At 38.3% G+C, this 72,089-nt stretch overlaps 3 pseudogenes; 2 read left to right on the plus strand and 1 right to left on the minus strand.

The window, feature by feature from the left end:
* Nucleotides 1-13,117: 13,117 nt before the first annotated feature.
* Nucleotides 13,118-37,437, plus strand: LOC149191642 (uncharacterized; annotated as a pseudogene).
* Nucleotides 37,438-40,081: 2,644 nt separating this feature from the next.
* On the plus strand, nucleotides 40,082-42,095 carry LOC149191643 (lariat debranching enzyme pseudogene; annotated as a pseudogene).
* Nucleotides 42,096-43,794: 1,699 nt separating this feature from the next.
* On the minus strand, nucleotides 43,795-44,376 carry LOC149191644 (putative choline kinase 2 pseudogene; annotated as a pseudogene).
* Nucleotides 44,377-72,089: the final 27,713 nt, after the last annotated feature.

The following is a 72,089-nucleotide window of genomic DNA, read 5'->3' on the forward strand; positions in this document are numbered from 1 at the left end:
TTTTTTAACATCAGAGAACAGAGTAGGCCAATAGTAACCAGCTCTTAATATTTTATCCACAGTGGACTTCCAGTACAAATGTCCACCACAATCACCTGCATGGAATTCTTTCATAACATTGTTAGTTTCATCCATATTCAGACAGTTTAGCAGTATACCTTCATGGTTTTTCCATAGTAAATTACCATCTATAACACAAAATTTCGAAGCTTTCATTTTTAGAAATCTAGATTTGGTTCTGGACAATCCTGGGGGAGCACACAGGTTTTGTAATACATAACAGATATCAGAATACCACAGGGATTGTTCAAAGGCTACATTGATATTTGGAGTCGCCAGCTCTAATTCATTGTCCAGTTGGTTGATGTCCAAGGCTTGGAAGTTTGTTTCAGACATCAGTTTAGCCAAACCTTGCCCTTTGGACATACCCTCTTTACATTGTTTATTTTTTAATATGGAAAACATTTTGAAGAAAGAAAAAGTATGTACAATATTACAAGACTAACCATAGCCAACTCAAAATTATGAATCCTATTATTATAGGACCCTAACAATGGCTCCACATGGGGATGACATTTCCTGGTGAAATGTCAAGAACTTTAAGATCAATAGTCTTTGAAACTTTGACTGTGGTTTCCTTGTAACTACTCCTTTGTGATATATTTTGTTCATATATATGATGGTACACCTTTCAAAGCTCAGGGCTTTTTCTCTGGGCTTCAGCTTCAAAAGATTACCATCAAATCTAATCTAAACTTTGCAATGTTATATACAATGAGCAAAGTAAAATGAACTACTGTTAATATGTGGATAAGTAATGCTTCAACATTATATAATTGACTAGTCCTCCTGGCATATCTGTTCCATCTAACTGTCTCAATAAAAACGCATTGTTACCTCTGTAACCATAAATGATATAAGGGCCTTGCCATAGGAAATCAAATTTACCATGTTTACCCTTCTCTTCTCTTCTAGAATCCCATTTGAGAACTTTATCACCTATGTAAAAATCACCAGCTTTAGTTTTCTTGTCAAAATTCTTTTTGATTTTATCCAGGATCACTTGTGATTTGACATAGACTTCCTCTCTAGTTTGCTGCAAATGTATTGTCTTATTTATCCTCCTTTGGATATCGTTTGGTTCTACTTGCAACTTTTGAATCATTTTCATCACTAGTACTCCTAAGGCAGATGGAGAAACAACATCCATTCCATATACTAGTTGGTAAGGAGATGTACCAATGGAATTTTTGGTAGTTAGTCTGTCTGCCCATAAGGCGTTAACCAACTTTTTGTTCCAGGTCTTCTTGTTGTCTTCTAGTAGTTTCTTGATGATATTGACAAGGCTTTTGTTTGAGGATTCTGCAATTCTATTACCTTGAGGGTAATAGGAAGTGGAATGGCCAAGGGTAATGTGATATTTGTTAAAAAAGAATACCATTTTCTTGGATTTGAAAGCAACTGCATTATTAGTAATGAGCTTTTGTGGGCATCCAAACCTAGAAATGATGTTGTTCTCAAGGAATTAAATAATGACAGAGTTTGTGGCTTGTTTAGAAGGGATGGCTTCTATCCATTTAGTAAAGTAATCAGTGGTTTTCAAAATCCATTTATACTGGGCTGAGGAGGATAGGTGAATTTCCCCAATGAGTTCTAAACCCCATTGTTGAAAAGGCATTTTTGTGGAGATGGGTTTGAGAGGTAATGGCAAGAGTTTCCTTTTGCCTTCAAATATTTGGCACCTATGATAGGAGGTCACATACTTCTTGGGCTAGTAAAATCCTGCCCTTAAAATATTATCAGTAGTTGTTTTTCAGTATAGGCGTCCTCCACAATCTCCTGCATGAAATTCTTGCATAATTTTGTCAGCTTCATCTTTTAATAAACAATTCAATAATCCTGGATGCGGGTGATCAACAAGGACACTGAGGTGGCGGTCGATTGGGTTGGCATGTGGCTAGACCACATGGCCTTCCGTAGACTGGCATAGTGGTCTAAAAAAGGCATTCACAATAGCCATAAATGCAATTTAAGAGGGCGCCGTCTCCAACCTGTTAACCGCCACCCACTTCGGCTCTGTGCAAACATGAATATCCGAGATAATTTCACCTCTGCACTTGTCCATCAACCTTTTCCCCTGCAATGCCTCTGCCCTCAAGCTGCTGCAGCCTCCAGCTCTTGCACAACCATCGGGATACGCTGCCACCTCCTATGCTACATTGATTTAGGCTTCGAAATTCACTTCACCCAGAGCCCATATTGTCATTTTGTCTTCCATCTGGTCTTTGCTGTTAATCCTTCCACTGAGCAATCCGCAAGTTCAATTGTGTCTCTACATCACATTGAGCCCAATTCTGGAAGGAATTCTCAAAATACTGTAGAAGATATGCCAAGAATGCAACATCGTATGCGTAGTCGCAGGGGTGGAAGCAGAGGAAGCCTGAGTCACCCCCATCATTCTTCAACTTCGAACACCACTTCCTCCCTGGCCGAGCAGGCTCCTAGGCGTTACCCAAATACCATAGTGGAAGAGGCCATCTCCGTTTGGTGCACCTTGCCTCGCCTCCCAGTAGCTTTCCTTCCATTTCTACTTCATCTCGCAAAGGTACTCCACGCCATCCATAGCTGCAACCCCAAAATGCCCAATTCACTTTTCGTTCTGCCCTGAACAAGCCCATCATCACAGCCACTATCTCCATTTTCTTTCACGAGGCGGAGCAGGTCATTGAGGGACAGACCACAGAGGGTGGTGGTTGCACCAGAGCCATTGTGAAGCAAGACAATATGGGTGGTGGTAGCACCAAAGTAATTGAGGGATAGGACATTGCAGGTGGTGGACGCACCATAGAAGGATGCAGCCACACCAAAGTCAAACTAGACATGGCTCAGATGAGCACCCATGAGGCAGGGAAGAGGAACACTAAGCAGGAGACGAGATGAGCAGGGAAGGAGGTGTACAAGGACCAGCACATAGACAAGGTTATGGACCCTTACTATTGTTTCATCAAGGAAGAACATTTGGCGCAGCAGGCAAGCAACACAGAGACCTCGTAACAGGCAGGTGGTGACTTGGAGGAATACAGGTGTTTCATCATGGAGGAACACCTACTGTCTCTGCCTTTCTCCTAGTCAGCCACTTTTTTTGTCGCTTGTCCCCCACATAGTCTGCCACTTGTTTGCCACTCAACATGTCACGTGTCTTTTCTTTCAGGTTTTTGGAACTATGCTTTCTAGGTTTTTGTTTCAATGGGGTTCTGGGGAAAAACTACTAGTTTTAGTCTCTTCAGCTGGATTTTGTTTCATTATGAAAACTGATAACAAACTATGCGCTTTGTTGGTTTCCCCTACATGGGTAGGAAGCTAAATTTTGAAATCACTTTTGATATAGACTGGTTTCCCTTTTTTGGGCAATCTAGATCTAGACTTTGCTATTTTTTGCCATCACTCAAGCATGGATAGGTATAGGCTAAGGCCTCAGTGTATGATATTTTTTCAGTAATAGAATTAGTATAACTGAGAAAAAAGGAATAAAAAATTCAATAAAATTCCACCATTATCTTTGCAAAATAAAGCATTGTCTATGATACAATATTTCATTGATTTCATTTTCAAAAATCTACTTTTAGTTCTAGATAAACCAGGAGGGGCTTGTAAGTTTAGTTAAAAAAATATAATATCTGCATGCCAGGGTGAATCTATGAAAGGTTCATTGATCTGTGGAGTCACCATCTCTTCCTGATCATCTAGGGAACCAATGAAATTTATATCTAAGGTCTGACAGTTCGATTTAGCCATGAGTTTAGCTAAACCTTGGCCTTTGATAAGTTTTGTAGGCTTTATTTCTATGTCATATTCCAAAATAGTGGCAATCCATTTGCCTCTCTTTCCTTCAGGCCCATTCTGTGTCAAAATGCCCTTTACTACTGAATTTGGAACATAAGCAATGATGTGTGAATACAAGATGTACACTCTGAAATCTTTAATAGCTTTCACTAAAGCAAGTGCTTGTTTTTCCATTATGTTGTACTTTAGTGTAGCATATCTCAAAGATTTGTTGAAAAATGCAATAGGCTCCTCATAACCTTGATCATTATTTTGCAACAAGATTGTTACAATAGTATGTTCTGAAGCAAAAGAAAAAATTATAAAATCTTTTTTGAAATCTAGACTTATGAGGACTTGTGTTTTAGTAAGGGCTTCTTTGATTGCCTCAAAAGACTATTTAGCCTCTACTATCCACTTAAGTGCTGAATCTTTCTCTAAAATGTTATTTAATTCTCTAATTAATTCTGCTAAGTTAGTAATGAATCTCCTAAGAAAATTTATTTTTCTTGAAAATGATTGTAACTCTTTGATGTTTCTAGGATGAGTGATGCTTAGGATTGCTTCTATTCTAATTCTATCTCTTGATATTATGTAGATCCCAAAAGTATACCTTCTTCTAGACCAAAGAGTGTCTTTTTGGGATTCAAGGAAATGCCAAATTTTCTACATTTAACAAAAAATCTTCTTAGGTGATCTAGATGTCCATTATCTGATTTGGAAAGTATTGTGATGTCATCTTGGTAGACTACTAGAAAGCCATGGATTTCTTTTGCAAAATATATGTCCATAGCTCTTTGGAATGTTGCTCCAGTATTCATCGATCCAAAGGGCATCTTCAAATGCATGAAAGTACCCCAGGGAGTGGTAAATGCAGTCTTTGCTTGATCCTTTGATTGAACTAAGATTTGGTTGTATCCAGAGAATCCATCAAGCAATGAAATTATGGATGAGCCTACCAGCCTCTAGAGAATGTGGTCCACTTTAGGGAGAGGATAGTTATCTTTTAGTGACACATTGTTCAAGTTTCTAAAATCAACATAGAGTCTAATTTTTCCTGTTTTCTTTCTAGTAGTGGCCAAATTAGAGACCCAATCTAAATGGCACTAGATTAATTCTCCTAAGATTTTGTTTAATGGGTTTCTAATCTTCTTTAATGGGTATCTTATGTTGAATTATGCTGGTATCATAAGACTTAAGGTCTTCATTACTCCCAACAAAGCCATCTTGAAACTCTTTGCATAGACTTATGTATTTCAACTTTTCATCTGGAGGTAATGCTTTGGATATTTTGATGAGCTTGGATTTTTCTTCTGTTCCTATGTTACATTATTCTATGTCTTCTCTCAAAGGCTCCATTTTTGGTTTCCTAGATACATCATTTGAATCAAATAGATCTTCTAATGGGACTAATCCTTTAGGAAAAAAGTTATTCTTAAGGTTTAAAAATTCAACATCATCATTAATTATTTCTTCTATTTCTACTTTTTCTAAGTTATCTATTCCTACTTTAGTGAATTTAGTGGGTTTATCTACATATAAAGCATTTATATATATCTCACTATTTATGATATTATCTATTGTACAATCAGTATCTATGTTATAGTTTTGAAACTCCCCTTCAGCATTCATGAAATCATAGATTTGAGAATCTTGTGAAAAAATCTTCCAATATTTCAAATTGTCAAGTATAACAGGCCTGTGTCTTACTTCTAATGTGTTCTTATGGTTGGGTTGAAAAGGTAATTTGCAAGTGCTAACAAAAGTAGCCAAACTGTGAGCTTGCATGTTCTGTTTCCTAGGAATAGTAGCAAAATCAGTGTCAAGAAGGTCCTTAATCAGATCTAGGACAGTCTCTCTGTATTGGCTAAGTCTGGGATTATTCACAGATTATTCTCCTTTAATTTATTTTATAATCAGTTATGAGTCTCCCATGATAGAAACTCTCTTGGCTCCAAGTTTTCTTACAATTTGTAGTCCTAAGATTAAAGCTTCATATTCTGTCATGTTGTTTGTGCATTTAAAGTTTAAACTAAAGGCATGACCTTCAAAATGATTATTTTCCATGATGTGAATCCAAACTCTTGCGCCTGCTCCTAATCTATTTACAAAACCATCATCCAAATTCCATAGAGACTCATGAAAAATGTTTTCACTATCAGGTGCTTTGTATTTTTCTTCTATAGTTGTGATTTCATTCTTGTCATTGTTTGAATTATACAAGATAAATGAGTCCATATCAGAATGCATGGAGTATATGGGGTAATTCTATGGTTTTTATGAACTACTTACCATGTATTTCATCAATGTTTCTCTGTAAAGTTTTCTTTTCTGACCAAACACAAATATGGTGGCATATGACATGTCCAATTATAGAGATCCATGTAATTTTTCTCCCCATGAGCGAGATAATAAAATTCCATACCTAGGTGGGATATCAACAACTACTATGTCCATAAAAATACTCTATGTTGGGCACTGGACTAGAGTCACACACAAATCTTTAATCAGGCCAAGGCATTTGACTTGGATAGAATCAAAGGAAAGGAGGTCCTTGTATGGTCTAGTGATATCTAAGTTTAATCTCTCCATGATTGCTTTAGGCATTAAGTTATGGGATGCCCTTGAATCTAGCATAGCATTATGTAAAATTTTATCATGAACATTTAAGCTAATGTAGAATGGAGGGATATCCCCTTGTTGATGTTTTCCATTTACTTCTGGACCATATAACAACTCAAGTTGATCATCATTAAGGTTTATAACATCTTCTCCTTCACCTATGTTTAGTGTTTCAATGATTTGTGTTTTGTATGATTCATTTTTCACTAACTCTGTCAAAGGAACTAATATTTTCAACTTGGCTATCTCAGTATTAATGTTGAATGGCAATTGAGTTTTTCCTGTTTGTATTAGATCTTCCTTAGCAATTGTGGTATGTGCTGTTTTATCTTCTTTTTCAGTACTTGGGAATTCATTTTGTGTCTCAGCAGTTTTGTTTTGAATTCTCTTTTTTGGAATAGTCTTAGTAACAGTTTCAGTTTGAGTTTCAGTTGAAGTTATATCTACAATTTTTGGGTTGGAAGCCTCCTGAGTTCCTCTAGGGAGAATTTGTAGAACTTTAGTCACAGAAGCTTTTGTTATTTTCTTAGTTTGTTTTTTCTTTAATATGTATTTAGACTCCTATATGTGATGTAAAGAGTCATTTTTTCTCTATAATGGTTTTCTGGGTCCATGTGTTCATTGTATTGAATGAATCTTATGACACATGGATGTTTTCTTTTTTTCTTATGTTGTTTATGTGATTGAATAAGAGGAAACATATTCTTCCAAGAAAACTTGCTCAAGGGCAATGGGATGTGCAACATATCTATCAACAGTTGTCATGCAAAGAACATCTTCAAAATTATCAGGTTCTTTTTCTAACAAAATAAGTCCTTTTAGAACATATCTTTATTTTTTAGCTAGAGCAGTGTTAATGAAAACTGTTTTTCTAGAAGTTTAACACAAAGGAAATGATAAAACAATGTGGATTGCTTGTCGACTTGACATTTGTTGCATATTTAACAATGTGTTTCCAAGCTTACGAATAGTTTCAATTTTGTTGCCTCTGCAAGATATGCAATTTTTTCGAATTTTTTTGAATGCAATTGTCATGAAGCAATCCTTTTTTGTCATATAAGAGTTGCAATATGCTGCTACATCATAAGCATCTTAAATAAATTGAGCATCTATGTTTGCTTGCCACAATGAAGGGATTTTCTTGCAAATGCATTTATCCACACATAGCATGGATTTCTTTTGAGTAGTACAATTGGCTGAGTAATACAAAATCATAAGAGGTTGATGTATTCTTGTTTCGTAATTCCTGTTAACACCCAGGTTGTTCCCTATGACTCCCAAGGGAATACGGCCGGGGTAACCACTAACCAATCTTTGGATTACAGCTCCTAGCCAAACTGTAATCAGAGAGGGCTCTCTCTTTATGATTTGTCTCTGTTCTGATAATATTTTAGGCTAGCTATGATGTTCTGGGTTTTGTTTTTATGTTTTGGTTGAAGGATGTCTTCTGCACCTAAGGTGTAAGTTTTCAAAGAGTATTAGTCCATTGGGCAATGGAGTCTGTGGCTAAGGGTTGTCTGGGTTATTGTGTAGATTTGCTGATACTGCAGGGCCATTTAAATATCTCATGGAACAGTTCTGAAATTGTGATTATGAGGTGTGTTCAACCAGTGAAAAGAAATTAAGAATTTTCCACTAAGCTGGGGTGTGAGAAAGGGATATGTTGCACAAGAGCAAACTTGAATTCCTGAAACAACAATCACTATGAAAGCTATAGTTTGAAAGTGCAGCAATTAAGAATTACACCTTATGACTATAACTGAAGAAAACATTTATAACAACATAGATTGAGTTCAGGGTATTCTGTGAATAAGTCCTGAAACTATTCTTTTTCTCTGCTATTAACTATAGAACACAGAAGCATGAATGAGCTATGAAAAGATAACAAAAACACATAACGAAAGTTTATAGAAGACTTATTGTGCCATGAAACACGCAGGAATCCTGTATCATTCAGCAAAACACCACAAAGACTCAGATAACGCAGAGCTTTGGAAATTCCATCAGCCTTTGTATTAATAGTCTGGAAAATTACAGCATAAGAAACTCTTGAAGAGAAATCAAACAACAACCCCTGCAAGCTTATGCGAGGGGGAAATATATACAATTGGTTATACAAAATATCTGAGCGTTGAGTTATCTCAGAAATGAATGCGTTCACCAACTTTTCAAGATATTAGATAAGAAAGTTATTACATCATTGAATACAAAATAAGTGCTCTTTATGTTTGTCAGAAGATATTTTGACCTTTAGAGGCCAATGAGTCGGTCTGAATGTTATGCTTTAATGCTAGAAAATGTGCTTTTATGGCTGCCGTGCTGTAGCTTCTCGGCCCTGTCACCTGTAGCTGTCAATCTTGCTTTGTTGGCCGAATAGTTCTGCTGAGTTGGCTCAGCCTTATCCTTTTCATGCATGCTGATTTCATCTAATTTTCCTGTGTATGATCACTTATGAATTTGAAATAAAAAAAAAAACTTGATTTACAGGCTCTGGCTTACAATATCAGCTGTATCATTTTGGTCCAGTATTCCTGTGTGGGCAATTGATGTCTCAGAATTGCCTCTAATGTCTCATCTGCCTCCGTGTATTTATAAAAATTGGGAGGCACTTCAAACAGATGTTTGATCTCATTCATGATAAAAAATAAGTTCTCTACCCTGTTGTAGAGACTTTGACCTGTTGCTGGCCCTGTTTCCTCTGAGGTGCTGGCCTTTTCTGTGATCTGATTTGTGGAAAAGGTGTTCACCCTCTTGGCATAGTTTTCATGTGAAAGTAGTCTTCCTGCGATGTTCAGTAAGCTTGGAAGACCTCTGTTTTGCAATGCCACAAAAATTGTCCATGAATCTTTTGACTTCTGTCTGCATATCCTGGGTCCTTCTCTCTAGTGCCTGCACTAGGCTTCTCAGTGTTAGGACCCTCTTTATTAACAAAATTGTCTCAGTTCTATTGGAGATTCCCATAGTTGCTAACTGAGCACTTGTTCTGTTGCTAAGCACATTGATCATTCTATTGGCAACCTCAGGCATATTGCCTAGAGATGCCCTTGCTCTTTGGATTTCTTTGTATGCTTTTGCAATGAGCTCCATCTGCTCATGAATTGTCTCAATATATTGCCATTGGTCAGTGATGGATTGGCCAATGTTGGCCCATAGGACTGTTTTGAGCTCAGCCACTACTTTGTCCAGTGTGAGCTCCTTTTCCAGCTCCTTTATCTTTTCCTTGAGTGCCTTTATCTCTCTCCCTTTCTCAGCAACACTCTGTTTGGATTTATCATACTTTTCATTTACCTTGGCAAGGCTTTCCCTGGCCTCATTCAGTTCTGACATTTGTGCCTCCAAGGCCTGAATCTCATTCCTCAGCTTTTGCATATCTAGGCTCGGAGCCTGCTCTGTTGTTGGTGTTGGTGCTGAGGTAGAAGGTGCTGCCTGTTCTGTTTGTTGAGTAGGAGGAGCAGTAGTTTGAGGAGCTTCCTTAAGGTTAATAATTTAGGAGGAGGCTGAGATATTTGACCTCCTTCCTTTTGCTGCAATGCTTCCTGCAATGTTGCCTGGGTAGCCTCTGATTCTCCCAACTTTTGTTGCTTTAGGATCAGCTGTTTATATAGAGATACCAGCATAGCTGCTGCATCTTGATCATGCCTCAGCTGAGCAACTTCCTCTATTTGTGGATGAATGGTAGCTGGGATTTTTACCATTTTTCTGAGTGCTGCCATATCAGCATCCCTTAGTTTTAATAATTCCTGGACAGCCTTGATGTCCTTGGGATCATGCCCATGTTCTATAATTATCTCCTCCAAGGCTTTGATTCTGTTATATTTTGCTTGAGAGGATGCCCTTTCCAACTCAAGCTGGGCAGTTGTGTTGTTTAGGCTATTCTCTAGCCTGTAGTTCACTAAGGTTTTGTCTGCCAAGGAGGCATACACCATCTCACCCGTTTGCTTGTGCAGTTCAATCTGATCCATTGGGTGGATGTCCTTGGCTAGGACCTCAAGATTGGTCCTTATGTAATCTGCAGGGGACTGTGGCTGCAATACAGCTGGCATAAAGTGACTCATTATCATCTTTCCCTCATGTACATCATAGGTAGACATCAGCCTTTGCTAGTTGGTAGGAGCCATTTTCAGCAAATGATTATAGAGCTGTATTTTAAGTGGCTCATTTCTCTTCTTGATATCAATAAACTGTTGTTTGATACCTGCTTCGACTTCTCTCTGGTGGCCTGAGGAGCTAACTTCTCTTCCCACTGTCCTGTCTTGTCCTTGTTGGAAGGAACTAGCAGATGCTTCCCTACTAGGTGGGCCCATGCCCAACGATTGCCCTATAGGCATTTCCTCCTCAGAGAGGGGATTCATTCTGTGTCTTTTCTCTCCCTGATTAGTGAATGCAGTGAGGGGAGTCTCTCTGTCCCCTTTTCTACTTATATCCTCCTTTTGTGGGGTTTGGAGGACTGAGGCTTCAGTGGTTGTTTCTTACCTAGGAGGCACAGTGTCTTGAGCCTGCTGCTCAGTGAAAATTGGGGCCTTAGCTGCCTTTTCTTGCTGTAGTGGTTGATCTTTCTCTTGTTGCCCCTCTTCTTGCTGTTGTTCCTATTGCTATTGTTTCTCTACCTGCTCATGAGGTGGCTTTTCGGTTTCCATCTTTTTCTCCTTGCCTTTGCTGGAGGTTTGCTCACCAGCTTTGGTTGCTTGCTGATTTGCAGTTGAGGAAGAGGCAACTGCTCCCCCTTGTGTGCTTGGAAGAGTGAACACCTGTGAACAAAGTTCAAGGTCAGCCATCTTTTTTAGATTTCTCGCTACTCTTTGATTCAAATCTTCTTGTGTAACAGGCTCTTCTAAGGTTCCCCTCCTCCATTTTACTTGATTTGCATATTTTTCAATGTGAGGGATCCTTACATGGTCATAACTAGCCAGCCTATATTTGACCCTTCTGAGGCTTATGAAGTGACCGGGGTCATATGGTTTCCAAAGGAAACTGGTTTGCAGGCCAAGGGATTCTAACATTCTATCCGCTTCTTGCCAGCCTTCCTCCCTTTTGTTATAGATGAAGTGGCCTAATTGATTCCTGACCTTCAGCTGTGCTTTCTTGCCTCTGCCTGAAAAGTGAAGCACATCAGCATTCCCAAATTGCCTGAAGTATTCAAGGGCAAATAATCTCATGGGCACATATTTGGGCAATCTGTATGGGGGCAACTCACACCCATATATCCTGATGACCGTGTGGTTCTGGTAGAAGTACCAATCCCCAATGCTGTATGATTTGGATAACTGAAGGACCCTTTGCATCTCATCAGTAAGTCTTGGAGGAGGTGAGCTCATAAGCAGTGACATGGTTGGGTGAATGAAGAGATCTATGAACTCACAGTAAGTATATGGAGATTCAGATCTATAGTGGAAGGCGGAGGACCAATAGACTACTGACCTTGGATTGCCATGGGCATCTACTCTTTTGATAGCAAAATGAAATTTCTGATGTTGATAGTACAAAATCAAATGGTAGATGTAGGAGGTGTATCTGAACACCCTTTCTCTTGCCAAGTTCATCAATTGCTCATGTATTTTGTCTAATATGTAGGTGGCATAGTCATAGCAGATTGGAGACTTGCCAGGGGCAAACATAAGCATCATTACCAGCACAGTTTCATCAACAAACTCAATTGAACTGTAGCCCAGAATGGGACTGATCATATCTACTAGGTCTCTGCCCAATTGATTGAGGTATACATGGGAAATAGGAGGGTACATCACAGTGTCAGAGTCAATATATAGTTGATTTAACTTGGTGTCCTGAGCATCTGTCAACTTGGCTCCTTGCTTTATCAGATCAATCAGTGATAAAGGAACCAATTTCTTCTCAGTTGTGAATTGCAGCATCTCCCTGATGGCTTCAGGGGTGACATAGAAAACAATTGAGCCTGAAGGGTCAATCACAGCCCTCTGAGTGGCATCATAACAGTCAGCACACAGGTGGATTAGCTCAGGAAACTGGTTGACCTGTGGGACCTTGAAGATAGGGAGAAAAGAGTCCCAGTTACCTAATACATCTGTTCCACTCTCATGTTTAATCTTTAACTCATTCAATAAGTGGATGTGAAACTTGCTGTGCATCAGCATTTCTTCTGACATCTGATAATCCAGGTCTGCTAGAGGTTGCCACTCCAATTCTCTCTGAGGGGCATTTAATGGGGCAATGTTTAATGCTACAGGAGCTACTGGTGGATCCATGGTTACTTTTAGGATTTCTGTTGTTTATAGACTGGTGTTACTGTGCAGAGCAACACCAAAGAGTTTTCTTTAAAGGGAAAGGTGAATTACTGATGAACAAAGGATAAATGGTCAATTGCAGCAATTGAAATACTGCTTAAAGTATGGATATGACAAATGTCTGGCTTTAAGCTCTTTTTATCAGCAAATTGGTGTGGTTTGGGTTACCAGTCCACGATTGCGCGAACAAAATGCAGTTCTTATAAAAACTTGGGTAAACGAGGCTTAGCTGGTGAATTTCGACGTTATAGGTGCAAATGGGGACCAGGCACAGGGGATTTGCCGGTGAATTATATGTTTTTTCACTGTTTTAAGCTATTTTTGGTGATTTACAGACAAAACCAGTCACAGGAGGTATTTGCAGGGATAAATACCTGATATACAGTCAACAATGGTCACGAATGCAGGTGGAAATGGCGCGCCAGCGGTTTCCAGGTCGAGTTCAGCAGGTTGGCGTGAGTTTGGACGTGAAGAACATGCAGAGAAAACAACAGTCGTTTTTTGCAAAAAGTGCAAAAAACGCGAAATTTTGGCCAAAATATGGATTTTTGGAACATTGGCGCCCTTTTTTGGATGACGTCAGCATGACGTCATTGGGTGGGGTCAAGGTCGGATGACGTCAGCATGATGTCATTGGGTGACGTGGCGGCATAAGAGAGGTCCACGGGGATGATGAAGTGGCAGACAGGTGGAGCAAAGGTGGACGGGGGTACCGACGCGACGCTGACGTAGCAGTGATGCTGGCAATGACGTTGGCAGGCGGGTTTCACCGAAACCGGAAGTGGTTAGCGGTTTCATATCGCACCGCCTTCCATACGGAAGCGGAATTGTCAAAGGGACCTCCGATACGATGTGGGGGTGACGCGTGGCGGAGGCCTGACGTCACCCTCTGACAAATTTCGGACGGTATCTATCGGACATCGGGGCCGGTCCGAAATGCACGAGGGCCGTCGGATGAAAAGGGCCCAATTCGACGGTCGACGGATCGTTGAGCTGGCCAGACGATACAGATGGGGGGCGGAATTAAAATAATATATCTACTGAAAAGTGTGCCCGGCGGGGACTTTGGAGTATTGGCGTTTTACATGGTTTTTTCAATGTATTTTTATAAAAATGCGGATAGCGCTAAGACTTTGGGTAAATGGAAAAAGTGGGCTTTTATGCGCATTTTGCAAATGAAGCGGGTTAGGGGTGGAAATGGGTTTTTCACAATGTTTCTTAGCAAATGAAGGGTTTAATGGGTTAAATGACTTCAGAAGGGGAAAAAGGGGTAAGGTTTAGGGTTCTTAGACTGACCAGATGTCAATTTAATCCCCAACAGTGAACATATGGCTATAATGCCAAGGGGAGGGATATTTATACAATGCTTGGGGTTTATACACCATAGTGTTATGATAGTAGGGAAAGGGTAACATAGGGGATTTATATAATAGAAGTTAGGGGTTAATATGGATGAAAAGGTGAATGAAGAGTGATATCACTAAGTTTATTTGAAAACCACTTAGCTTAGGGAGTAGATCAAAATGAAAAGATTTTTACACAAGAAATGCGGCTTTTAAAGGAATAAGAACCACCCTAAAACCTCAAATTCTTCCATGAATCTCAACTGATGAAGGGATGTTAGTAATGGTTGTGAAAGGGAAAATGGGAAGTTATACATGCTCCTTTGCTTTGCTGCAACATGATGGAGAACAAGAGCTTCTCAATCCACTGATATTCCCTTGCAAACAGGTTATCAAACATTGAATTGTAAGGGATGACATTTTTGCAACCCCACCTACCTACCCATCTATTTGCCTAGCATTTTTTGTTTCTTCATGGAGGGTGCACTTGGACTTGCAAACCCTTAGGTGCCTTTTCTTTTCTTTGGCATTTTTCCTTATGATTTTCTATCTAAGGCTACCCTTATTGCTTCCAAGGTCCCAGATTAAACAGTTGGGAACCTTACTTCTCTACCTAGCTACTGGTCTGCCAAGATTAAACAGTTTGGACAGACTTCTTTCTCTATTCTAGAACAGAAAATTGAAACATGGCATGATCCAGATTAGGCTTTTGGACCATCCATCAAAATAAGTCAACATAGAGCTATATACATACATCTTTTCTGTAGGAAATATGGGATCTTTGCATCACAAAAGCAGAGCATATTTGGACCTTTCTTTGCCAATCATGAAATATGAAACCTATTGATATAGGTAGCTAACAGTGGCTCCACATGGGGATGGTTTTTCATTTGAAAGACCAAGAACAGCAGGTCAGAATGCCTTGGCCCTTGACTTCTTGTATCAAAACTTGGAGTATTCCTGCTTTGAAAACCCAAAATTGTGTTCTTCCTATCTTGATAAAACTTTAAAACTTATTTGCCTTTTGCTGATAACTAATAAAACTTTGAAAAACTGCATGTTAACAGAAAGTGATATATACACCTGAATATGTACAAGGGAAACTTAGGCTGCACTCATGTATGGTAGTCAAAATAGTGCTTCAACATCCTGCCATTTATAGGACCTTCATCCAAATCATCTTCATCAAAACTTTTAAGGAAATAAGTATTGTTTCCTTGCACTGCTTGAGCAACAAATGGTCCTCTCCAAAGGGAATCAAACTTTCCATGTTTTCCTTTATCTTCCCTTCTTGAATCCCACTTGAGGACTTTGTCTCCAACATTGAAATCTTCTGCCTTAGTTCTTCTATCAAAAGCTTTCTTCAACTTTTCTTGTAAAACTTGAACTCTGCTGTAAACTTGATCTCTAGTTTGCTGCAAACATATTATTTGATTTATCCTTCTCTGCATATCATTTGGTTCAGCTTGACTTTCTTGAAGAAGTTTCATGACAGGAATCCCTAGTGATGAAGGGAATTTATCTTCTAATCCATAGACTAACTCATATGGGCTGACCCCAATTGATCTCTTGGTTGTTAGTCTATCTGCCCATAGGGCATTCACAAGCTTCTTGTGCCAATTCTTTTTATTTTCTTCTAACACCTTCTTTATGATGTTTACAAGGCTTTTGTTTGATGATTCAGCAAGGCCATTTCCTTGGGGATAGTATGCAGTAGAATGGCCCAAGGTAATGTGAAATTTGTGGCAGAAGTTTACCATTTTCTTAGATCTGAAAGCAGTAGCATTGTCTGTTATTATTTTGTCAGGACAACCAAATCTAGCCAATATGTTATTCTCCAAAAACTGAATGATTGTTAAATCATTTGCTTGTCTGCATGGAACAACTTCAATCCACTTAGTAAAGTAGTCTGTAGCTGTTAGAATCCATCTATGTTGGCCTGAGGATGAGGGATGAATTTCCCCAATGAAATCCAAGCCCAATTGTTGAAAAGGTCTCTCAGTTGAAATAGGCCTCAAAGGAAGTGGCAGTAACTTTCTCTTTCCCTCAAACACTTGACATTTATGACATGAGGTGGTGAATTTCTTGACATCAGAAAAAACAGTAGGCCAATAGTAACCAGCCCTTAGTATCTTATCCAAAGTGGACTTCCAATACAAGTGTCCACCACAGTCACCTGCATGAAATTCTTTGATGATATTGTTAGTCTCATTCTCAATTAAGCAGTTTAGCAATATCCCTTCATGGTTTTTCCAAAGAAAATTACCATCCATGACACAAAATCTTGGGGCTTTCATTTTTAAGAACCTACATTTAGTTCTGGACAATCCTGGGGGAGCACACAGTTTTGTAATACATGACATATATCAGAGTACCATGGTGATTGTTCAAAGGCTACATTGATCTTTGGAGTCGCCAGCTCCGGTTCATTGTCCAGCTGGTTGATGTCTAAGGCTTGGAAGTTTGCTTCTGTCATTAATTTGGCCAAACCTTGCCCTTTTATTAGTTTTGTTGGTTTTATCTCAATATCAAATTCCAAGATGCTGGCAATCCATTTTCCTCTTCTACCCTCTAAGTTTTCTTGAGTGAGTATGTCTTTCACAATGGGACTTGGCACATAAGCTATAACATGAGAGTATAGGATGTAAATCCTAAAGTCTTTAATGGCCTTGACCAAAGCATAAGCTTGTTTCTCCATGATTTGATATTTCAGGGGTGCATCTCTAAGAGCTCTACTAAAGAAAGCAATGGGCTTCTCATTTCCTTGTTCATCTTTCTGTAATAAAACAACAGCAATAGTATGCTGGGAGGCAAAAGAGAAAATGATGAATTCTCTATCAAACTGAGGATTTGTTAAGACCGGGGTTTGGGTAAGGGCCAATTTTATACCTTCAAAGGCTTGATTGGCTTCCACTGTCCATTTAACTTTTGAATCCTTCTTTAGCATGTTGTTTAGTAATTTGATCAATTCTGCTAAGTTTGGGATAAACCTTCTTAAGAAGTTGATCTTCCCTAAGAAAGCTTGCAATTCTTTGATGTTTCTTGGGTGTGGCATTTGTAAGATCGCTTGTATCCTGTCTGGGTCAATTCTTATACCATCCTTTGAAATGATATGTCCTAACAGCTTACCTTCTTCCAAACCAAATAGAGACTTCTTGGGATTTAAGGAAATTCCATATTTCCTGCATGTTAAGAAGACCTGCCTCAAGTTTTTCAAGTGTTCTTGGTCAGACTTTGAGAAAGGTGTAAGGTCATCCAAATAAATGACAAGAAAGTCATGAATCTCCTTGGCAAAAGCAATATCCATTGCTCTTTGAAATGTTGCCCCTGCATTTTTCAATCCAAAAGGCATTTTTACATATTTGAAAGTTCCCCATGGGGTTGTGAATGCAGTTTTGTCTTGATCATCAGGGTGTACTAGGATTTGATTAAAGCCTGAGAATCCATCAAGCAGTGAGATCCTTGAGGCTCCTACCACTCTTTGGAGGATGTGATCCATTTTAGGTAAGGGATAGTTATCTTTCAGGGACACTTGATTTAGGTTTCTTAGATCCACACAAAGCCTTATTTCACCAGTTTTCTTTCTTGTGGGCACCAAATTTGAAATCCAATCAGAAAACCTGATTGGTGCTATGATGCCAGCTTTAAACATTTTTTGCAATTCCTTTTCAATTGAAGGGAGAAGCATGGGATTAATCCTTCTCAATTTCTGTTTGAATGGCTTTTGATTTGGCTTGAGAGGGATAGTATGTTGGATAACAGAGGTGTCATAGGATTTTAAATCCTCATAACCCCATGCAAAGACATCCTGAAATTCTTTGAAAAGGTCAATGTATTTGGGTTTTTGATCAGGAGGTAAGGATGCAGACAATTTTATTACCTTGGGCTTTTCAATAGTTCCAATGTTGCATTCCTCAATGGCAGCATTTAAGGGCTGCATTTTTGGTTTTCTAGGGATATCATTTGAGTCAAAGATGTCCTCTAATGGAGTTAGGCCTGTTGGAAGAAAATTGTCTTTTAGTTCTATGATTTCAGCCTCTGCAACAGTTGTTTCTTCGCAACTGATTTGTTGAATTTCTTGTATGTTTTCTTTGTTGAAAATAGTTGGATGTAGCATTTGGTTGGCTGTTCTAGGTGATATTGGGTGGTTATTCTGTTCACTCTGTATTTGTGATTGACTTGCTCTCTCAGTGTCAATGTTTAATCCTGCAAATTCTTGTTGCAAAGTCAAAAAATTGTTTATTTGTATATCATCCTCAAATACTTGCCAATCTTTAACATTGTTTGGAATGGAGGGTCTGTGTTTTATCTCGGCTGTGAAACAATTGTTAGGTTCCAAAGGTAATTTGCAGGTACTTGCAAATGTGGCCAAACTATGAGCATGAAGATTATGGGTCCTAGAAATTTTGGTGATTTGAAATTCAGTAAAGGAGTTTAGTATTTCAGCAACAGCAGATCTATAAGACCTCAATCTTTTGTCATTAGTGACAAAATTTCCCTTTACTTGTTGGATGATTAAATCGCAATCTCCCATGATTGAAACCTTTGTGGCTTGTAAGGATTTTACTAGTTTGAGGCCTAGTAAAAGAGCTTCATATTCCGCCATATTGTTAGTGCATCTGAAATTTAGTCTATAGGCCCGGCCTTCTGCATGACTGTTTTGTTTATCATGTATCCAAACTCCAGCTCCTGCCCCTAATTTGTTGACTGACCCATCAAATTCAAGGAACCATAGGATCTCTTCCTCCAGGGGAGATGGATTTGTAAGTTGAAGTTCTGGTTTTTCATTTAGTTTGTCTTTCAGGACAGTCTCATCACTTGTTTGGATCATCTTGATTTCTAGAGCAGAAGCTTGCTCATTTATGTCCTGATCTTGTTTGAGTTTCTTGGTTTCATCATCCTTTACCGTACCTGAATTATCATTGAAGAGAATATATGAATCAATATCATAATGGACAGCATATATGGGAAAATTTTGAGGTTTTTCTTCACTTTTGACCATGTATTTCATGAGTGTTTCGCTGTATAGTCTCTTTGGTTGCCCAAAAACAGAGATAGTAGCATATGACATGTCCAACTGCAGGGAACCTTGGAGTTTAGCTCCCCATGATCTTGATAATAGCATTCCATACTTGGGTGGGATATCAGCAACTACAACATCCATCAGGATTGTCTTATTGGGGTATTGGACAAGAGACACACAGAGATCTTTTATCAGGCCCAAGCACTTGACTTGGCTGGAGTCAAAGGAGAATAGGTCCTTATATGGTCTTGTAATATCCCGATTTAGTCTCTCCATGACTGACTTTGGCATCAAGTTGTGAGAAGCACCTGAGTCAAACATTGCATTGTGTAATATTTTATCATGAATATGTAAACTGACATAAAAAGGTAAGATCCCTGTAGCTAATGTTTTTCCATCAACTTCTGGACCGAACAGCAATTCTGGGGTGTCATCCAACACATTGACATTATCTATATTGCGAGTAAGATGAAGGGACTTCTTGATTTGGTGTCTATAAATGTCATGCTTGGCTAGTTCTGAAAGAGGAATAGCTACCTTCAATTTGCCAATTTCAGTTTCTAGGTCAAAGGGTTTTTCAGATTGGATCTTGGTGTTGTGGATGACAGTCCTTTCCTTGTTCACTAACTCTTCTTCTTGATTCTTATCTTGATCTTGAGGCTTATCCTTCTTACTCATCTCTTGAGGAGTATTACTTGGATTAGGGTGCAAGGGTGATGTATCTACTGGTTGTTGTTTTGAAGGAAACGGTTCAGTGACTTCTTCAACGGTTACTTCCTTTGTTGCTGAATTAGTTGTGTCATTTGGCTCTGTGACTATGGCTCTTTTGTGATGTGGAGTGTCCTTTGAATTTTCAGGCTGTGTTATATTTACAGTTATGCTCCTTAACATGTATTGTTTATGCACTTCATAAACAGTTGTGTCATAACCTTGTTTAAAGTCAAAGGACTCACCTGATTTGGTTTGGAACTGCTTGATGTCATCATTCTCATGATATTCTTGACTCAGAAACACTTGGTGCTCATCATTCAGGCCCATTAGGTTGATGTGAGTGTCATCTACTTGCTCATTTGAAGTGGATGCTTCAGTATAGTTTTCCTGGAAAGGAGGTCTTATGTCTGGATCAGAACCAGCCTTACCAACGTTTGGGTTTTGAGTTCTCCTAAAATTTGGATTCCTAGTAGGGTTATTTTGTGGTGCTTCCCATGATGACTTTCTGTCAATTGATTCCACTCTATCACCCAATCTCTTCATACCAGTGAGTATTGCATCCAGTTTTTGATCAAAAGCTGAGGGTTCTTCTTTGAAGGTGGTTCTCTTTTCCAATCTGGCCCTGTTTCTTTTGGCAATCAGGTTAGCCTCTACTGTGACAGCAACCTTTTGAGCATCTTCAAGGGTTTCAGGGGCTCTTTCCTTCAATTGATATGCCATGTCAGGGTCAAAACCATCGGGAAATTTGTACAAGGCTAAATCAGGAGGGGGTCTTAAATTCTGTGGTATTGCATTATATACATTGTTGAATCTTGCACAATACTCCAAAACAGTCTCTTGGGGACCTCTTTTGATTGTATCATACTCACCAAGTATGTGCAAGGGATCTTTCTTCTTCTCCCATCTGTTAGTAAAGGCTTGGTAAAGCTCATCAGGAGTTGTGATGGAATTTGCATTCAGGGATCTAAACCAAGTTCTTACATCCCCAATCAGACTTTGAACAAACATCCTCATTCTCACACTGTCATCATCTATTTCATAGTTCTCAAAATGGTCTTGCATTCTTTTGGCATGCTGAATAGCTGTGAAAGGGCCAGTGGAGTCAAAATATGAGATCTTAGATTGGTAGTCCTGGGGTAGAGCTGCAGCATTAGCAGGTAACTGCAAGGGCGCATACCTATTGGCCATATTTGCCGGGTTTATGGGATTACCAGGGATAAATGGGATAACAGGAACAATTGGTACTACAGGGGTGATGGGAACGGTAGAAGCTAGAGTGTTGGTTAAGGGAATATGTGCAGTGGATGAAGGTGTGAAAGGAGGGGTTTGAGATGTAGATGGTGAACCGGGGGAAACAGGGGTAGAACGAAATAGAACCTTGATAGGAGTTGGAACTGGTTCAGGGTGAGCTGTCTCAGGACTCAAATTAGTGGGATTTTCCTGCCTTTGCTGTTTCCTAATGATTTTGGGGATTGTATTAGGATTTTCAAAAACAGTTGGTGGATTTGGGTCAGGATTTGACCTAGTGTGTCTAGTTTCCCTTTTAGGAGCCAGCTTCTGAATTTCTTTTTGGTATTTTATGGTATTTTTTAGAACTGTTGCAAGGGACTGCTCAAGCTTTTAAAACCACTGCCTATGGACAGACAACAGTTGAAAACATGCTTTTGTCCCCAGTGGAGTCGCCAATTATGTTAACACCCAGGTTTTTCCCTATGACTCCCAAGGGAATACGGCCGGGGTAACCACTAACCAATCTTTGGATTACAGCTCCTAGCCAAACTGTAATCAGAGAGGGCTCTCTCTTTATGATTTGTCTCTGTTCTGATAATATTTTAGGCTAGCTATGATGTTCTGGGTTTTGTTTTTATGTTTTGGTTGAAGGATGTCTTCTGCACCTAAGGTGTAAGTTTTCAAAGAGTATTAGTCCATTGGGCAATGGAGTCTGTAGCTAAGGGTTGTCTGGGTTATTGTGTAGATTTGTTGATACTGCAGGGCCATTTAAATATCTCATGGAACAATTGTGAAATTGTGGTTATGAGGTGTGTTCAACCAGTGGAAAGAAATTAAGAATTTTCCACTAAGCTGGGGTGTGAGAAAGGGATATGTTGCACAGGAGAAAACTTGAATTCCTGAAACAACAATCACTGTGAAAGCTATAGTTGGAAAGTGCAGCAATTAAGAATTACACCTTATGACTATAACTGAAGAAAACATTCATAACAGCATAGATTGAGTTCAGGGTATTCTGTGAATAAGTCCTGAAACTATTATTTTTCTCTGCTATTAACTATAGAACACGGAAACATGAATGAGCTATGAAAAATAACAAAAACACATAACTAAAGTTTATAAAAGACTTATTGTGCCATGAAACACGCAGGAATCCTGCATCATTCAGAAAAACACCACAAAGACTCAGATAACGCAGAGCTTTGGAAATTCCATCAGCCTTTGTATTAATAGTCTGGAAAATTACAGCATAAGAAACTCTTGAAGAGAAATCAAACAACAACCCCTGCAAGCTTATGCGAGGGGGAAAAATATACAATTGGTTATGCAAAATATCTGAGCGTTGAGTTATCTCAGAAATGAATGCGTTCACCAACTTTTCAAGATATTAGATAAGAAAGTTATTACATCATTGAATACAAAATAAGTGCTCTTTATGTTTGTCAGAAGATATTTTGACCTTTAGAGGCCACTGAGTCGGTCTGAATGTTATGCTTTAATGCTGGAAAATGTGCTTTTATGGCTACCGTGCTGTAGCTTCTTGGCCCTGTCACCTGTAGTTGTCAATCTTGCTTTGTTGGTCGAATAGTTCTGCTGAGTTGGCTCAGCCTTATCCTTTTCATGCATGTTGATTTCATCTAATTTTCCTGTGCATGATCACTTATGAATTTGAAATAAAAAAAACTTGATTTACAGGCTCTGGCTTACAATATCAGCTGTATCATTTTGGTCCAGTATTCCTGTGTGGGCAATTGATGTCTCAGAATTGCCTCTAATGTCTCATCTGCCTCTGTGTATTTATAAAAATTGGGAGGCACTTCAAACAGATGTTTGATCTCATTCATGATAAAAAATAAGTTCTCTACCCTGTTGTAGAGACTTTGACCTGTTGCTGGCCCTGTTTCCTCTGAGGTGCTGGCCTTTTCTGTGATCTGATTTGTGGCAAAGGTGTTCACCCTCTTGGCATAGTTTTCATGTGAAAGTAGTCTTCCTGCGCTGTTCAGTAAGCTTGGAAGACCTCTATTTTGCAATGCCACAAATTTGTCCATGAATCTTTTGACCTCTGTCTGCATATCCTGGGTCCTTCTCTCTAGTGTCTGCACTAGGCTTCTCAGTGTTAGGACCCTCTTTATTAACAAAATAGTCTCAGTTCTGTTGGAGATTCCCATAGTTGCTAACTGAGCACTTGTTCTGTTGTTGAGCACATTGATCATTCTATTGGCAACCTCAGGCATATTGCCTAGAGATGCCCTTGCTCTTTGGATTTCTTTGTATGCTTTTGCAATGAGCTCCATCTGCTCATGAATTGTCTCAATATATTGCCATTGGTCAGTGATGGATTAGCCAATGTTGGCCCATAGGACTGTTTTGAGCTCAGCCACTACTTTGTCCAGTGTGAGCTCCTTTTCCAGCTCCTTTATCTTTTCCTTGAGTGCCTTTATCTCTCTCCCTTTCTCAACAATGCTCTGTTTGGATTTATCATACTTTTCATTTACCTTGGCAAGGCTTTCCCTGGCCTCATTCAGTTCTGACATTTGTGCTTCCAAGGCCTGAATCTCATTCCTCAGCTTTTGCATATCTAGGCTCGGAGCCTGCTCTATTGTTGGTGTTGGTGCTGAGGTAGAAGGTGCTGCCTATTCTGTTTGTTGAGTAGGAGGAGCAATAATTTGAGGAGCTTCCTTAAGGTTAATAATTTCAGGAGGAGGCTGAGATATTTGACCTCCTTCCTTTTGCTGCAACGCTGCCTGCAATGCTGCCTGGGCAGCCTCTGATTCTCCCAACTTTTCTTGCGTTTGGATCAGCTGTTTATATAGAGATACCAGCATAGCTGTTGCATCTTGATCATGCCTCAGCTGAGCAACTTCTTCTATTTGTGGATGAATGGTAGCTAGGATTTTTACCATTTTTCTGAGTGCTGCCATATCAGCATCCCTTAGTTTTAATAATGCCTGGACAGCCTTGATGTCCTTGGGATCATGCCCAAGTTCTATAATTATCTCCTCCAAGGCTTTGATTCTGTTATCTTTTGCTTGAGAGGATGCCCTTCCCAACTCAAGCTGGGCAGTTGTGTTGTTTAGGCTATTCTCTAGCCTATAGTTCACTAAGGTTTTGTCTGCCAAGGAGGCATACACCATCTCAACCGTTTGCTTGTGCAGTTCAATCTGATCCTTTGGGTGGATGTCCTTGGCTAGGACCTCAAGATTGGTCCTTATGTAATCTGCAGGGGACTGTGGCTGCAATACAGCTGGCATAAAGTGACTCATTATCATCTTGCCCTCATGTACATCATAGGCAGACATCAGCCTTTGCTGGTTGGTAGGAGCCATTTTCAGCAAATGATTATAGAGCTGTATTTTAAGTGGCTCATTTCTCTTCTTGATATCAATAAACTGTTGTTTGATACCTGCTTCGGCTTCTCTCTGGTGGCCTGAGGAGCTGACTTCTCCTCCCACTGTCCTGTCTTGTCCTTGTTGGAAGGAACTAGGAGATGCTTCCCTACTAGGTGGGCCCATGCCCAACGATTGCCCTATAGGCATTTCCTCCTCAGAGAGGGGATTCATTCTGTGTCTTTTCTCTCCCTGATTAGTGAATGCAGTGAGGGGAGTCTCTCTGTCCCTTTTTCTACTTATGTCCTCATTTTGTGGGGTTTGGAGGACTGAGGCTTTAGTGGTTGTTTCTTTCCTAGGAGGCACAGTGTCCTCAGCCTGCTGCTCAGTGAAAATTGGGGCCTTAGCTGCCTTTTCTTGCTGTAGTGGCTGCTCTTTCTCTTGTTGCCCCTCTTCTTGCTGTTGTTCATGTTGCTGCTGTTTCTCTACCTGCTCATGAGGTGGCTTTTCGGTTTCCATATTTTTCTCCTTGCCTTTGCTGGAGGTTTGCTCACCAGCTTTGGCTGCTTGCTGATTTGCAGTTGAGGAAGAGGCAACTGCTCCCCCTTGTGTGCTTGGAAGAGTGAACACCTGTGAACAAAGTTCAAGGTAAGACATCTTTTTTAGATTTCTCGTTGCTCTTTGATTCAACTCTTCTTGTGTAACAGGCTCTTCTAAGGTTCCCCTCCTCCATTTTACTTGATTTGCATATTTTTCAATGTGAGGGATCCTTACATGGTCATAACTAGCCAGCCTATATTTGACCCTTCTGAGGCTTATGAAGTGACCAGGGTCATATGGTTTCCAAAGGAAACTCGTTTGCAGGCCAAGGGATTCTAACATTCTATCCGCTTCTTGCCAGCCTTCCTCCCTTTTGTTATTGATGAAGTGGCCTAATTGATTCCTGACCTTCAGCTGTGCTTTCTTGCCTCTGCCTGAAAAGTGAAGCACATCAGCATTCCCAAATTGCCTGAAGTATTCAAGGGCAAATAATCTCATGGGCACATATTTGGGCAATCTGTATGGGGGCAACTCACACCCATATATCCTGATGACCGTGTGGTTCTGGTAGAAGTACCAGTCCCCAATGCTGTATGATTTGGATAACTGAACGACCCTTTGCATCTCATCAGTAAGTCTTGGAGGAGGTGAGCTCATCAGCAGTGACATGGCTGGGTGAATGAAGAAATCTATGAACTCACAGTAAGTATATGGAGATTCAAATCTATAGTGGAAGGCGGAGGACCAATAGACTACTGACCTTGGATTGCCATGGGCATCTACTCTTTTGATAGCAAAATGAAATTTCTCATGTTGATAGTACAAAATCAAATGGTAGATGTAGGAGGTGTATCTGAACACCCTTTCTCTTGCCAAGTTCATCAATTTCTCATGTATTTTGTCTGATATGTAGGTGGCATAGTCATAGCAGATTGGAGACTTGCCAGGGGCAAACATAAGCATCATTACCAGCACAGTTTCATCAACAAACTCAATTGAATTGTAGCCCAGAATGGGACTGATCATATCTACTAGGTCTCTGCCCAATTGATTGAGGTATACATGGGAAATAGGAGGGTACATCACAGTGTCAGAGTCAATATATAGTTGATTTAGCTTGGTGACCTGAGCATCTGTCAACTTGGCTCCTTGCTTTATCAGATCAATCAGTGATAAAGGAACCAATTTCTTCTCAGTTGTGAATTGCAGCATCTCCCTGATGGCTTCAGGGGTGACATAGAAAACAATTGAGCCTAAAGGGTCAATCACAACCCTCTGAGTGGCATCATAACATTCAGCACACAGGTGGATTAGCTCAGGAAACTGGTTGACCTGTGGGAGCTTGAAGATAGGGAGAAAAGAGTCCCAAATAACTAATACATTTGTTCCACTCTCATGTTTAATCTTTAACTCATTCAATAAGTGGATGTGAAACTTGCTGTGCATCAGCATTTCTTCTGACATCTGATAATCCAGTTCTGCTAGAGGTTGCCACTCCAATTCTCTCTGAGGGGCATTTAATGGGGCAATGTTTAATGCTACAGGAGCTACTGGTGGATCCATGGTTACTTTTAGGATTTCTGTTGTTTATAGACTGGTGTTACTGTGCAGAGCAACACCAAAGAGTTTTCTTTAAAGGGAAAGGTGAATTACTGATGAACAGAGGATAAATGGTCAATTGTAGCAATTGAAATACTGCTTAAAGTATGGATATGACAAATGTCTAGCTTTAAGCTCTTTTTCTCAGCAAATTGGTGTGGTTTGGGTTACCAGTCCACAATTGCGCGAACAGAATGCAGTTCTTATAAAAACTTGGGTAAACGAGGCTTAGCTGGTGAATTTCGACGTTATAGGTGCAAATGGGGACCAGGCATAGGGGATTTGCCGGTGAATTATATGTTTTTTCACTGGTTTAAGCTATTTTTGGCGATTTACAGACAAAACCAGTCGCAGGAGGGATTTGCAGGGATAAATACCTGATATACAGTCAGCAATGGTCACGAATGCAGGTGGAAATGGCGCGCCAGCAGTTTCCAGGTTGAGTTCAGCAAGTTGGCGTGAGTTTGGACGTGAAGAACATGCAGAGAAAACAACAGTCGTTTTTTGCAAAAAGTGCAAAAAACGCGAAATTTTGGCCAAAATATGGATTTTTGGAACATTGGCACCTTTTTTTGGATGACGTCAGCATGACGTCATCGGGTGGGGTCAAGGTCGGATGACGTCAGCATGACGTCATCGGGTGGGGTCAAGGTCGGATGACGTCAGCATGACGGCATCGAGTGACGTGGCGACATAAGAGAGGTCCACGGGGATGATGAAGTGGCAGACAGGTGGAGCAAAGGTGGACGGGGGTACCGATGCGGCGCTGACGTAGCAGTGATGCTGGCAGTGACGTTGGCAGGCGGGTTTCACCGAAACCGGAAGTGGTTAGCGGTTTCATATCGCACCGCCTTCCATACGGAAGCGGAATTGTCAGAGGGACCTTCGATATGATGTGGGGTTGACGCGTGGCAGAGGCCTGACATCACCCTCTGACAAATTTCAGATGGTATCTATCGGACGTCGGGGCCGGTCCGAAATGCACGAGGGTCGTCGGATGAAAAGGGCCCGATCCGACGGTCGACGGATCGTTGAGCTGGCCGGACGATACAGATGGGGGGTGGAATTAAAATAATATATCTGTTGAAAAGCGTGCCCGGCAGGGACTTTGGAGTATTGGCGTTTTACATGGGTTTTTCAATGTATTTTTATAAAAATGCGGATAGCGCTAAGACTTTGGGTAAATGGAAAAAGTGGGTTTTTATGCGCATTTTGCAAATGAAGCGGGTTAGGGGTGGAAATGGGTTTTTCACAAGGTTTCTTAGCAAATGAAGGGTTTAATGGGTTAAATGACTTCAGAAGGGGAAAAAGGGGTAAGGTTTAGGGTTCTTAGACTGACCAGATGTCAATTTAATCCCCAACAGTGAACATATGGCTATAATGCCAAGGGGAGGGATATTTATACAATGCTTGGGTTTTATACACCATAGTGTTATGATAGTAGGGAAAGGGTAACATAGGGGATTTATATAATAGAAGTTAGGGGTTAATATGGATGAAAAGGTGAATGAGGAATGATATCACTAAGTTTATTTGAAAACCACTTAACTTAGGGAGTAGATCAAAATGAAAAGATTTTTACACAAGAAATGTGGCTTTTAAAGGAATAAGAACCACCCTAAAACCTCAAATTCTTCCATGAATCTCAACTGATGAAGGGATGTTAGTAATGGTTGCGAAAGGGAAAATGGGAAGTTATACATGCTCCTTTGCTTTGCTGCAACATGATGGAGAACAGGAGCTTCTCAATCCACTGATGTTCCTTTGCAAACAGGTTATCAAACATTGAATTGTAAGGGATGACATTTCTGCAACCCCACCTACCTACCCATCTATTTGCCTAGCATTTTTTGTTTCTTCATGGAGGGTGCACTTGGACTTGCAAACCCTTAGGTGCCTTTTCTTTTCTTTGGCATTTTTCCTTTTGATTTTCTATCTAAGGCTACCCTTATTGCTTCCAAGGTCCTAGATTAAACAGTTGGGAACCTTACTTCTCTACCTAGCTACTGGTCTGCCAAGATTAAACAGTTTGGACAGACTTCTTTCTCTATTATAGAACAGAAAATTGAAACATGGCATGATCCAGATTAGGCTTTTGGACCATCCATCAAAATAAGTCAACATAGAGCTATATACATACATATTTTCTGTAGGAAATATGGGATCTTTGCATCACCAAAGCAGAGCATATTTGGACCTTTCTTTGCCAATCATGAAATATGAAACCTATTGGTATAGGTAGCTAACAATTCCAAGGTTGGCTAAAAACATGGCAAGCGTTATGTTCTTTGAATAGGATTTTTCCTATAGAAAAAATGAAAGTTTCTTTTACATTGTTTGCATATAAATGTTTTCATTGCACAATGGATGCAAGATACAAGTTTCATCAATTGGTGGGATAAGGAAACTAAATATACAACTCGAATTTTATGTTTTTAGCAAGTTTTTTTGTGGTGATGACTCTGAAATTGAATCATTTGATTCGACAAAATTGTTGAATCACAAGTCAAATATTCATCAATGAAAACTATGACATCAAAATCAGGGGATTGTTGATATATTGACGCATTTTGAATCCAAAGCAATCCACATTCATGCTATGTTCCTCTACTTTGGAATTTTGTAATAAAAAATAATCTTTCACTTGACCAAATAATTCATTGTTTTTTGTTATCAAGGAACGTAGTGATGAGATTCTATTCCTATAATATCGACTACATGTGATCGGTTGATGTTTGATCAATGTGTCAATCCATTCATCATCTTAGTTCTTTGCCTCATTTATTATGGATTCAATATTTTTTATTTTTAATGCATTTATCAATGGTTCCCAAAGATGCTTAACATTAGTGAATGTTACAAAGAAATTTAGTGGACCAAGCTATCGTATCATTGCAAATATATCTTTTCATAAATGTTCAAAATAGTCAGGCGATGTGTGAATGAATCATAAACATTGATATGCAATGGGTGACTTTAATCATTTCTGAATATTTATTTTATTTTTAACATCTTTAGCAACTATTTTTCTCCTTTTAGCTCTCCTCTGCGAATAGAAATCCAAGTTGAGTTAGAAACCTCGTTTATCAAAATACGAATTTCTTTAAAAAATATGTTTATAATATGTGTTGAAAAGTCACCAAACATGTGCAATAGTTCCCATTGTGCAATTTTTTGATATGAAAAAGTGATTGATAACATCAGTACGGTGCATTGATCCAAAAAATAGTTTCAGAAAGTTCATTTATTTAGATAATTTTTCTTGACAAATGCCTAGGGGATGAAACACTTCAGAAGGTGCAATCTATATTATTCTTGTACCACGATCATGGATAAGGCGGGCCTCTGAATAACCATATACAAGCTTTTTAGTTTCTTTCTCTAGATCATTATTTACATTTGGTGAGTCTGGTTCCTTCATTTTTGGACTATCGCTCTAATGATCTTGTCTACTTTGATCAAAATGGTTTTTCCATTCATAGTTGATTACTATTTGTCCGCTCTTGTATAGAGGTGCATTACACAAATCATGTAATGCACACATAACTTTCTTAGGTCAAATATTTCCAAACAAATAGGCATTCTTGTATTCCAATTTTGTTTTTAGCATAATTCCCACTGTCATATTGTCATCAATATCTCTAGGAAATGTTGTCTTAATTTTATCTAGACTGAAAGGAAAATTCATGATTTTTCTTGTTAATCCAACTTGTGATATTTTATAGCCCAGTTGTCTTATTTTTTAAAACTCCATCCTTGGTGTACTAACCTCTCTTCCAAATATGTCAAACATCAATTTTTCATTTCGTCGAATATAAAGAGGTGATGCAAATGTAGGGAATTTTTCATTGAGTATTACATTGTTACAAGATTTTCATATTTCTTCATTGATTTTAATGATTTTGAAGTTTGAAGTAGGCATCATATAGGAAATAGTAGATAATATGTCTTTGTTAATAGATTGCATGTCAATCTATCACAAATGCAACATGCATATAGGCGTGTCTTGAATTGATTGAAAATATGCCTCAATTGCTCTATTTGACTTTACATGTTTCTTTTGTGCTTCTTGTATTATAGAACCTTGTTCTCATATTGCAAATTTCAATTGATGTGAGTGTACTGCTTACTATAGGGATTGGAAAAATAAGTAGATACTTCTTTATTATTTTGTGTCTCCATTGAAAAAGGATTATTTTCCTCATTTTATGACGTGGAATCCTTTGATACTACAACAAATTTTATTCTTTTTGATATTGTGTTGCCAATTGAAAAAATTCTTTAATTGAGTAGAACATCTAGTAAACCTAGATTCTTTGCTAACAAGATATATACAAGTTACACTTGAGGTCGGCTTTCAGTTATCTCTTTCCAATATTCCTTGGAGCATTTGTGGTGAATTGTCAATGTCACTAATATTCTCAAAATTCTGAATTTCCAAAATTGCATGGAAATGTGCATGTGTTGTAAATATTGGTACATGCGTAAGGTACAAGACTTTGGAGAAAGTTCTTCATGAATAGAATCTCAAGGAAATACCTTTTGATTCTATATTCTAGATATATATGTTAACATCAAGGAGTTCACATATCCATTGTATCACAAAGCCTTTTCTCTCTATATGTCCATATGCATATGGCATTGATAAATTTATAATATCAAGTTGCCAATCATTGATACATTGCTCTTGCCCAATGTTTTTAGCATTGAGGTTTTGTTGTAAGAAATTGATATCTCTATCATTATTGCAAATGAAACAATTGTAAAAATTTTGTGCAATTATTTTTTTGATATTAGACATATCAAACCATGGTGCAAGTGTGCAAATAGTCTCAAACAAAGAGTCATGACAGTCATTGAAAGTTTTTCGATAGATCTCGAAGACTTATTCACATAAGATTTGCTCAATTGATAATATGTCAAACTATGCATGTGGGAATTGGTATCGGTAAATGCATGGACCAATCATTCTATTTATTGAAGCTATGTTATCTACTGTGTTATGTAGCAACAATGGTTCAAAATGTCCTCATTCAGGATTTTGGTTATGTAGCAAAACATTATATTGGTAGCCATGAATGTCTGAATTGAACCATAGATATGTTTGGAAATTTGTAAATAGCCAAACATTGGCTAGAACTGACAACCACTTGGAGAACCATTTGATTAAAAATGAATCTCCCCATAAGCTAATTGTATACTGAGCACAAATAGAAGAAGGTGTGGACAATCATTTCAAGTACATTTCAAGATCATCAACATGATTAAGATCCTGAAGGTATTCAAGAGCCAATTCTATATGAAATGAATGCAAAGCAGCATCATGTCCATGGGATAAGCAATGTCAAAATTGGTTTACAATTCCATGTCGTATTTCAATTGAGCTATAGCAAAAGTGAAGAAGAATAGAAAATGATTCAAATAAGTAGTCACCGAGATAATAGAAGAAATGATCTAAGCTATGTAGATTGAATCTAGATAACTTGTTATCAATTCCTAATAATTTTGATCCTTTCAACACAAAACTATTTTTCATTTCCATAAAGTATATTGAGACAAACTAACAAAGTGTCCAAATGTGACAATGATTTATAGAATAAAGAGCATGGATTTCATTGAATGTTCAATGAATACATATGATATTATGAAATTTTTGGACCTTATATATTATCTAGTCTACATTGTCTTTGAGACTATCTTCTCTCCCTATTTTTTTTTCACAATACTCTCAAAATGAGTACCTAACACTGTGACAAAAGAGTAAATGAAATGGCCATAAGGAACCTTGAATATTTCATCTTTTTAAAATTGAAACATAATTTAAAACTAAAGAAATTTATGCAATTTAAAATAATAGCAATAAAACCCTTATTATCATTTCAACAAATTTCAAAACACAATATTTAATTTGTAAAATTTCGTAAAAAATATTTGACAATTACAGTAAATTCACTTCAAAATGTATGAATAAAATAGAATCCAATTATTAACTTCAAAAACAAATCACAATATAGCTTTCTATAACAAACAACTCTAATTTAATATTACGAGCATAAGACTACTTAAAACTATTATCATATTCATAAGCTTATTGAAATAATAAACATATTTAAATTCTTATTACTATAAAACTATCAATTGCATCATGTCTAAGTTACTAACCTATTGTTGCATTATAAAGAAAATATGTTGTGAAATAAAATGAAAAGTATATATCTTCCTAACATAATGTAATATTTATTTTTAAGACTTCGTGAAAATGGATATAGCTCCAATTGTTTGAGAATACCTATGGCTAACATGAACATCGTAGTTTTTTGACATATCCATATCCTAGTACTTGGACAAATTCTCATAGCTAGTGTTTGCATATGCAAGAACAAAACCCAAGCATAATTGATAGACAAAAAGCAATGCATGGATTTAATGGAAAAAGTGAAAACTAGAAAAACTAATAATTGATATTTCTATGTAGGGAGAAGCACCAAAGAAAAATTATAAGTGTTTTGATCAATAAAACACACCACACATTATTGTTTTTTCAACAAATACCTATGTAGCTTTTTTTTTCCATAAAAATTATAGTTTTTTTTTAATTTATTTATTTATTTATTTATTTATTTTATATATATATGATTTTAGAATTATTTTATCTAAATTGTCTCTCTATGATTTATGACACAATAAAATTAATTACATCAGTTCTATATTCTTTGTGTTCATGCATACCCTATACATAATTCAAATGTATTTGTGATCACAAACTGATCATTAAGAGATTGACATACTTAGAATGAGACTACATGAGACTCGCCAACAATGTATGCAAAGCACAACATTAGTAATAACACCGTAGCCATGAATTTATGCAAGCGACATACAAAGACAAATTAGCAATGCATTCAAATCTACTAGAGAATATGTGTGTGTATTTAATCTATTTTCTGCAAATAACAATGACCATAAATGGTTAATGTGATTTTGGAGCATATTGTTTACTAGCCATTAAAAGAATTACCAACTATGTCATAAGAAATTAACAACATTCTAGTGACACATGAGTAAAGAAAGCACAAATAAAAAATCATTGCCAAATTGTAATCATAGTACTATAACTACATTAAATTGCAAACCAAGGTGGGCAGGCTAACTTTGTATCATATTATTTTCCATCCCTTGAAAGAATGATCTACTATGTGTCAATAAAAAATAACATTCTAGCCACACATGACTACAAAAATTGCAAATAAAAACCATCGCTCAATATTAATCATAGTTCTATAACTACATTAAATTGCATATGTACTTTAGTAAATGTGTCAATTTGAGCAAAACATGTTGCACCAAAATTGCCTAGAAATGCAATAATTTAAGCTTTCATAACCACTCATCTTGGAATACAGAGTCCAAGTAGACATACACAACAAAAATTACTATGAGATTTAGGGGTGCATTTAATATCTGTTGATTTTAGTATTACAATTTATGGAAATTCTTTCTCATTTGAGACATAGTGAATCAACAAATTTATAATCTAAATCACACACAAAAAATTGTTGCAGATTGGCCTTTGAAAATCATTCATTGTTCTCTGGACTTGAAAAAATATATTGCATTCAATAGCATAAAAATTTGCACAAATTAAAATTACAACTAATCCACCTGCCACGAAAATTGTATTCAAACTGCTTAGAATTTTTCCTCTTCTCTATTTTATTTGAAAAATGAAATTTGTGATTATCAATCTCCTCCTCTTTTATAAATTGGTGTAACGACTTTGAGAATTCCTCTACTATACGTTCCATGACTCAAAATTATTCACAATTCCATAGCACTGTTTTATAATAGGTTCCACCCAAACTAGCAAACATCACGTGAGTCTAGTATATCATCAAGTCAAATAATGATTCTACAATGTAAATAATACTACTCTTTAAAGGCTTGTTAGTATCAACTACAATAAATAATACTAGGAAAAAGTGTTCTAAGAACTTAATTTCATAATTTAGTCAAAGATGTTCAATTTTAAGCAGATTAGACATTGTACTTCAAATCATACCAAATGTCAGTTGGCCAAAAAATTAAAATCAAAGTATCTAAATGTATTTGAAAACCCTTATAATTGTCTTTAAGTGTTTAGACATGAAATATTATTAAACACCACAATTTCAAATAACAAATGTTATAACATTCTTTAATTCCTTGTAGTTCCCATTTGTCTTTTTATTGCTTTCCACTTGTTTTGAAGAATAAAAAAGAGCACATAATTGCTACATAAAAACATTAATATTATTCCATAATTCAAAATTTCTTTAAAAGTTTAACTTGGCATCTAGACATAAATAACATGAAATTTAATCCCAAATTAATGGTCAAAAATAAAGTTCATTTAAAATTTCTAAAAAATTTGTCAAGTTTTGGATATCGCCTTGTCTAGATAAAAGTATTCGGTACTTTAAAATTTAGAGAAAATTCAAAATTGCACAAATGTCTAGTGTTAGTCCAGTCTTCGCAGTCTGTCACCAGGGATCAACATGAGCCCTTACCATGTCTGGTTTTGTTAGATGTTTTGCACATGATATTCAGCACAAAATGTGTCATAAGTGTGTCCATTAGAAGCAGCTCGGAAAGAGCTTTCCAATGGTATATCACACTCCTAAAATTGGCTCCCAGATCAGCAGATATGATCAAATGAATGATTAACTCAAAGATCTCCCCGTGCAACTGTTTATGTGTTTAGTGATATAGAGGAAACTAGGAGATGTCAGTGGTTGGACTATCATAGAGAAGGAGAGAACATATCATTTGAAGGCCTATTACCGTGCTGCTAATCCTCATCTCAACATATGGTGAGCTCGTTTCTCCGCTTTGATTGAAAGAGATATCCTGTGCAGAGGGCACTGTACATTGCTGACAGTGATATTGTTGGTGACAGGACTGGTTTAACAAAGCATTTGGTGGATGATCTTGGGGAGAGAGGTGCTCATCAGAGCAAAGAGAATATCGCCTTTGCTTCTAACTTATGGAAGGTTCATCATATTACAAATGAAAAAGATAGTGCAAAGTCCGAGTTACCACAAGCGGAACGAGGGATGCTCAAACCTGAAAATATGCTTGGTCTTGTTGACAAACCAATGAATAGTTCTACCCCCATCCATGGAACAACTGGGAAGTACCCAGAAATTAAAGCAGATAGAAGTCATATAGATAGAGATATCCATCTACATAGTGTAGGAGATTCTGGGGAACCTGAAGGAAAAGGAGAGGTGAAGATGTCGTTCACCCCTTGAAAGTATCATTGGAGGACCTTTACAATGGGATATCAAAGAATTTGTCACCATCTCGAAATGTTTTGTGCTCTAAATGCAAGGGGAAAGGGTTAAAGTCTGGCACTTCTATGAAATGTAGTGGGTTCTAGGGGTCTGGCATGAAGGTCTCTATTAGACATCTTGGACCTTTGATGATCCAACAAATGCAACATGTCTGTAGTGATTCTAGGGGAACGGGTGAGACTATAAATGAAAAAGATAGATGCCCACAATGCAAGAGTGAAAAAGTCTTACTTGATAAGAAAATGCTCGAGGTCACAGTTGAGAAGGGAATGCAAAATGGTCAAAGGATCACTTTCCAAGGGGAAGTAGATGAAGCACCCAACACAGTTACTGGTGACATTGTATTTATAGTTCAACAAAAGGAGCATCCGAAATTCAACAAAAAGGGAGATGATCTTTTCATTGAGCATACTTTATCATTGACAGAGGAACTATGTGGGTTTCAGTTTATATTGAACCATCTGCATGGTCGGCAACTACTTATTAAATCTAGTATCAGTGAAGTTGTTAAGCCAGGTAAGTTCAAGGCTATTAATGATGAAGGAGGTGGCACTGAGCGTAGCCCTGTGCTGCTGTGCTCCTAGAAGTGTGGCGCTGCGCGTAGCCCTTTAGCAATGCGCGTAGGACCATACTAAAAAAACAAAGTTCTGTAGGTGCCTACAATGTGTCCATCGATGTCTTGAGTGGTAGCAATGTTGACTGGTGGTGTTGAGTTACTATGGAGGATGTGTTTCACCAAGGATATTCTTTATGGGGTTTGTTGGGGTCATCTGATTTGAAAATATTCACGTTGGTGGCCTTTCTCGCATTTTCAAATCACACAATTATTATTCAGGGCATTATGAAAGGGCACCTTACAATGAGAGCGATATCAGGTCTATATATCATATGCGTGAATATGATGTTCAGAAGCTTATACAATTTTAGGAGCCTCTAGATATATTTATTTCACACAATTGGCCTTGTGGTGTAACTAACTTTGGAAATTCAGAGCAGTTACTTCGTCACAAGCCATTTTTGAAAATGAGATAAAAAACTAGACTTTAGGGAGTCACCATGCTAAAGAATTTTTGAAAAAGATAAAGCCTTCATATTGGTTCTCTACACATTTGCACACTAAATTTGCAGTTTTTGTTCAACGTGGGGAGAATGGACCTATCACAAGATTTCTTGCATTGGATAATTGTCTTCCTGGACACAATTTTCTCCAAGCTATTGAAATAGAATCTGATGCAGGGCCACATGAGATCCATTATGATAAAGAATGGCTTGCAATAACACAAGCATACAATCCTTTTTTTCCTTTAAGCCGAAAATCTGTATAGTTGATAGCAGAACGGCCAGACTTGGGATTCCATCACCAATGTGTGAGAAAGCATATGAAAGAAATCAACATGAAGCCTTTTGATTTTACAATGACAGTCCCACCTTATGATCCCACCCAAGGAAAGGCAGCCAATCCAGCATCTCTTGGTCATGTTCGTAACCCACAAATAGCTACTAGAGTTGCATTACCTTCTGGATTCTGCACCTGAGCATGCTACACCAAATAGAAGCCCAGTGTCTTTAATGATACAAGTCAAGGATGAAAATGAATTTGTACTGGATGATGCTTATGGAGGTTTTTGAGCTTATCGTATGATTAAAGAAGATGGCATAATATTCCAGCTAGGAGTTGATTCCTAGTATCTCCAGCATTCAATGGGAATCATATTCAAAATCCAACATTTCTAGATTTCCAAAAGCATCTAGTGAAAAAGTGGAAACAGTTTGTCAAATGGTTACAAAATCAGCAGGAAGATCTTCAGTTCCATTTTTTGGGGGAACAAGAACAACAAGCTGATCAACTAACTCCTAAATTCATGTAGGCAGGTGCAAGGTGGCAGTCAAAGGGTAGATTTTGTGGAAATTCCACCCTTAAAGGAAGCAGATCTTGACCAAAATTCACTGATTTTGGTTTTCAAAACAACCCTATTTGCCATAGTTCACGAGAGTTTATAATATTGTTTAGTTTATAATAGAGTTTTATGATAGGATTTTATTTTTAATTTTTTATTTCCTATGTTGAGGAAATAAAAATAGATTTGTAATTTAGTATATATAGGATTATTTTTAAAAGATAGAGGTTCGATTTTGGCAGCAGAGAGGCATTTGGAATGTGTAAAATTTCTTTGAATATTATTTTAATAAAGCAGTTTTCTGCCCTTTGGACTTGGGATCCATCATGGTGTTAATGTCTAGTATGTTTTTCTTGTAATTCACTTACATATTTTGTTTTTCTGCCTTGTTACAACATTATCTAAGAGATGTGTTAGGAATCCATCCCATATGATGCTCCTTTCATGATGATTTTTCTATTAGATGTAATGGTTGTCTTTGCAGAATTCATCCTTTACTAGATTCTTTGTTGAGAAACCTCGTGATTCTCTTTCATCTAATGCTGCTACTGTAGATCCATCCCCTATTTGATGCCTATAGGGCAGCGGGCTTTCTCCCTTATTCTTTTCACATTTGCAATCTTCTATCTAGCTGAACATGGCACTTACTTTGTGCCAAGTTTTTCGGCAGAAACTGGCATTGACTCCATAGCCCAATCGTCATTTCTTTTGTTGTTTCGACACAAAACTTTTCAAACCAATCCCCGCACTCCATAGCTAGCCTAAGATTTCATTTATTGTAGCCACATTGTGTTGGAAAAGAGAGAGCCCTCTCTGGTCTAGCAAGGCTAGATGCCAGATCAAAATCTTGGTCTGTGGTTACCTTGGAATTGCCTTTTCTCAGCCTTGAGGTTCATTCTGAATGCTGACATATTGGTTTCGTTGTCGGGGACGAGGCGACAGATCTTCTCCGGAAAAGATCCTTCAAGTTGCAGATCTGATTGCTGATGGTGGAAAATAGTAAGGCACATATGAAGGCTGAAATCATCTACCTAACGACTCCATTGTTCAAGATCCCAAGCTTCAAAGTTTAAAAGCGACTTCACTACTAATGAATCCAGAATCTAGATTCCAGAACGTTGATTGTAATCACCGATGATAGGGTATGTGGCAAACCCTGTGCGTTGTGAAGCTTTCAAAGAAGTTAGAGATCAGTTAGTAGATATTGAAATAGATGAAGTATTTTTCATTACTGTGCTTCAATGTTTGAGATCTCTGAAGTATTCTCCTAAAGCTAAAACTGGTTTCTTTGAGTTAGTTGTCGAAAAATTTGAGAAGGAGATTCAATATTTAAATGATCAGATCCAATCATATGAATTCTGAGATCCCAAAAAATTCTTAGAAACTCTCCCTCCTTCGAAACAAGAAACAATAAGGCTACCCATGGATGTTTGCATTGACAGTTTGTAGTTGGAGGTCTGTGTTGAGGAATTAGGGTAGAAAATATAGTTTGGTTTCTTTGATACTATTGTCACATATATGGAGTATTTTTTCAATTTGAATGATAAGTCGGATTGTCTGTCATGCAGCCAAACTCAGTTTGTGCATGGATGGCTATCAGCCTTTCCAGTTATGTCCTGGGTGAAGCACTTCCAAGCAGAATCCTTGTCACAGTTACTTGATTGGTTGATCTAGCATTACAACATCACTTGATCTATTGATTTTGTTGCAAAGGAAGGTAGGTTTGTGTATAAAAAGGCTACCCAAGGCATCATTTCAGTTTTCGGTATTTGTTTATGTACAGGTTGCAGTATGTATATGTTTTTGGATTGGTATAAGTTTTTTTGAGTTTGCAGTTGTTTGACCGTATTGCCCAATGGATGAGGCACTTGGTCTACAATGTTCTTGACACCTCCAAGGAGCTACCATCCCCAATAAGGCCAATGTCAGTCTAGTCTTCGAAGTCTATCACCAAGGATCAACATGAGCTCTTAATATGTATGGTTTTGTTATATGTTTTGCACATGATATTCAACACAAAACATGTCATAAGTGTGCCCATCAGAAGCAGCTCGGAAAGAGCTTTCCAACGGTATATCACACTCCTAAAACTGGCTCCCAGATCAGAAGATATGATCAAATGAATAATTAACTCAAAGATCTCCTCGTGCAGTTGTTTATGTGTTTAGTGATCCAAAGGAAACTAGGAGATATCAGTGGCTAGACTGTGATAGAGAAGGATAGAACATAGCATTTGAAGGTCTATTACTGTGTTATTAATCCTCATCTCAACATATGGCGAGCTCGTTTCTCCGCTTTGATTGAAAGAGATATCTTGTGCAAAGGGCACTGTACATTGTTGACAGTGATATTACTGGTGAAGGACTGGTTTAAAAATGCATTTGGTGGATGATCTTGAGGAGAGAGGTGCTCATCAGAGAAAAGAGAATATCACCTTCGCTTCTAACTTATGGAAGGTTCATCATATTACAAATGAAAAATATAGTAAAAAGGTACGAGTTACCACAAGCAGAATGAGGGATGCTCAAACTTGAAAATCTGCTTGGTCTTGTTGACAAACCAATGAATAGTTCTACCCCCATCCATGGAACAACTCGGAAGTACCCAAAAATTAAAGTAGATAGAAGTCACATAGACAGAGATATTCATCTACATAGTGTAGGAGATTCTGGGGAACCCGAAGGCAAAGGAGAGGTGAAGATGTTGTTCACCCCTTGAAAGTATCATTGGAGGACCTTTACAATGGGATATCAAAGAAGTTTTCACCATCTCGAAATGTTTTGTGCTCTAAATGCAAGGGGAAAGGGTTCAAGTGTAGCACTTCAATGAAATGCAGTGGGTGCCAAGGGTCTAGCATGAAGGTCTCTATTAGACATCTTGGACCTTTGATGATCCAACAAATGCAGCATGTCTGCAGTGATTGTAGGGGAACAGGTGAGACTATAAATGAAAAAGACAGATGCCCACAATGCAAGAGTGAAAAAGTCTTACCCGATAAGAAAATGCTCGAGGTCACAATTGAGAAGGGAATGCAAAATGGTCAGAGGATCACTTTCCAAGGGGAAGTAGATGAAGCACCCGACACAGTTACTCGTGACATTGTATTTGTAGTTCAACAAAAGGAGCATCCCAAATTCAAGAGAAAGGGAGATGATCTTTTCGTTGAGCATACTTTATCATTGACAGAGGCATTGTGTGGGTTTCAGTTTATATTGACCCATCTGGATGGTCGACAACTGCTTATTAAATCTAGTCTCGGTGAAGTTGTTAAGCCAAGTCAGTTCAAGGCTATTAATGATGAAGGAGGTGGCGCTGCGTGTAGCCCTATGCCGCTGCGCTCCTGGAAGTGTGGCACTGCACGTAGCCCTTTGGCGATGCACGTAGGACCATACTAAAAAAAAAAAGTTCTGTAGGTGCCTACAACACGTCCATTGATGTCTTGAGTGGTAGCAATGTTGATTGGTGGTGTTGAGTTACTATGGAGGATGTGTTGCACCAAGGATATTCTTTATGGGGTTTGTTGGGGTCATCTGGTTTGGAAATATTCGCATTGGTGGCCTTTCTGGCATTTTCAAATCACGCAATTATTATTCAGGGCATTATGAAAGGGCACCTTACAATGAGAGTGATATCAGGTCTATATATCATGTGCGTGAATATGATGTTCAAAAGCTTATGCAAATTGAGGAGCCTCTAGATATATTTATTTCACACGATTGGCCTCGTGGTATAACTGACTTTGGAAATTCAGAGTAGTTACTTTGTCACAAGCAATTTTTGAAAATGAGATAAAAAACAAGACTTTGGGGAGTCAGCCTACTAAAGAATTTTTGAAAAAGTTGAAGCCTTCATATTGGTTCTCTGCACATTTGCACACTAAATTTGAAGTTGTTGTTCAACATGGGGAGAATGGACCTATCACAAAATTTCTTGCATTGGATAAGTGTCTTTGTGGTCACAATTTTCTCTAGGCTATTGAAATAGAATCTAATTCAGGGCCACATGAGATCCATTATGATCAAGAATGGCTTGCAATAACACAAGCATATAATCCTTATTTTCCTTTAAGCCAAAAATTTGTACAATTGATAGTAGAACGACCAAACTTGGGATTCCATCGCCAGTTTGTGAGAAATCATATGAAAGAAATCAACATGAAGCCTTTTGATTTTACAATGACAGTCCCACCTCATGATCCCACCCAAGGAAAGGCAGTAAATCCAACATCTCTTGGTCATGTTCGTAACCCACAAACAACTAGTAGAGTTGCATTACCTTCTAGATTCTGCACCTGAGCATGCTACAAAAAATAGAAGCCCGGTGTCTTTAATGATACAAGTCAAGGATGAGAATGAATTTGTATCGGATGATGCTTATGGAGGTTTTTGAGCTTATCGTATGATTAAAGAATATGGCATAATATTTTCCAGCTAGGAGTTTATTCCTAGTATCTCCATCATTCGATGAGAATCATATTCAAAAATTCAACATTTCTAGATTTCCAAAAGCATTGTTGGACACCAAATCCTCAATGGGTTAGTGTGGAAGCGGAATAGACAAAAGGAGTCCAAGGGACCTTGGGATGTGGAACCCAACGGTCACAACATGTACTATAAATGTATATCATTTGTTAATAAAAATGCACTCTCATGTTTTATCCTTCCGATTCTCTTGCTGCCATGTGTGTGTTTAACATGGTATCAGAGCAGGCGTATTCCTGCCCTGCATAATTACTTTAAGCCATTTGTTTTATGGCCTTTATATGCAGGTCATTTCTGCCAATGCATTTCATGAATATTTACTCAGCTAAATTCTAGCTGCAACCTCTGTCATTTCTCCAGCCCTATTTTTAGCATTCCTAAAATAGTTGTAACTCCCTTTTATGCCTATCTGCCTATTTTGCCTATGTTCTACCCATATTGTAAAAACTGACATCACTGACATAATATGGTGCAATGAGTGCATATTTGGTGATATTGCATAATTTAATTGACCTCTAGCATAATGTTCCATTGCATCTTGTTTACAGCATGCATGCGCTGCTCTCTCCCTTCCCCATAACATTGGCTTCTAACATAATGTATGGCCTACATAAAATGTTGAATAACTGTCGCACTGTGTGAATGTTGTCATACAATGCTCCCTCTCACCTCTACTCTTATACGTTTCCATAGGCACTATTTTAACGTCGCCATATGCTCCATAACCTTTCCCATCCTGGCAGTACGCCAGATCAAAATTGACTAGTCTTCTCAGCTGGAGCAGAAGCTGGCTTTGAGAACAATGCAACAGAAGCTTATGGAATCCATTAAGAAGACGAGCATCTGAGGGAGGATTTTTACCATGAGATTCGAACGCTGGACCAACTAACTCTCTAGTTGTGTGTGGATATTGTCTTGTTGGGTGTGGAGCCTGATTATCTTCTATATTCAAAGGTATTGCCACATTGGACCCCAGTTTGAAATGGGGGCGGCAACGCCGCCCGTAAAATATTCGCTGCAAGGGGGGTCCGGGGGGGCGACTGCAACCTTTGGGAGCCCCCCCCTGGCGGGGGGTTTCGGGGGCAGCGCCCCCAAAGCTAAAAACATCTATAAAATTGCCTTGTAAAAGCATAGTAATTTCTAGTCAATCTGGGCCGTTCATTAAGCGGATGATCTGACGGTAGAACTTATGTTTAGTTTAGGGTTTTTTTCCCTAGAAGGCAACCCCTCTCTTTGTATGAGGGCATTGTATTTGAGGCTATGTATTCGGTGAGCGGCAAATAGAGAGGTGAGACTGTGAGAGAAAACAGAGGATATTACAGTGGATCTGCTGTAGGTTGTGTCTCTTCATTTTGTTGGATAATAGAAAGGAAGGACTGGTTGTTCGGGGTGGACGTAGCCCAACCTGGGTGAACCACGTATATCTGTGTCTCTCTTGTTTTATGCACTTTCTGTGTTTATATTTCTGCAATATTTTATGTGTTCCATTGCTCCATAATATATAATTTTCTAACATGTCTGTAGTAGAAGTTTGCTGGTTCAACCTCTGAAAATATGTCTTTGATTCCCTGCACTGTGCATTGAATGCTCTATCTCCTCACCATTCACTATTTTTTGTGTTGAGGATTGTTGATATTCACCGAATCAAAGTCAAGGGCTTGCAATTTTCGGTTGGAAGGATTGCTCAAATGTGAGATTAGGCAATTGGTATTGTCCATAATCTGCCAATCCCTCAAGCGCTCCCATAATCGTGGATGAGATGATCCAGGAATGTCTAAGTGATGGAATTCATTTAATTTGATAGAAATCTTTTGAGATATGTCCGAATCACGTAAATCTTTTGCTGAAAGCATCCGAGCATCAAGAAACGCCTCGAGACGACCATTTGGGAATTGACCCAGTAGCCTTGGCCCATGACCCAGCTGAGACATGCACTCAAACGTTATAATTTCATTTTCTCTTTCGAACAACAGATTGGCGCTATTGCCACAGATTCTGACAAGCACTTTCTTTGGGCAGTGGCCATCTTCCCGACTCCAGTGGCATTCGTATACCCTGTTGGTCATCGATCCCTGAAGGATCTTCAATACTAGTTCCTGCACATTCACTATGCCATTCCATTGGCTTGCAATCTTATGAAGCATAGAGTATGCCTCTGCATCATTAGCATCCCCACCTTCATAGCTCATTTTCTCGTATAGTCAAATTCAGTGGTAGATCTCCTTTGCAAGAAAACACTATTTGGATTTATATGTAGAACTCCAACTGTGTTCTACATCTGATCTATCAAACAACAATTTTTTGTTCGGTGTTGGTCTGCCTACCGCAGACTGTAAGTCTCAGTTCAGGGGTGCATTTGGTAAATCAATTGGGGTTGCGCTTGATATCATCTTGAAAAAGCCTCATGTAATACTCCAAGTCAAAATCATCTAAAGCAAGTCCCATTTGTTTGTTAATCTTCTCCACAGCTGATCTTCCAACTTTGTACACTTTATTGACAAATGTGTTGAGTCTGGACGGGAATTTCGATAAGTTTTACAATGAGAAGTAGCTCGAGCATTTAGTGGGAGCCACTCATCCTTCTTGCTGTTGGACAAGATTATCTTGCTTTCTGGGATGTGTTAGTGGCTGGGTTGTGCGTGGTACTTAGAGGAGCTCAAACATAGTTATAGTCAAGACATACCCTTTCCTAGCTAAGCATGAGGCTGAATATATTATTCAACTAAGCTCGAGTCTTTATTTTCTTGCTGGTCATGGGTTTTGAAGGTTACAATAATGGGTGACAAGTCACTCTTAAATACTTTTTCATTGTTGTAGATTCATTCTGGGCTGTGTGCTACCCATAATACTAGTTTGCGTTGAATAGAAAGAGGACGAGTTACCTAATATATTGCTATTGGTTGGTCTGTTGGTATTTTGGGTCAATTTTTGCCATACCAGAACGAGTTTGTCTCAGTTTGGATGCCATTTAGAGGCTGTTTGTGTGGCTGTATATTATTTTCACTAGCTGATACTGAAGTGTTGATATACATTGAAGAGGTAGCCAAAAATTTGCCAGTAACTTACTCAAATCTGGTATCTCAAATGTTGAAGTGGACTGTGAGTTAATGCCATCATAGACAGTGCATATATATATCAGATTTTGTTTGTGTACTTATTTAAAAAAAAACAAAAAAATCTCTTTATATATATTTCATTCTGGCATATGCTCTCTTAGCTCTCCATAAATTCTGTGTGATATATGAGAGCAGATTGTTTTCTTTGAAGAAAGAGGCAAGGTCAAAGAATATTTGTTCGTACCCTAGTCAAAGCATTTATATATGAGCATTCAAGTACTGTCCATGACATGGTGCTATAGTTGTTGAAGTTTTGATAGCCATCATTTATGCTTTGAAAGTGAATGAGTATTTGAAGGATCCAAGCAAGTTTGTAGTTGCTGCTGCCCCAGTTGTGGCATTGTATTTAAAACTCATTATAGTTTCTGTCTACATATATATGCATTGATTCCTTGATTCGACTGCTGCATAAGAGTTTGGTGGGCTGTATAAAGGCAATGATTGTTTTGACAAATAAAAATAATCTTTTGTGGAGAAAAGTTTAGTCGGTTGTATTGTCAGAACATAGTGTTGATCATGAGTAAACTCTTATTTTGGTGCTTGCTGGTTGCACACTGATCATTTGCTGCACATTTATAAAGGATATTGCAAGTGGGTATTACTTTTTTGCATTGAGTAGTAGTTGTGATCATTTTTTAAGGTGTAATTCTGACAGTAAAGAAAAAAATGGCCAGAATAAGTGAAGTATTAGAGTTCCTCAAAACTCCTATATTGTCTACTAATCATGATACATTAAAAGTCAGCAAAGTTTCTCTCACAGACATTCAGGTATGTCTATGTTAGGCCCCTATACTACTAGTGTAACCCCTTATTGTTATTAGTACAACCCCCTTATTATATTGATGTACCCATGTAGTGCCCATATTGTCACTATTGTGCCCCATAGAAGCCCACTATTGTTATTATTGTGCCCTTACATTATTATTGTTATGTCGGCTCTGATTATATTATGACCCCTTAGACTCCTATATATAGAAAGGAGGTCTTTTCATTTGTATCATCCAAGAATTGTTCATTTATGTAATGTAAAGGAGGTTTCCCCCTCGAAGAGGCTAAATTCTAAGGCGTTTATCTATCTTTTCTATCTTTTCTTGAGCTGGTTTCATAACATTTGGTATGAGAGCTTTGGATTCTAGGGTTTCGCTGCTCCAAATAGGTCATCGTGGAATTTTCGATATAACTTTTTTTCTACGATGTTTCAAAAGCTAAAAAAAAAACCCATTTGAGAAGAAATCGTGCTGAATCTCGAATCCAAATTTCAGAACGTTTTTCACTATATTGGCGGAGATATGATCTGAGGAAGTTGGTTTTCTTGCAGACTCTTGAATTACATTCCAAACAGGTGACCTGGGGAAAATTTTCATAACTTTCTCTCTGAGCATCGGATTGAAATTTTGTAAGAAGGTAAAAAAATAGGATGGACTGTAGTTTCTTTATATATCTGTTTAGAGCCAAAGGTTGAAACAGTGACTCGTGGCACGTCGTACAAGTTCGCTCCACTGAACTAGTCTATAAGTAGGTCAATGTGGGAGATTTTGCATAACTCTTCCTTGGAGAATCCAATTTGGATCATACTAGTGCCATTGGAAATAGGACATAGAGGGCTACTACAAGTTGCAATTATAGAACTTAAAGGTCTAAAAGAACAGAGTTACAGTCGTTTCAAGATTGAGCTCCTAAAATCAAGAAAAAGCAAGATGAGGAATTTTGATGGCAAGGATCCAGTAAATTGAATAGTTCAGATGGAGAAATATTTTGATCTACATGGTGTACCACTATTACAAAAGGTATGTATTGCATCTTAATATTTAGAACTTTATCAATTTTTATGGTATGAAGGGCTTTGTTCTCGTAAACAACTTGTTACGTGGTCAATTTTCACGAAGGAAATGTTAGCACATTATGAGGACACAAAGAGCAACACCTTCTTTAGAGCAACACCACAACAATTGGAAAGAGTAAAAGGGATTTGTGACATAGTGGAAAGAAAAATTATGGAAACCAGAAAGCATACCCCTCACAACTATAAAGATGGAAGTGTTGTTTCTCCTCGCCTTCCACAACCTACAAGGGTTACACCACAACAATTGGAAGAAAAAAGAGAAAAAGGGCTTTGTTACAATTGTGATAGCAAATGCACTAAAGGTCATAAGTTTGTTGAGAAGAAATTATTTTATATAGAATATGAAGAGGAGGAAGAAAAGGATCAAGAAACATCAAAAGAAGAGGATATACGCCAGGACCCCACCCCAGAGAAAGAAGAAATGAATCAGACCATATATTGTAAAGCATTGGCAAGAATTACCACTCCTCAAACTCTCAAGATAGAAGGACATATCAAGAAGAAAAGGGTGCAAGAAGTGAAAGATCACATTGAGAAAGAATAAATGAATCCAATCATATCTTGTAATTCATTGGTCGAAATTACCACTCCTCAAACTATCAAGATAGAAGGACATATCAAGAAGAAAAATGTTCAAGAAGTGAAAGATCACATCGAGCATCAAGATATGAATATGACCATATCTTGTAAAGGATTGGAAGAAATTACCACTCCTCAAACTCTAGATATAGAAGGACATATCAAGAAGAAAAAGGTTCAAGCAGTGAAAGATCACATCGAGCATCAACAACAAGTTCTCCAACTTTTAAAGGATAATGCCACCTTGGTGCAAAATCAAATGAAACAACAGGTAGATCAACATCATAGTGAAAAATGTTTTGATGTAGGTGATTGGGTATTTTTATTGCTACATCTAAAGCAAGCTATTTATGAGAAGGAAATGTTGGCAATACTACATGCACTTAAAAAATGGAGACCTTACCAAATGGGAAGACTCTTCAAGGATGAGGATGTGGAAGCATTGTTTTGTGCTATTTCTATTATCTAACCAGATTGAATGAAAGAAGAAAGGGATGAATGGAAGAAGGACGAAGAAGTATGGCCACTTATTCAAAAGTTGCAGAAGATCGCAATTCAAACAATATTGCCAGTAATTGAAGAGGAAGGAAAAATCATATTGGAACCTAGAGTAGTCACAGAAACAAGAACCCGACAGCTACGAAATCGATCAATTTCAAAGTATCTCATCAAGTGGAAGAACTTACCCGCTGAAGATTCCACATGGGAGGACAAGAATTTTATACAAAAGCATCAAGAACTACTCAAGCATTGAGGACAATGCTTTTTTAAGGAGAGGGGCATGTTAGGCCCCTATACTACTAGTGTAACCCCTTATTGTTATTAGTACAAGCCCCTTATTATATTGATGTACCCATGTAGTGCCCATATTGTCACTATTGTGCCCTTACATTATTATTGTTATGTCGGCTCTGATTATATTATGACCCCTTAGACTCCTATATATAGAAAGGAGGTTTTGTCATTTGAATCATCCAAGAATTGTTCATTTATGTAATGTAAAGGAGGTTTCCCCCTCGAAGAGGCTGAATTCTAAGGCGTGGATTTATCTTTTCTATACTTTCTTGAGCTGGTTCATAACATTCATAACAGTCTACAAAATGCACAAGAGAAAATTGATTTTGTGCGGCTTGAAACTCAGCTATAACAAGAAGAATTAAAACAGAGGAGTCATTATGAACCTGTTTCTATTCAGAAGATTAAAATAGACTCCCATAAAGCAGCAAGGTTACATGTAGGTGCAGAAGTTCAGCTTGCACTTCCCAAGCCCATCATCATACCTTGGGAAGAGCTTGTCCATAACAAGCACAAAACCGGTCTTGGATATGACAAGGATTTGTCCTTTCATGTTCCAGGCTACTCCAAACTAACCCAATTTCAAAGTGCTAGATTCATTCATGACAGTTCACCTGCTCCTCATGACAATTCACCGCTAGCTGTTCCAGATTCTACTCCTCTTCCACAGCAACAACAACAAATTGTGAAATTCCAACACTATGACCGAGTTGGCCATATGAAAGATCACTATTTTTATCTTCATCTATGTAAGCACTATCATAAAACCATTTATTATTCAAACAGATGCTTCATAAACAAGTCTCCTGCAAGAACAAAGATTCATCTAGGATGGATCACTTCTTGGAAATGGGCATCAATAGCCAAGAAGATGTTGCAGTCACATGTCAAAACTTGTTCCAGAGTATTGAACAGTCTTGCAGTTGAGTTTTCTCCTTCATCTCACCTCGTATCTAACAGGGGGGAAATGATCGTCATCTACAAGATTCAAAGCCACATCAAGCGAGCCTGAGCCACAACCTGCCACACCAGTTTCAGAGTTGTAGCCAGAAACAAAGATGCCCCTGAACATGCCTTAAGTTGGTAATCTGGGACACTTCCTCTAGCATAAGACTTCAACTTCTTGCCAGTTTCAGAAGAATTCTAGGAAAAAAATTGAGAACACTTCCTCTAGCAGAAGACTTCATCTTCTCGCCAGTTTTGGAAGAGTTCCAGGAATTGCATTAAGCATTCTAGATTTGTTGGTCATCCTTAAACCATCACAGGTTGAGACTTCCCTTTTCATGTTGAAGTTCTCCCTTTTATGCGGGGTGAGACCTCCCTTTCATGGTTGAAGGTTTCCCTCTTCAAAACAATAGGAGCACTTCCTCTAGCAGAAGACTTCAGCTTCTTGCCAGTTTTGGAAGAGTTCCGGGAACTGCACTAAGTGTTCCAGTGTTGGTGGTCATCCTTAAACCACCACCCTTTATACCAACATTCAAAGAGCACATTCAGCCTAGTGCTGCCATTCATTTTTTGCACGTTTTATATTACAACTCTTTTCTTGGACTCGTACATAACCCTTCGGGTTAAGGGGGGAATTTTGGACACCTAATCCTCAATGGGTTAGTGTGGAAGCAAAATAGACAAAAGGAGTCCAAGAGACCTTGGAATGTGGAACCCAACGGTCAAAACATGTACTATAAATGTATATCATTTGTTAATAAAAATTCACTCTCATGTTTTATCCTTCAGATTCTCTTGTTGCCATGTGTGTGTTTAACAAGAATCTAGTGAAAAAGTGGAAACAGTTTGTCAAATGGTTACAAAATCGGCGGGAAGATCTTCAGTTCCATTTTTTGGGGGAACAAGAACAGCGGGCTGGTCAACTAACTCCTAAATTCGTGCAGGCGGGTGCAAGGTGGTAGTCAAAGGGTAGAGTTTGTGGAAATTCCACCCTTAAAGGAAGCAGATCTTGACCAAAATTTACTGATTTTGGTTTTCAAAACAACCTTATTTGCCATAGTTCACGAGAGTTTATAATATTGTTTAGTTTATAATAGAGTTTTATCACAGGATTTTAGTTTTATTTTTATTTTTTATTTTTTATTTCCTATGTTAAGGAAATAAAAATAGATTTGTAATTTAGTATATATATAGGATTATTTTAAAAGATAGAGGTTCGATTTTTGCAGCAGAGAGGCATTTGGACTGTGTAAAATTTCTTTGAACATTATTTTAATAAAGCAATTTTTTGTCCTTTGACCTGGGATCCATCACGGTCTTAATGTCTAGTATGTTTTTCTTGTAATTCACCTACATATTTTGTTTTTCTTCCTTGTTATAACATTATCTAAGAGATGTGTTAGGAATCCATCCCCAATGATTCTCCTTTCATGATGATTTTGTTGTTAGATGTAATGGCTATCTTTGTAGAATTCATCCTTTTCTAGATGCTTTGTGGAGCAACCTCGTGATTCTTTTTCATCTAACACTGCTACTGTAGATCCATCCCATGTTTGATGCCTGCAGGGTAGCGGGCTTTCTCCCTTATTCTTCTCAAATTTTCAATCTTCTATTTGGCTGAACATGGCACTTACTTTTCCCCAAGTTTGCCAACAGAAACTAGCATCGACTACATAGCCCAATCGTCCTTTCTTTTGTTGTTTCGACCCAAAACCTTTCAAACAAATCCATGCACTCCATAGCTAGCCTAATATTTCTTTTATTGCAGCCACGTTGTGTTGGAAAAGAGAGAGCCCTCTCTGGTCTGGCAGGGCTAGATTCCAGATCAAAAGCTTGGTCTATGGTTACCTCGGAATTGCCTTTCTCAGCCTTGAGGTTCATTCTGGGTGCTAACATCTAGAACATCCTAATCACTACAATTCCACACCTATAAAATAAAAATCACATGCAGAGTGAAATATTTCATAGCTAATATGGAAATTACTTTATCGAATCCTTAAAAAATATATTTCAAAGGTCCATCATAAACATTATGAATGCATTAAACCAATGCATGATTTATTTACATAAACACCTGGATATAATACTTTATATTAGTGTTTCGGGTGGAGGAACCCTAGGGCTTTGGGTTAGAACCCCAACAGAGTAGAAGAAAACTACAACAAGAAATACTCAAATAGCTCAGGAAAGATGCTTATATTATCAAACTACATAAGAGTGACCGTACCCGATTTTCCTTCGTTCGAGTAGGTCCTGCAAGGTTCAGACCCTCTGCAACTCCCGATGTTCTTCAAACCTAGAAATAATTCAATTTGAACATACATAACAGTATAGAAGTAAAGCATTTTAATCAAATTGACTTTATATCATATAAAAAAATGATTAATCATACATCCAAATGACATTCATAAATGAATTAAAACATAATTTTATGCATAGACATAGTTAATTTCGGAAGCGAGACAACATTTCTTTTATTGCAGTAAGCTATAAATAACATGGAGAGAATTCACCTGAGTCTTTCTCTGGCTCCAAGTGGATCCATCCTCCAGATTCGTCCTATCCCAGCCTTCAACAATCTTCTTCCATCACCAACACCATCATATCTCAAGCAAAATGAAGGATATCTATAATCAAGGAAATTAGGGTTTCCTGAAGCTTGGTGAAGTGCATGAGGCATAGGGATTCATCAGACTCAGTCAGGGATAATTTCAGTATAATAACTCTATCTCTTCTCCTCCTTAAGGCCTTCCCATAGAGGTCTATTTATACCTCTCCTAATTAGATTTTTAGTTGGGAAATAGTTGGGCCATCGGCAATAGGAGCTAATCAATAGGTAAAACTCGTGAACCCTACCCAAAATTGAGAAATTTTATTTTTTAAGTGTTTTGATACATATATGTGGGTTGGGTATTGACTGACCCATGTGTACACGCTTTTAGCTCAGGGAAAAGTAGCGTACAGGGAATAAAACACTATTTTTTATATATTTGGACCAAGTCTAGAAGGAGGGGTTTCCTTAGGCCATAAACAAAACATCACATATACCAAGAGTGGTAAATGGTGCTATAACAGATGCCCCCTAATATATGAGGTTAGAAGTGGTACATGATGGCCAAAATATATTAAGTGTATGGAAAGAATCATGCTAAGACTGAGAAGGAATTCACCAAAATTCAGCTTGCCAAACCATCAAAAGAGATCAGAAAGAAACTGTTGTCTAAGGTGGGCATACCCATGCTCAAAGAAAGTAAATCATGTCCCCATATCAAGTACGAGCGGATCTAATATGTAGACTAGTATAAAAGAAGTAAAAGTACATAATGGATCATTTGATCGTGATTGAAAAGGTACATGTCTGAATATCACATATAAGAAGATGACCAATGATGCTGAAGGATGAAGCTGATCACTGATGTAAAAAACTGATCCCAATAGTACCAAATGAGCATGATGGAATAAAATGATACTACATCGCAACTTGGATGCCAACATATAAGATGTCACTGTGAAGAACTGCAACATATAATGTGGATGGTATCAACTAGCAGCAACAAGTGCAACTGACAAGTGAACCAAAACATGTTGATGCAGCCCGAGGTCTTCACCGACTGCTGTGGAACATTTCTACACAATGGGAATAAATGATCTGAGGTCGACCACGTGAGAAATCATTTGATTACCGGTCATTGATGTATACCGTTAACAAACGTGAGACTACTCATCGATAACGATAATGAGAGTCAAGGTACCCAGTACAATCTAACAAGTGCGAATGAATGAGTTGAAGTCGAACACTTGAAAGAATCTATCAATCAGGAGACAATGATGGTTTCCCACTATCGATAATGAAGGAATATGCCACTAATGACTGCAAACCCCAAGGTACTTCCAAATGGACTTTAGATCTTTTTTCCAAAGCAAATGAGCTATAGTCGATAGGAAAAGATCTGCTAGAAGGAAGGCATTAAGGCATCCTTCATCAATCTAGTGCGAGGGTAACCCGTAGGCCAATAATGTGGAAGGAATCAAACGAAAAAGATGTAGTAACCCAACTGAAGCACGTTTCTAGTTGACACAAGATGTAGCTAGCACACGATAAAAACCCTCTGAACCAACCAATAAAGAAAGTTGACGCAGAGGTGAGCAATCCACCAATAGGGTCAAATGGAAACCAAGGTACCACATGAATCCCAATGTGTGAAAATGAAAGCTAATGTCGAACACAAGGGAAACCACTCAGTCAAAGACCCATGATACCGATCGATGCTGAGCACAAGGTGATCTATCAATAATGAAAATAGGGCCAGAGTGTGGCTCTAGATCTTCCCTCAGAGCAATTTGTCATAGTTGATAAGGATAAGACCTGCTAGCAAGAAGTTAATGAAGACCTTCTCAAACCAGCATGAGGAAAGGACCAATATAACTGATGCGATGACAAAAATGATACTGACAACCAGGGATGGACGACTGAAAAATAGGTCAAGAGACACCGCAAAGAGGCCAACTCAGGTTTACTTCCCTTGAAAAAAAACATGACTCAATGATGACTATATGGCAGCATATGATAACTCTGTATAAGTTTGTCATGCAAGAGGCATAAGAAAACTCTCCATATGATTGGAAGAGGTAACCAACCAGAGGAGTACTGACTCAATAACAAGGTTAAGGTGCTCCTAAGTCAAACTAAATCCCACCCTAATGGAGGAGAGACTTTCTTTTGAGTGATTTGTTCAAGGGTGACACGACTGACTCTAGCTGCCAACAAAATATGGAAATGTCATCCCGTTCCCGCTCTTTTTGGAATATATAATTTTTTGTTTTGTCTTTTTCTTTAAGTTGGAGAAAGAATAAAAGAATTCTATAGTACAGTGAAAGGAATGAGTGTTAGAGAAATAGATGATCTAGTTCCTGGGATGGGAACATTCTTATGTTCAATGCAGGGAGGCGAAACTGGTCAAGGACACACAAAGGGATGCTCTTTCCATGGGTAAAAGGATGCATCAAGTTGCAAAAGCTAAGTGATTGCATGGTTGACTTTGCAGAAGACATGGTCAAATAAGTGGATTAAACACGAGTCCAAGTGAAGCCGGTGCAAGACCAAAAGGTGCAAATAGTCAAAACGCAATGCAACAGTACAACTCAACACAAAGGAGCCTCTAAGGTACAAAGCCAGAAAAATAGTGAATAAGTAGAGGAATGAAGCTTCAACGCATAAGTCATGGCGAGACTAGAGAGGAATCCCGAGCCTACTCAATATAGTAGCATTGGAAACCAATGTCAGTGAGGATCTAACTAAGACTCCCTTGTAAAGGATGGCTCTACCATCGCATCATGATTTAAAATCAGTGAGTGAAAATGGTGTACTGACCAAGATACGATGGGGTTGACCCTACGGCTAATGTATCTCTGAATGGAGGCTAGTATGCAAGATGCAGTGGAAAATGGTTTTCCCTAACCTAAATTCTAGTGAGAGAACAATACCTGTCATGATGGGTCTGTGGTCATGAGACCGAAACAACATCTCAAAGAAGTCTCCAAAATTTCCTATAAAAACAACCCAGTCTCGACAATCCAAGCCCACAGGTAAAAAAATCCATGAGACAAAAATCAATTTTTGAAAAAATGTTTTACACTTTCAAAGTTATATAATGACTTTTGGACTCATAGTTTTTTCATTTTTGTTTGGAGCAAGGAGCTGTAAGCAAGCTTGCCTCTGAACAATTGGACCACTCGAATCATCACAAAGTCACCAGGCAACCCTCAAATCCTACTTATAATGTTTTATGATCGCTTTTTAAAGTTTTTTCAAAGATTTGACCGTGAGAAACTACGGAAAAAATTTCAACTCTGCGTACGCATGGGTTGGATGTGAGTGACCCAAGTATACAACAGCCCTACACATGACTGTGTACAAAGGAAACCCGCATGTATGCAAGTTAAAGTTTTAACATAAATTTTAATGGTTGAAACTTTAATTTTTTGCAAGATGACCACCACATGGAGGGAAAGACAGCATACCACCATTGATAATGAGGTGATGAATGATCAGAATGCCTTAGCTGCTCTGAGAGGTTGTGGCTTACTGAAATTTTTCAAAATGCCAAACATGAAAGCCAATACACGCTTGCTCGAACTTTTAATACACTATTGGAGTGTAGAGGATGACACTTTTATGATTGATTAGATGCCTCTATGGATTGAGGTCAAAGATATATATTTCATTATCAGTCTCTCCTGAAGAGGGCAGGTCGTGCACTTGATATGTAGGACGAGACATAGTCTTTCAGTGGAAGACTATGTCCATATATATTGTCTTGGACATCCAGAGAAGATTGGGAGTCAAATTCCAATCAAACATGTGGAAAGCCTATCCTTAAGGATTTTGCTATTTACCTCTACATGGGTTAGTGGGTCAGCATCCCTGCATCAGGCGTCACGAGTATCTATGAGCTTGGTAGTAGAATGTCTTACCACAGTATTTGACTGGTGCACGCCTCTTCTGACTAACATGAAGAGACAATTGACCTCTATACAAAAGGGTCAAACAAACAAAATTGGATATGGAACCATTGTATGCTCATTCTTCTTCGAGAAGGTACCTGGGTTATGTCCCAAAGTATCAGTGTTCATTAGCAGCCCTAGAGATCCATGAATGGGTATATGGGTGGACTTGATGAAATTCCTTGGGGGTGGTGACGTGGCCAGAACGACCTTTGATGATGAGTTTTTCACCTGGTGGGATCAACAGATCATCGCGGTCGATGACTACCCATATGTTGGTGTGGATTTCCGAGGAGATCCAGACTTAGTGTTACCACCAAATGCGTCATGGGGAGACATAGGTAACAATTTTTCAAGTTTTTGTAAGTTTTTAAATATTTTTTGGATATTTTTTTTAATATGAAATGAAACTTAAAAACAAAATATTTTTTGATGAGACAAAATACTGACAAAATATAATGACCGTGTTCCAAATGTGGGCCCAATGAGACCTGATGGATTTTCGAGGCACAGGCATCATGGAAGAGGGCCCGAAGAGGTTGTAGCCGAGACAGAGAGAGTCCTTTATGCCATTTAGAGAAACTTGGTGAGACTAACTCACCAGGTACCTATGATAGCTGTAGAGGATCTTCCTGAGGAGATACAACGTCATGTGGTAGGAGTACCACGGGACTGGGTTAGGATACTTCAACGTGTAGCCAACACTATGGTTTACTTTTTAGCTGCTCATCCTGAGCCAACTCGATAGATAGATCTATGTATGACTGGACATGATCATGGGCATAAGCCCAAATTTTGAGGGCATTTTGTCCCAATCTTGTATATTATTTTTGTACACTCCACCTATATACAAGCGATTTTATGATATATATACAGATTTGATTTTTTTGATGTTATTTAATTTGATGAATGATTAATGTGCCAATCTAATGCTTAATTAGCAATAGAGTCTACTAATGAATTCTCAGATCATGGAATGTGAACATATGTGATATAAATAAATGATCGTTGCAACACTCTTACTCTAAAAAATTGGCGATATAAGTAAGGATCTCAAACCCGATAAGTGTTATTTAACTGTGACACCACCAGTTGTGAGTCTAGATAAACTACCAATGAATCAATCCCATAAGATATTTCTTCCGATAGTAAATTAAGAACGGAAATATATTTGGAAATGTTATTCGAAGTAGAGCCAATACATACTCCCCTCGACACCATCAACTGGCCAGATGGATAATAAATCACCCAAGCTACGGAAGCAAGATTTTGAGTGTGCCTACTTGCACCATCATCAAATCTAAAATATATCGAATCGTCCATCAATACCTGCCAAAGAAAATCAAAAAAATATTGATATCACAAAACGCTAGATAGATATGTACAAAGATACAATATATACAAACAAGCAATTGCTCGGCCGAAGCATAAGAAAAGTACTTCTTAAGGTAGAACCCATTTCTAGGCTCCGCTAGCTTGTTCCCTTCAAAGTTAATTAATTCATAAGCCCATTTTTTCAAAACACGCTTCACTATAAAGGGACCATACCACATAAATTTGAACTTACCTGCCCCCAGGGAGTCTTTATCTTGGTCATAGACTAAGACAAGGTTGCCTTCAGAAAAAACTCGAGGACGGTTAGCTTTATCATATTGAGTTTTAATCCTCTTCTTATGGGCTTCGTTTATTATGACTACATGTCAACGCTGCTCATCAAGATGTTCCAAATGAACGAGGCATTCTTGAAGACTAGATGTCTCTGGAAGAAGTTCTACAACTAGCTTAAGGGTTGGAATTTCACATTTGATAGGGAAGATAGATTCCAACCCGTAAACTAGTTGGAAAGGAGTAAAACCAGTGGCAGTCTTAACTGAGGTTCAGTATGCCCAAAGTGCTGGATACAACATGATGTTCCAATTGGATCGAGCTTTACCAATTTTCCTTTGTAGGATAGTCTTAAGGGACTTATTCACGGCTTCAACCTACCCATTGGCCTGAGGATAATACGGAGATGAATGCCCCTGTCGGAAACCCAACTTGAGAGCCAATTCGGTCATCAGTTGATTTTGGAAGTGACGACCATGGTTAGTGACAATCTCTCATGGGATACCAAATTGTGAAATAACCTGATTGAAGAGAAACAAGGCTATTGTTTCACTACCATTCTTGAAAGTAGGCATGGCCCCAGCCCACTTCGTAAAGTAGTCTACCGCAACAATGATGTACTTGTGATTCCCCACTGAAGGTGGATTACAAGTAGTAAAATCAATGCCCCACTTCGTAAATGGACCAATAGTGATAACAGGAAAAAGTGGAGTTAGATGCACGTGCATTTTCCGAGTATAAACTTGAAAAGATGGCAACGTTTGACCGCTTCAACATAGTCTTTGAAAATTGAAGGCCAAACGTAGCATGCATGCAAAATTTTCTGGGCTGTTTCAAGCCTTGATAGATGACCGCCACAAGCCCTACTATGGAAATCATTAAGAACCGACTCAACCTCTTCCAAAGTTAAGAAATGCCTAAGGATTGAGTCAACCCCTCTGCAATATAATGTATCACCAATAATAACATAGTTTTTGGCAAGGTGATGTAACTTTCGATGCTCATCTTTGGAGAAAGCAGGTGGAAACTTCGAAGTCTGGAGATATATAATGATATCTCTGTACTAGGGATCTTGTGAGGAAATGAGGAATAAATGTTCATCGGGAAAAATTTCCTCATAAACAATAGCTTCCTCATAACGCAGATCAGAAATCAATTCCACAGAAACTAAGGATTCCTTAGATTTAAATGACAAGAATTCGAGATCGAACTCTTGTAAAATAACAATCCATTGATTATACTTGCCCCCAATCACTCACCTACTGAGGACAAACTGAAAAGGATTGACAAATGCCAAGGCCAGTTTCTCGATAGGAGAATAGCGTAGCTCAGGTCCTACTAAGCATAGACTCAAGTAGTAGATCACATGCTCACTGAGAGCATCATCCTCCTGAACCAAAACCATACCGATGGTTGACTCTTCTGCAGCGAGATACAAAAGGAAATCTTTGCCATAATCTGGTGGACTCAATAATGGAGTAGAGGTTAATGCTTTTTTCAAAGCATCAAAAGATCATTGCATGAAATCGTCCCATAAAAATGGAACTCCTTTCTTAAGAAAACACATAAATCCTTTGGTAATCTTGGCATAATTTTCTATAAATATCCTCAAGAAATATGCCTTTCCTTGGAGACTTTAAAGTTGTCGAATGGAAGACAGGGGAGGCAACTGAATTATTGCCTCAACCTTGAAAGGATTAACTCAAATCCCTTCAGTCGATACAATGAATCCTAATAGCTGATTGGATGTGAATGCAAAAACACACTTATTCAGATTCAACTAGATTTTATAAAAATGACATCTCTCAAAGACTAACCGAAGGTGCCTGGGATGATCAATTCTCTTACGAGAACGAGTAGCTAAATCATCTGAGTATGCTTCGATAACATGTTTGATGTTGTGGAAAGCATAAGACATGGCCCGCTGAAAATTAGCTCCAGCATTTTTAAGGCCAAAAGGCATCTTCTTGTATGCAAGCGTGCCCCAAGGACAAATAAAGGTTGTCTTGTGTTGATCCTCTAGATGGATAGTAATTTGATTATAACCAGAGAAACCGTCCATAAATGAAGAAATTTCTTTACCTACACATTCATCAACAATTTGATCAATAAAAGGCGTGGGGTAATTGCCTTTTGGACAAGCTTTATTTAAATCCCTAAATTCAACACATACTAGGACCGTTCCTTGCTTTTTATCTATTGGGACGAGGTTAGAAACCCACTCAGTTAGAGGAACGGGGTATATGAAACCCACCTTAAGCAGTTTTTCAACTTCGGCGTTAATAGTTGCCACTTTCCAAGGATTGACCAGTTGAATTTTTTGACAAATAGGTTTGGCATTTTTGTATGTCTTGATCTCATGTTGGACTATAGATGGATCAATTCTAGAAATTTCCTCATAAGACCAAGTGAACACATCTCGAAATTCTTTGAAGAGATAACTGTAGATTTGAATTTCTTCAGGGGAGAAGTTAGCTCTGATGAATACATTTTCGATTATGTTAGTATTCGTAGAGATGTTCACAAGTACAATTCGTGAGATAACTGACATGTTACCTTCGGTAAAAAATTGTGCTGGAGCCAAAGGGTTTGAAATTGTATGAACATCACTAGCAGATAGATTGGACAAACTAGATTCAACTTCATGCAACAAAGGGAGAAAATATGAACGATGACGTAAATCTTCCCATGGTCGATCCACACCCATCATTGCTTCCAAAATTGCTTCTTCAGATCGTAAGACTATATCCAAGTAATCCAGAGCTGAAGTAGAATCGACGGTCCACGATGGAGCCACATCGCCATCTAACTCCTCTAGTGAAAAAGGAGTAGGATGGTTGTCTGTAGAGTCAACGATAGATTGATAAGCGAGTTCCGCTGTAGACATGGGAAATTCCATTCCACCCACCTACCCTCTATCTAATGTGGTGGTAGATGAAGATAAGGGTCAAGGGTCCGAAAAATAACGAGTTCAAAAGAACTCTTTCCGAGAAGGTCCCCTAGAAGATGAAATTGCATTAATTCTAGTTGTAGGTGGAGGGAGGTCAAATACACCCATTAACGAAGAGTACATCCCAACTCCTAAATTCTTAATAGTTTTATAGGGATTGTCCACCAATCGAACGGTAGAATCCGAAGTTGCGTGAGAGTCACCTGGAGAATAATCTAACTGATCAACTCTAACAATCCTCCCCTCACGAGGGAAATAGAGGATGCAGAATAATGATGAAGCTATGGCATCCATCTTGTAAATCCAATTCTTTCCTAAGAGGAGGTTATAATGCAGGTTCGTATCGATGATTTCTACCTCAATATTCACTACCTTTCCCCCAACATAGATAGGAAAGGTTGGGATAATCCCGTCCGGCCTATGAGAATGTCCATCAAATGTCGTCAAAAGAGTCGATGAAGGAATAGCTGAAGGTGATCCGATATCCTTCCAACATGACATAGACATCATGCATGTGTAAGCTCCCTCATTTATAATAGTCTGAAACTTATTGGTCTTCTAGTATGTGGAATTTATCTGGAAAGCCATATGGTGAGGAAGTCTCTTTTTGACATTGAACATATCAAAAGTGAGCACTAAAGAATTCTTTGGATCTACTACGTTGATTACCGAAAGAAAAGCACTTCTCTAAGTAGGGCATGACTGGAGTACCTCCAATGCTGACATACCACAAGGAATTTGAGCCAGATCTTCCACAATCCAGTAGTTGTGGGCTGCCCTAGCATTAGGGTTAATAGTCAAGTGCTTTGTGATACCTTTCGGTATCTAAGGTATAGACTCAATAGAGGGCTGCTCAATATGAAATGGTTTTATGCCTTCAGGAACAGATTTATCCTTAGATGTTTCGCTTCACCATAATTGTGTGCCCACGTAGTGACGTCGATATGAGAGCTCATCATATAAAAATTTGATGAATTTTCCCCTTCCTGGTTGCCCCCGACAGAGGTACCAGCACTAGAATTCGTGCCAGCAAGTAATTGTTGCCCTTGGGGAAAAGGGTTAGTCAGAACAACTTAGAAGCTAGAGGATCCTTGTTGTACTAATAAGCATTGAGCATCTTGCATCTTAGGGCAGAGGTGAGTCAGATGATCTCCATTGCATAACTTGCATGGAAATTTTACCTTTTTCTTAGACTCTTTCCTACCCTCTCCAGCATCATTGTCGGGTTTTTTTTCATTGCCTTTCCCTTCCCAGTTATTCTTCTTACCTCATCCCTTCCTCTTCCCATCAGATTGTTGATTTCCTTTGGGGTTAGTGATCTAGATGGCATTTATAGAGGTAGGTTGGGAAGGTGTAGGTATCGATGGTGCTGCCTATGTAGAAGAAGCAGTTTGTAGAGACAACTGCTGGAATTGATTCAATAGGTCCACCGTGTTACCATCAATCGATCCGACTATACCATTAGCATGAGGACCTAGTTTCTGTTTGGATAAATCGACCTTAGATCTAGGAGCATCAGGTAGAATTTTTTGAAGAACCCTAGACTGAGAATATATCAGTTCCAATTGCTGGGCTTTGAAAATGGTCTGCTCTTCTATATAAACATTGGAGAGAGAGACATCCTTCAAGATCCCAGGTTGTAATTATTTGAGAAACCATTCAAGAATGAACTCTGGTGGGATTTCAGCTTTGATAAGGCTTTTCCTCCTCCACCATTCTGGGATGTGATCCGAAATGTGAGTTGCGGTGTCTTGTTGAAAGTCAGCTAAAAGCTCAGTTCTCGCTTCATATCAAACAAGCAACTAAAAATGGTTCAAAAATACATTAGCCAAATCACAAAAAGAAGTATAGATGACCCCTGGCAACTCTATATTCCATTTGGCTGCATTTTCAGTTAGGGTGCACTAAATAACCTCAACCTAATTGAATCATCTATCAAGGAGTTGGATGAGCACCATAAGTGAAATGTGGTTACGTGGTCTCCCAGATCTTCACCATTCTTCTCTTCAACTTTTCGGATATCCGAGGGAATTTTAGTTGGGACAGAAGGACAAGATGGATTGTATCGAATTGGATCATTTGTCAATTTAGTTAAGTTTGGCAAGTTCAGCATGACTAGAAAAGGGATTCATGGTGAACCTTGCAAACTCCATCCAGTGCAGGTGGAGTTTCCAAATGTCTGAAAAGAATGGCCTGGGTTTTCAAAAACACCAGGTTTCCCAAAGTAACTCATAGAGCCTACCAAACCAAAAGGCGCTCCTTGTGGTCCAACAAAATTCAGAGTTTGACCAACTCTTACCAAAAATCCTCCGTAACCAATGAAGTTACCCCCTAACGAAGTGTTAAAAGGAGTTGATAGCCCCTGATAAGGATTCCATGCATTAGCAAAGGGTGGAAAATTCTGAAATGAATTAACTGAAGGATACTGCACATTCCCTTGTTGGCCAGAATAATATTGATTCCCAGCTCATATCCCACTAACAGTAGGGTTTTTCCAACTCTGGAATGGGTTATTACCTTGACCTGTGAAGGAAAAAGGCATGGACCCTACTGTTGGATTGGAATGTGGTATATGACCGCTTCCAAATGGAAAACCCTAAAAAGAAGCCAATCCACTCATCATGGATGTGGAGGCAGTCAATGGTATGTTCAAAGGAACTGAAGGAATCCCATGAGACGACATTCCATACTGGATAAATCCAAAACTGGATGCAGTAGCCTGAGAACTTCCACTCATTGACGGAATGGAAGTAGACCCAAATATAGCCATGCTGGAAGTAATAGAAGGGATAGAAATAGTTCCTCCTCCTTGTATAGATATGGGAGTCTACATACTCTCAACACTTGTCATAGATGCTATGCTTCCAGCAGTGGTCATCGAAGGAATAGATGGATGTAAACGTGGGCTCGAAGGCCTATGAGTTGGGATTCCAACGTACAATAGAACATCTGGATGATTAGGAGGAAGAGGAGAATTTGGAGCGCAACTGACTCTGAAAGCTCCCCAACTTCGATATTATCTTCCGATTGTAAAAGTACTCGAGAAAGAACAAGTGTGTTCCTCTCTAACTCTCTATTGGTGCTAGGTCTATCTTGTAAATTAATGACCTCAAGCGGAGGATCAATCTTCGATGTGCCTACATTGGTTGAAAAAATAGGCAGAATTACTCCTACGCCTTCTAGGAGAAGGCTCAGGACTCGTAGGTGATAGCCCACAAAGTCTCCTAGACTGTCGGAATGGTCGATCAACCACTTTGAATTATTTAAAAGATCTACTTAAAGACTCAAAAAATTATAAAGCTAGGCTAATTAGGAGCAAAGAAAACTCACTAAAATGTCCCTAAAGATATCATCAATCAAACTACTCTCGAGTATTTCTGCTCTGGGTGGTTAGGACTGGACATCAAAATACAAGAAAGTTAATAACAAGGGCCTTCCGAAAATAGACTGGGATAATTACGCCCCAGGCCTGCTAGCGAAGGTATCAGAGGCAGTTACGCTGACCTCCAGACAACAGCCTTTGTTGGTGCAAGCACCCAAGCTTCACAAGGGTACCCTCCAGAAGTACTACTAAATGTGATACAACGTCAGCCTCAAGTGCCATGGGATTCCACTCCGCAACCACCTATGTGATCCCTGGGATAAGAAACTATGGTCACCAACTCATATCAGAAGCCAAGCGGAACAGTCATGAGGCGGGATCCGATAAGTAAGAGAGGGGGTATCTCTCGTCCTTATCTTCACTCTCCCTCGTGCTTTACTCCCAGTCACGGAGCTTTCCTGGTCTCCCTAATACTATCGGATTTTGCTCATTAATCAAACTTCTATGTTTTGTAATTCTGAGCAGCCTTGGAGAGTTAACTCTCCTCTTGCCTAATCCAAGGCCCTAATAAACCTAAATTTGCTGGTTTGTTTTGATGACAACATAAAAGTTATAGTTTATTTTAATTAATCACTTGATTTTAATGGCTTTTCTTTAAGTCAAGGTTACAGATGGGGGTGAAACCAATGATGTTCGTATGACGCAACAAAAGTCAATGAAAAACTAACTACATGAATGCAGTCATCTTTTCTTTGATGAAAAGAGATATCTATATGGGTTCTACGAAACTTCTACGAAGCAAATTACTTTTTTCTTTTCTTTTCTTGAAACACACTTCACACACCCAAAAACCAAAATACTATGAATGTTTTAACAATGCAAACTACCCTAATGCAAGATATAATGGAGGTGCAAGATCCTAAAGAACACTCAAAAATCAAAATCAATTGTTTATAACCAACAATGAGCCAACTTAAGCACTGTAGAGGATACAAATTTTGAACACAAAATTCTCTCCACACAAGAAGGACAAATTGTAAAAGGTGGAAATTCACTTTCAACAACAAAAAGAAACCATAAACCAAACTTGGCAAAACAAAAACAAAGCTTTTTGAGATCTCTTCTCTTTTAAAGAAACAACCAAAACAACTTTTTGAAATCATTGGAATGCTACTAAAACTCAAAAGATCGAAAAAAAAGCACAAGGAGTCTTTGCAAGTTACAAACTCGAAAATGAACGAAAACTTGAGCAAAAAGACTTCAACTTGCACAAAACGACCCAAATAGAAGCAAAGAGTTTGATAAACTAACCAAGAAGTGAGGAAAGAAATAATTCCAAATTTGTCAATAAGACTTTCAAAAAGAAGAAAAGTTATGAGGCCACAAAAAAAAGGAGAGCAAAGAAAGTAGATTTGAAATCCGGGCTTGACACTGAAATTGAAAACAATCTCGTGTTCTAGAGGACCAGAACAATCAATAACTTTGGGACGAAGTCTTGTGTGCCAAAACACAAATTACAAACTCGCTAAAAAAGAAAACCTAGGCCAAATCTTTTCAATGAGGAAGAGACTTCGAAACAGTAAGCTTGTAGAATAAATAATTTTTTCAGATAGCAGTTGACGACACAAAGACTAAAAAGACCAAGCAACAAATCTATCTGGGCTCAAAGATTTAAAAAAAACCAAAAAAATTTGCATATGTGACTATGTGCAAAAACAAAAGCGTGTACACGCGCTCTTGGCACAAGAAAATCATGTATACGCGAGTTCACTTTACAGAAGCAAGCATTTATACGTGACTGTAAACAATGTAAAGAGTGTATACAAAGCTTTGCAAGAAAAAATAAAAAACAAAGTCTAATCCAAAAGATCATACTTGAGGCCTGGGACTCTAGTAGACCAAATAAGACTGTAATCAAAAGAAAACCAAAGATTGATGCATGATTGAGAATGAACAACCCAAACCAGGAATAACAAGATTGTTATCCCTAGTGGAGTCGCCAGTTCTGTTTTGGGTGGAGGCACCATAGGGCTTTGGGTTAGAACCCCAACAGAGCAGAAGAAAACTACAGCAAGAAATACTCCAACAACTTAGGTAAGATGCTTATATTATCAAACTACGTAAGAATGACCGTCCCCAGTTTTCCTTCATTCGAGTAGGTCCTGCAGGGTTCAGAACCTCTGCAACTCCCGATGTTCTTCAAACCAAGAAATCATTCAATCCGAACATACATAGCAGTGTGGAAGTAAAACATATTCACGAAATTGACTTTAAATCATATAAAAAAATGATTAATCATACATCGAAACGACATTCATAGATGAATAAAACATAATTTGATGCATAGACATAGTTAATTTCATAAACAAGACAACATTTCTTTTATTGTAGTAAGGTATAAATAACATGGAGAGAATTCACCTGAGCCTTTCTCTGGCTCCAAGCGGAACCGTCCTCTGGATTCGCCTTATCCTAGCCTTCAACAATTTTCTTCCATCACCAACACCATCATATCTCAAGCAAAAGGAAGGATATCTATAATCAAGGAAACTAGGGTTTCATAAAGCTTGGGGAAGTGCATGAGGCACAAGGATTCATTAGACTTAGTGAGGGATAATCTTAGTATAATAACTCTATCTCTTCTCCTCCTTAAGGCCTTCCCTTAGAGGTATATTTATACCTCTCCCATTTAGTTTTTTAGTTGGGAAACAATTGGGCCACAAGAAATAGGAGGTAATCAAAAGGTAAAACCCATGAACTCCACCCAAAATTGAGGAATTTTAATTTTTTAAGTGTTTTAATACATATATGTGGGTTGGGTATTGACTGACCCACGTGTACACAATTTTAGCTCAGGGAAAAGTAGCGTACAGGGAATAAAACATTATTTTTTATATATTTGGACCAAGTCTGAAAGGAGGGGTTGCCCTAGGCCATAAACAAAGCATCACATATACCAATAGTGGTAGATGGTGTTATAACAATTAGTAATTTATATCAATGACTCTATATTTTTATTGTTCAAATTTATTTTTTTTCCTTTTCCAATAACATATGTTCATTGAATACCAAGAAATGCATCATGATTTACAAAAACCACTAATAAAAATGATAACATATTTCTAACTATACATCACTAAATAATAATAATAATAAGTATATATATATATATATATATATATATATATATATATAATACACTACAAGTCTATGTATTTATTAACTATAAAATTATTGCAATTTTTCATGTTTATTTACATTTCCTTAAATCTAATATAAATGACACAACAGCATAATGATGTCCAAGAATACTAGCTAAATAAACAATTTTAACATCCACGGAATTTAAAACAAGAAAATATAAAACAACTTGATATAATAACTTAATACTCTATTTATTTATATATAAAAATACTAAAATTTGATAATAAAGCATTTTACCGTTATGTAAACAATTAAAATAATACAACATTATTGAAATTTCAATATTTGTTTTTTTTATATGAAAAGTCTGTTGAGAAATGGCAACAAGAAATTCCAATTTAAATTTTTCCTTGAATTTAAACTGTGAATTAAAATCAAATTCTATTCTCATAGCAACTTGTAAATAGTTAATTAAGTTTAATAATTTTTTAGAAGAGTTTTCGGCGGAAATCACATCATAATTCATTTGTTGACCCATTTCAAACCAACTAGTGTGGTTCATCATCAAGACAAGTTAAAGAACCAGATCATGGTTGCAGTATAAATAGAGAGAGAAGGTTATCTAACGGCTATATCTGTCCAAGAACGACTATATTTGACCATGAAATGGCTACATTAGACATGGTAACCTTACAGGACCAAAATATATGGAAAGGAACCTATAATAAGTTAATAATTAATTAACCTAATAACTTAATTAGCTTAGGAATTTCAAGTTGGAAGTCTTTCTGAAGTCATGTTTATGTTCTCCCTAAATTTTTGGGGTCTAGTATGAGTTTAAATCGAGTTGTAAATTAGATAACTCAGTTTACTGAGTTATGTTCAGTTAAATTAGTTCCAAATTGTTTTTGGAAGTAGTAGAGAGTTAATAGTCATTTGGTGCACTAGTGCATCCACAAGTGTCACTCTAGTTAACTGAAGATTCCCTCATCAGAAACTTATGCATGTCGATTCTGAGAAATACCTAGTTGAAACTAGAGTGCAACAACAATGTACTATCAGTTTTATGATTTAATGAGTTGTAAATATCATCCATGCAATCAGAGAAGGACTTGTTTATGGATTGCATAATTTTGGAATCATGAATTATCTTCATTAAATACATGTTATTCATCCTAGGAATTACACAAGAGATTAGGGACTTGGAGAGATACTGAATAGGCTAAGGATTTGACTTGAGCTTTCTTGTGAGCTGAGAGAGTTGAGCGTACTTGTGTGGAATTGTTCTAGTGACAACAAGCTTTGTATCTTCACTCATATTTATGATAAATGAAATACATATAGAAGATTTTTGAGTAGTGGTTTTCCCCATATGCATCTTGTTTTATGTGCCGTTGATTTATCTTCTTCTTGTTCATATTATTTTCATCGATCTATTGGCTTCCATTGGTTGAAAGTAGAAGTATATTCTTGTCTTGGGCTTTACTAGATTACATGAGATTGTGAATCTAAAGGAAATTCTACATGGTATCAAAGTTGAATTCAATATACTAGAGGAGATTTCTAAGTTTTGAGTTTTGGGTTACAGGTGAAATACAAATTTTCAATACATACTTTAGGATTGACAGATGGTGTTCTATGGTTTGTGGCTCAAGTATGCCTTGGAAGGTAGCTCAAATTTTATTGCCTGGATGGATAGGATGGAGGCTATGTTGGAGGATAATGGCTTGAAGGAACTCGTTGATCAATACATTCCTAAGCTACCAACATCAGATGCACATAATCTGGCCGAATGGAAGAAGTGTTTGGCTAAGGCAAGGCAAATAATCCTTGAGGGAGTTTGAGACCACATTGTATCGAGTCTCCATGGCAAGGAAACTTTGTATGCTATGTGGAAAGCATTAACAGAATTGTATCAGAACAACAGTGACCAAAGGAAATTGGAATTGATGGACAAACTTCAAAAAATCAAAATGGAGAAAGGCGAGACAATTCCAAAATTCTTGACCAAGTTCACTCAGTGTCGTGATGAACATGGAAGTGTTGGAATCATGGTTGCTGAGGATGATATAGTGAGTCTTTCTCTTCTAGGACTCCTAAAGAGTTGGCATAGTTATCAGGAATCTACCAATGGTTGGGAGAAGCTACTAGCTTGGGAATGACTATGGTCAGATTTTATGCAGGAGGAGATCAGGAGGAACACTAGGGATGGCTCTTCATCAAACACTGATGATGAAGAGAACCATGCCTTAGAGATTAAGGTGAAGAAGGGGAAATGGAAAACTTCCCATTCTGATGGGGTTGAAATTTTGGGGGTTAATCAAAATCCCTTTCCCTAAAAGATATCGATTCTGAGGCCTGTGGGTTATGGCCCACAAAACCTATCGGAAGTGTTCTTAGGTCTTACGCCTTTAAAATCATGGACCACAACACATATCAGAGCCTTCCTCCACACTACCGACCTTTCCAAATCTTTCAGGAGCATCACACATAGGCGTTCAAGCCTTAAAACCCCGATCCATACATATATCGGAATACAGGGGAAACCCATATAAATTCCACTCCAAACATACATGCCAGAATTAAATTTTATAGACCCGCATTTATAACAATGTCGGGTCTGGCTTGAGCTGCTCCACTCCATCGATAGACTGATTGACCCCGACACCCGTTCACCAATTATCTTTTCATCGATATCGCTATCGCTCTATCGGAATTGCACATTCTATTGTCGTGGTCCTTTGGCCTTACCGACATGCGATCACTGATATATTGCCAATGATGATCACTGATATCACTATCGTAGATATCGCATATGCACTGGTCGATCACTACCACTCGAACCCACCGATCCTTCCGATGGCCCGATCGACGATTGTCGCCACCTACAATCGTCGATTAGTTTATCAGCAATATTGCCATCGGCTTATCGCCCTTCCACTGCGCCACTATCCAAGTCCTCTGCCACTTCGATATGCGATCGTCGATCGCACTCAAGCCATCGATCTGGACCCTCGATCTGACGGTTTCGATTTAATCGGCTATCGCAATTGCATCGATCCAATGGCGGGTTTCGATATTGTTCTAAGAGGACTCTGCCAATGCGATATTTGGTTTGTACCGTTGATTATATTGATCCAACGGTTGTTGCCTGTTCTCGCTACTTCATTTCTTCGTCCTCTTGATGGACTTCTGCATTAAAGCCAGTTTGGCCATAGTCTCTTCCATTCACACTCTGTTAACACGCGATAACTCATTATTCAAGGGATTGTCATTGACCCTACAGTGGTCGATGGTCGATCAACATGCATTCACAATTGGGGATTAAACCATTCACGCACACATATGAAACACTAGCGTCCAAGCCATTAACACACATACATATATGAAATATAGACAGTGCAGAATCAACAGTGAAACACACATATATTATATTAGCACAACACTATTACAATTCTCCTCGACTATATGGCAACTATATCACTCTATCTCTCCTTTGATCTACTCAAAAGCACAGGTTCGTATACATATATTTATATGGAAAATATTTTTGGATCGGATCACTATGAAGGATCTGATCACATCCCTTCCTTGATTTTCTCCCACAAAAGCCCTAAAGCTCTATAATGCATGCATAAGGCAGAATACAATAATACCAAGTCTTCGAGAGACTTTTATCCATCTTTTTCTATCTTTAAATCTCTGCTTTAAAAGAAAAAGTCCTTGTTTTTCTCCCCTGGTCCACGTGCTCCTCTTCCTTCCACTTTGGATTCCTCCCCTTCATGAGGGGTACTGGATGCTCCTACATCAGACTCCCGAGGCACAAAATTTTATGACCTCCTGGTCATATGCTTCTCCTTGTCCTTATTCATGGTCTTTTGTGAGCTGCAACCAACCTCTGCAGTCACAGTCTTCCTTTACTACACAATACCTCACCAAGCTTTCTCCCGAGCTTAGTCTTTTGACATCCTTTAGGTTCTCTTCTCTTTGGAACCCATTGAGCACATCTTCCTCTAGGTTGCTGCAAATCATATCACCTTCTGCTGCCATTCTCTATGCGACAGTAAGACCACAATCTCTACAACTTTAACAACTGTACCTCCTGCTCCTTCTTCTTTCTCTGTGGAATCCTTCTCCTTGCAGGAAACTTTCCCTGCTCTGATACCAAATGATGGAATTGAGATTTTGGGGGTTAATCAAAATCCATTTCCCTAAAAAATATTGATTCTGAGGCCTATGGGTTATGGCCCACAAAGCCTATCAGAAGTGTTCTTAGGCCTTAAGCCTTTAAAATCATGGACCACAACACATATCGGAGCCTTCCTCCACATTATCGGCCTTTCGAAATCTATCAGGAGCATTACACATAGGCATTCAAGACTTAACACCCCGATCCATACATATATCGGAATACATGGGAAACCCATATAAATCCCGCTCCAAACATACATGATAGACTTAAATTTTATAGACCCGTGTTTATAAAAATATTAGGTCTGCCTTGAGCCGCTCCACTCTGCCAATAGACCGATTGACCCCGACACCCGATCACCGTTTATCTTTTCGACGATATCGCTATCGCTCTATTGCAATTGCACATTCTATTGCCGCAGTCCTTTGGCCTTACCGACATGCGATCATCGATAGATTTCCAATGCCAATCGCTGATATTGCTATCGATGATATCACATATGCACTGGCTAATCATTGCCACTCGAATGCGCCGATCCTTCCGATGGCCTGATCGCTGATTGCCGCCACCTACGATCGCCAATCAATTTATCGATGATATCGCCTTCGGCATATCGGCCTTCCACTATGCTACTGTCCAAGTCCTCTGCCACTTTGATATGTGATCAACAATCGCACTTAAGCTGTCGATCTGAACCCTCGATCCGACGGTTGCGATTTAATCGGCTATCGCAATCGCACTGATCCAACTGCGGGTTCCAATATCATTCTAAGAGGACTCTGCCGATGCGATATTTGGTTTGGACCATTGATCATATCGATCCAACAGTCGCTATGTGTTCTCACCACTTCATTTCTTCGTCTACTTGATGGACTTCTGCATTAAAGCCAGTTCCGCCATAGTCTCT

This window comes from Pinus tabuliformis, chromosome 2_2 (genome assembly GCF_031772625.1).
Source record: "Pinus tabuliformis cultivar Carrire ecotype Pingquan chromosome 2_2, CPIR1, whole genome shotgun sequence".
Classification (NCBI taxonomy): domain Eukaryota; kingdom Viridiplantae; phylum Streptophyta; class Pinopsida; order Pinales; family Pinaceae; genus Pinus; species Pinus tabuliformis.